The sequence below is a fragment of the Arachis hypogaea genome, chromosome 6 (genome assembly GCF_003086295.3).
Source record: "Arachis hypogaea cultivar Tifrunner chromosome 6, arahy.Tifrunner.gnm2.J5K5, whole genome shotgun sequence".
NCBI classification, from domain to species: domain Eukaryota; kingdom Viridiplantae; phylum Streptophyta; class Magnoliopsida; order Fabales; family Fabaceae; genus Arachis; species Arachis hypogaea.
Window position 1 is genome coordinate 1,284,535 of NC_092041.1, and position 72,089 is coordinate 1,356,623.

The window sequence follows — 72,089 nt, forward strand, 5'->3', positions numbered from 1 at the left end:
CAATCAAAGCCACAAAGGACCCATTAACAAGTAAGAATCTTCTAGAAATAGTTAAAAAATTTGAATTTGATGTAATTTGAATTTAGTTTGCATTCAAATTTGAGTTCTAGAATAGTATAAAAACCCATAGATGATACATTGTAAGGGGGCACCTCTTTACCCATGTTCTTTCGGCACATTCTTCATCTTCTTCTTCTTCACCATTCTTCCTTTATATATACTTCATACCCATTTTTCTTTTCTTCCATTATGAGTAGTTAACTCCTCCATTAAGGAGAGGAGCTCTATTGAATAATAATAAATTGATGTTATCTTTCTATTTTTATTGATTCAAGCTTTGTTGTTCTAAGAGAGAGTTTATTTTTCATTACAAGGATTCAAATCTATTGAAAAATAATTTGAATCTCACTTGAATCCTATGAAAATTTAGAAAATGGATCATAGGAATGAGCTTGAAACTCTTCTCTCATCATTCTTTTGATTTTGGATTTAGAATTTGATAAGTGATATTGAATTAATCTAGATCTAAATCTCAAGAATGATGTGGTTTTGAATCAGAAATCAAACTTCATCTCTTCTCATGAGTAATCAGAAATATTTGGTAACCAAAGAAAATCAGCCAAAAACAACCATAATTTGCCTTATTTAGAATTTATTTATTGTTACGACAATTAATGAATGCTAAATAAGACAAATTTTGGCCTTTTTTTTTTGTCTTCCTAGCATTAACGATGAGCAATTGATTAAGAAATTGACAATTAATTAAGTCAAGAGAAATTGAATCACAAAGAAATTGGGGTTCAATTACTTATGATTTGTCATATATCTAACTTTGCATGATTGAGAAGGGAGTGGGTCTCATTGATTCATGAAGATTCAATATCTCCAATCCTTAATATTTTAATTCATATTACTCTTCTAATTCATTTATTACTTTCTTAAGATTCATGTCATTTACTAGCTTTCATTTAATTCTTGTCCTTTAATTTTTGTCATTTACTTATTGTCTTTAATTCTTGTCATTTAATTGTTCTCTTTAAATTCTTGTTATTTATTTATGCACATTTATTACTTTATTTACTTATGCACATTTATGTCTTCCAAGTATTTGTAAAAATGCTTCTCTTAGTTTTACTTCAAATCATTTAAAATCCAGTCATTTATTTCTAGTTATTTACTTTAATGCCAAGTTATTTAGTTTTATGCTTATGTTCTTTGATTAATGCTCACTTGAATATGAATCGTTTAACTAAAATAATCAATTAATCATGATTGCTTAATCCGTTAATTCTCGTGAGAACGATAACACATTCACTGTAGTATTACTTGATGCAAACTGGTGCACTTGCCAGTGGTTTAACGAAATTTCCATATCAACAACTCAAATTCAAGTGGTTGGACACCACTGACTGCTTCAGCAATAGGTGTTGCATCAGTAGGTGGCACATTTCCTCCTTCAGCATCTTGGTTGGTTCCATCAGAGGCAGCAACACATTTGATTGGCTGGTGGATCACTTTTCCCTTCGCCCTTTTTTGTTTTTTTCAGCAGCCTCAGCCGCCACCGCCGCAGCAGCAACTATAGCAACTGCATCAACCAATTTTTTCTTTTTGTAGCCCCTCTTGATGTGACATTTATCACCACAGTAACTGCAAGTAAATTTTTCAAGTTGCCTTTTTAACACAATTGCGATTGGCAGTCCTTTTTCTGTCTTCTCTAAGACAAGTATGATCACTGTTAAATGTATTTATCTACCAACAAGTATCCTTATGGTCTCTTGAGGTATACACCAGCCATGGACATTCCTTTACTCTACACACAGGCCTTACTCTTTTGCTATCATTTTTTTTCAATATGATCCTCTTTCCTTCTTGAATTGTGTATTTTCTAACAGCCTCTTTAAACTCTCATTTAGAGGTGAACTTCATACCAATCTCTAGCACTAACTCTCTAAACCTATCACCCTCTCTAAACAATGGATAACATCTGATAGCTCTTCATTAGAGTTTGTATACTTCAAAGATAAAAACCAAAACCCAAAAAACAGTTTAAAATTGCATAACCCTAACCCCATCAACATTATCTCATGTTCCATTCATAAATAACAAAGCATTCCCAATACCCCAACCCAACATAGAAGCAATCAAAGAAATCTTAGGAAAAATAGTAGCAAGAAAACATAATGATTCTCCGTTGACAAGAACACCATAGAGCACAATCATATATGCATTTCAAAAATAAACTAAAAAAATATTAACTCACTAAATCCTAGCATTAACGATTACCTTGGTTAAGAACGACAGGGGAGCAACCTCCTTTTGAAGCACTGTGATTTCCACTCGAACCTAGCCGTGCGTTAGTTCAACCGGAGTGATGAAGGATTTCAATAACCCTTCACTGGCGTCATTGATCAGAAATGAAGAAGAATAGCAGTAGAGAAGAAAAATACTTTATTTTGAGTCTCTATCGTTTTTTCTCCTTCATATACAAAGCGACGAAGTTTCTAACTTGTTTGGATGCCAAGAATAAACGATGTCGTTTACTCCTCATCCAGTGTGGCAGGGAGAGTGCCATCTCAGCACTCCGTTTGCCTAGTCATCGCCAGAAAGAGTCGAGGAACCACATTGGTGCTCGGATTTAAATCTAGAGGACCAGTATAGGTAATTTTAAATTTTAGAGACCAAAATGAGTAATCGCGTGAATCTCATAGACTAAAATAGAGATTTAATCCAAAATGTTGAGTTCTTTAACTTCTTATCCTTATACAACAGGCTACATAATACACAACAGAAGCTCACAATCCAAAATCCATGTCATAGAAATCGTTAATAAACATTCTTATATAATTTTCTCGTTGCTATGCTTCTTAATACTGTCTGAATGTCCGTATTAAATTGAACATGAGTAACAAGAAATAAAATAATAATATACAACAATAAGGACTCAAATATCATGTTGACATCAGCTACAGCAATATGTTACTTCCGGACAGATCATTCATAATTGATGCACAGAAACAGCTACAAATCGGGCCAGTGATGTCGGTAGATGTGACAATGCATCAAAGAACACGGATCCTTTTTTGGACTAAAAAGAGAAGCCGGAAAAAAAAAAGAAAAAAATGGAAAGAGAATTCTCTGAATCCTAAGATGATACAATGACAGAAGAATCCCTGACCCCACTTGAACTGGGGTGGATTCAGTTGTTGATAGGAAGAAAGAATGATTCAATGAAAACAAATTGAGAAAGGCTGTAGAATAGCGTGACATAATAATCACAATCCAGCTGAAACCAAACCATGCAACGTGATAATCCCAATCACAACATTGTCATCATTTATCACAGGCAAAAACTGGACTGGTGATGGAGGAGCTTCCATCTTCTTCATGGCCTCCACTGCCATAGCTTCTGGACCTATAATTCTTGGTTTCCTGAAATACAGAAAAGAGTGTTATCTCATTGTGATCGTATCAGAAGTTCCGATATGATCAGCGTGTACAAAGCATCACAATACAACAAATTTCTCTTAAAAAATGGTTCCAACAAAAGTGTTTCCACTCCTGACCAACAAACTCCTAACCCCACCAAGAGCTAAAGTACAGGAAAATAGAAATGAAAGATTTCATATGAAGTGCCATTCATTTCCTTATTTGGAGTGTGCAAAATCTCATGTCTGGATAATAATTATAACAGGTAAACCAATTTCTATATGATAAATTGGTATTACAAAATTGTATATCAGAATCAGATGTTCAACGGGTATACCACTCCTACCTGTTGCACATTTCTCCCACAGTCAGTTTGAAGATGCCCTGCCCACTAGCTTTGAGAGTACGGCGAAGATCTCCATCTGTAAATGTTCCAATCAGATGACGGCCATCATCTACAACAAATAGGCATCCACATCCTTTGCTAGTCAGCTCCACAAGTTGATCCATAATCAAATCCGATTCCTTGCAAATGGGAAGCTCATCCTCCTTCTTCATGAGATCTTTCACCTGCAAATGTTTATCATGCAATCACCCATTCGCATCATCCAACTATAAGCAACTACATAACCATCAAAAGGTTTGTTTATCTATGGAGTTTTCTCATCATAAATGTCAAAGAAAAAGAACAGTTACAAACTAGAATTCATGTCAAATAACATGCAGCTCTAATGTCCTTGTCCAATGGGGAACTACTCGTTTACAAAACCAACCTGACTAACAAACAGTACCCCAGATTCACTGCTAAGTACGGCGCCATCAGCCGATGATGGGAAACTTTTTGATCAATTAGTCTCATCAAGATTTCTGCCATAATTTCACCTCCCAGTAGCTTCACAAAGAATCCAAAAAACCGTAAAATTTTATCCCAGTTAGATATCAGGAACACCATCCTCACTGATTGAGTTCTCAATCTTATCTCCATCAACTTCACCATCCCGAGTAGGTACCTACATTTCAACACAAAATATCCAAAATATCCTACTACCACAGGGGAGGAAAATGCCATCGCCACAACACACACCAAATCACAAACACCTAATATGCACCTATAACTGACTAAAAGCTGGGCAGAGAAAACGACAAAGCACACACTTTAATTCATCTCAGAGCATGCTCATTTGGCATGAACCACTTCTATCCATCCACATTCTCCTCGATATCAATTAATTTCTCTTGACCCCGATCCAATTAAATATCAATGCTTAATATTTTTTTTCTACAATTAATTTTCAACGTAATTGTAACCTAACATGGAACACATTCATAAAAATTTCCTCAAAACAAATAACATGCGAATCAACGCACCTTGAAGATAAGGCTCTTGCCGATCTTTCCGGCGGGGTGGTTCCCGGCGTACTCCTCCTTGCTGAGGTTCCTTGCTCCCATCAACGCGATCGCGACGGTGTCGCCGAACACCATCTGAATCGCGGTAGAGGTGACCGGCGCGAGGTTGAAGGGGCAGAGCTCTCTTTCCAACGGCAGATGCACATTCATGTCGCACACGGCCTCAAGCGCGCATCCTTGAACGGACGTGACGGCAATGAGGCGGGCGCCTTTCGCCCTGGCGCAGGGGACGAGGCGGAGGAGCTCGTCGGTGGCGCCGGACTTGCTTAGGAGGACGAGGATGTCAGCGGCGGAGAGGATTCCGATGTCACCGTGGAGCGCGTCGACGGGGGATAGAAAGGCGGATCGGATACCGAGGGAGACGAGCGTCTGCGAGATCTTGTTGGCGACGAAGCCAGATTTTCCGACGCCGGTGAAGAAGATGGTGCCGGTGGCGCGTAGGAGGGCGCGTGTGAAGGATAGGGTTTGAGAGTGATCCATGCGGTCGAAGAAGAAGTTGAGGTGCCTCTGCTGCTCCTTGAAGAGATCCGTGAGGGTGATTTCGTCAATGCAATCGTCCCTAACGCCCTGTTTGGCTTCTGGAAATGCAGGCAGAGACCCCATTTTTTTCTTTTTTATTTATTTATTTAATTTCAATAGAGAAGAAGAAGAAGAAGAAGAAGAAGAAGAAGAAGAAGTCAATGGTGGTGCTTTTGGGTTTCATAAGAAAGGAACATTGCTGACTAGTTTTGTGTTCCGTTAATTTACGCGGTAACGAAGGATGTGTCAGTTGTCACCCGTGTTATTTTATTTTATTTTATTAATTAAATACTTTTTAACAAAATAAAAATAAAAGTTCATGCATAAATGGTAGTATTAAAGTTACTAAAGTGGCAATTGAGATCTGGATTAATTAGGCTACATATCCGAAGAAGATAGTGGATTCGAGGAGTGTCGGTGGCGGCCATTAAATTGCTGGATGGGTATTTTGGGAATTTTAAACGTACCGCAAAACAAAATCTATAGAACTCACGCCCTAATTGGACATAGTTTCTTCTTTGCCAAAATTAAAGAGCTACTCACAAATTGGTTTCCATATGGGCTATGACAAAAGGCCCATGTAAATGTTTTTGAAATGCATTATAGGGTCTACTATTTCATATCTTAATCTTTGGGCTACCTTGTTTCTTCTATCCGTTCAGATATCAGGACCTGTCTGATGATAACATACACATAAAATCAAACACGAGGTGTCACTAGTCCAAAAATAAAAATCCAGGAGGTGTCAGAAAGTTAAAGAGAGAAAATCTGTGGACCTCAAAAAGAAAGTTGGGGAGAAAAACCAAAGGAAATTTGTTGCTTTTCGTCCAAGAATCGAAGAAGAATGGAAGTTATCAGACATGTTTAGCTATGAATTTTTGCCAACAAGGATTCTAATTATTTATATATATTCCGTTTATACATACAACAATTCGTTGACTAATAATAAATTGTTAAATAATATTTAAAAAATTATGACAAATTAATTTTAACTTATTGAAATAGAAAATACATGAAAAGTGGGAACAAAAAAAATTGCTTAATATAATTTTTTCTGCAATAACTCTGGTTATAATTGTTCTTGACTAGTATTATTGCTTAGAGAAATATTTTTCTTAAAAAGAAGTATAAGTAGACAATGAAAATATTAAACAATATAAATAATAGATATATTGGATGTTTATTTTATTAATATATGGATAATTATTTTAATATTAAAATTTAGAAAGTTAATTTAAAAGTGTAGTATGTTTTTATTTAATTGATAATTATTCATATTGTTCAAAATAATCATTGTTTCCTAGCATTTCCTTTTTCTTAATACCTAAGTTTTTTGGTCGTGTAACTATTATTCAATTCTGGAACTCGAACACGTCGTTTTATTTTAGATTAATTTAGTTATTTATTTAACATTTAATCAATAATCTAACCCTATTGCTGAATCATTGTACCATCTCGTTTGGATTGCATTGCGGTTGGAGTTTTCAATTGTTCAATTAATTTCAGAAAGAAAAAAAAATGAAAAAGGAAAATGGGTAAATAAAGTACAATATTGAAGAGTCAAGAAATGCATACGATCCTACGGAGTAAATAGTTAAATACAGTGAAAACCCCACGTGTACACATGTCACCAGTGTCAGCAACAATGACAACACACCTCAAGTCCTACCACAAAAAATTATGAACAAACAACTAAGAAAATAAGTTTGCATAACCATATTCCACTCATGCATGTCCTTGTAAATCCTAATTATTAAGATATAATTTTCTCTTAATATACTAAGATACATAGAGTATCTATTTTCTGAGTTATTCTTAACATTTTAAAAAATATTTAGAAACAATTTTAAGACGTTATTTCATTATTCGTAATCAAGTCTTAACATGTTTACACATTTCAAATTTTTCTTATACAATATAAATATTCTCTATCATTATATATATATATATATATATATTCCACAATATCTCCTAATGAATTATTATATGTACAAGATAGAATTCAAATATTTAATATTTATTTTAATAAATTAATAAATTAATTACTAGACTACCTCAACTTAATTATATATATATATATATAAAAATTAAATTCATGTGTTAAAATTATTTAAAAATTTATTATTGAATTTTTTTAACATAAAGGTTAGATTGAAAGCTTTTGGCACTATATATATATATATATATATATATATATATATATATATATATATATATCCTTTATGTTATAAAAATTCAATAAAGTTTTTAAATAATTTTAACACATGAATTTAATTTACACTAATGTAATATATGGTTTCACGCGATTTTGGCAACTGATAAGAGTGCAATCCCAATAAAAGAGCCTTTTGCAATCTTCTTGTAGCAAAGAAAAACCAAATATTCTAAGTAAAATTTAGCGGAAAATTAAATAATTAGATGAATACATGTATGCAACTAATTAATTTATGTGGTTAGTCACCAAAAAAAAAATTAATTTATGTGGTTCAACTTGATCCCATTCTTCTTCCGTAGAAAGAAACTGTAGTCTTTGTTAAGTTTTGGTCTGTTTATAGCAATAATAAAAATAATTATTTTTCACATATAAGTTATTTTTTGATATAAGTCTATACAAATAATTTATATATTATATGCGCACATTTTTTTTATGCAGTTACAGCACATTTTTATTAGAATTTTTTTCTTTCTTTTCCTCCATCATCATTTATTTTGTTGTTAAAAATAATGAATAATTCAAGTTTAGATTGTCAATTGGACCACAAAAAAATTGATTATTATTTTAAATCTAATCAAGTGGCAGAGATATAGTTCGATTTTAGTTAATTTTTTTATTAGTAGTTTATAATTCTGTAGGTGAATAATGTTTTATCCTTGATGGTTTGAATTGAATGTAATGTAAAAGTTCTACATTAAAAAAAATATTTTTTTGTATTTACAGCAAATTTAGGTATAACACGAAGATATTTGAATGTAACACGAATATATTTGAGTGTATTGTTTAAGAATTTCGGGTGTATGTATGCTTATTATAAGTTCTGCATAATTCAAAACTCTTCTTCTCCCTCCTCCTTCTTCTTCTTCTTTTTCATTATCATCATCTTCTTCTTTTTTCTTATTTATCTTTTCAAGTTTCTTCTTATTTTACTCTTTTAACAAGAATAAAAACAAAAAAAATCAAATAAAGAAGAAGAAAAAATACATAATGTTGCAAAATTACTTGGAAGAGGATGAACTTACATTCATTCAACTAAAAGAAAGAAAGAAATAAGGAAAAAAAGAAGAAAAAATGTAGCATTCGAAGACATATTTTTCTGTATTTGCAATAAATTTGGGTGTAATACGAAGATATTCGAGTGTATTGTTTAAGCAGTTTCATTGTATGTGTGCTGATAAGTTCTGCATAATTCAAAACTCTTCCTCTTCCTCCTTCTCATCTTCTGCTACTTCTTCTTTTTCTTTTCATCATCATCACCATTTTCTTCTTTTTTTCTTATTCATGTTTTCTTTTTAATTTTACCTTCTCAAGTTTCTTTTTGTTTTACTCTTTTAACAAGAATAAAAACAAAAAAATCAAACAAAGAAGAAGAAGGAACGCATAATGCTACAAAATTACTTGGAAGAGAATGAACTTACATTCATTCAACTAAAAGAAAGAAAGAAATAAGAAAAAAAGAAGAAAAAAATATACAGCATTAGAGAAAATTTGTATTTGTAGCAAATTTGAGTATAACACGAAGATATTTAGGTGTAACACAAAGATATTCGAGTGTATTATTTAAGAATTTTCGATGTATATGTACTGATAAGTTCTGCATAATTCAAAATTCTTCTTCTTCCTTCTCCTCATCTTCTGCTGCTTCTTCTTCTTCATCTTCTTATTTCATGTTCTCATAATTTTTCTTGGGAGGAAAAAATTAAAGAAAAAAAAATTACATAATGTTGCAAAATCAATAAAAAGAGGAGAAAAAAATGTAGCAACAACAACAATAATTAAAAAAATGATGATGGGGATGAAACACGTGAAGAAAAATGAGAAGAAACGCAGAGGAGGAGGAGGAGGAGGTGGAGGAGGAAGAGGAGGAACGCGGGATACAAAAAGAAATAACGTGATTTCACGTGCGTATTATGTAAGTGACTTGTATGCCAAAAAAACTTATATGTGTAGTAATACTCTAATAAAAAATAATTAAATATATATGTGAACTTTTTGAATTTTCAAAGAACTTTTTTCATACACTCTTAAAAGTATATATAATATAAAAATATAATTTAAAGTGACCTTATAATTAATATTCTTCTTGTAGTATGAAGTTGGTGAAAATAATTACATATAGTAAATCAAAGTTAAGAAATATATTCTAAAGAATTATATTCTCAAGAATATTATATTGGATAATATTATAGATAAGTATTATTTAGTTTTATAAATTATTAAAAAAATATTTTAATATTTTTGAAAATAAATTAACATATATTTGTTTTATTATGCGTATTTTTTATGTGAATAGGTTTTGAATTTTTAAAATAATCCTAATATCAATAAAAAACACATTATTTGATAAAAAAATTTATAATTGAAGAATATAATAGTAATTCTACATTTTAAATTTATACTCTTGATAGGGAAATATTAACTGTCTACGCCTATCTTTTTACTGAGAATAAAATTTTATATTTTAAAAAAATTATTCATAAAATAAGTTATTTTCTGAAAACTAGATCTAGTTTTCAAGATATTAAATAAATATAAACATAACATCGTCATATTTTTATGGATAATTTTCAAGAATAAATTAAACTGAAATTCTTTAAAACAAGTTGATAGATTTCTCGAGTTTGTGTTCATCATCATGGAAAAGAAAAAAAAAGAAAGAAATTCTCGCTTAAAAAACATAAAAATATGGTTTGGAAGGTTTTAAGTTTAGTACGCAGGCGAGTGAAGAAGGTTGTCGATAATAGTAGTACTAGTTTTCAGCCAAAAATAAAAGAGTATTTTAGAAAAGAATATGGCTATTTTTGTAATAAATTACTAAATTTATATATATGAGGATATGTCACATCGGTAAGGAAGTACGAAGTTACTGATTGCGTAGCATTGTAGTGCTAACGGAGATTCTGCTTTGGGCTCCGCGTTTCCATCATTCTTTTCTTCATTCTAATACTTTGATTTTTGGATATTCATCATTGTCTCCCTAACAAAATCTTTTAACTAATAATTATCTTCCCTTCACACAAATGCAAGAATGAACTAATGAAATGTACTTTGTACCCTCCATGCAATATAATGCAGAGGATGAAGTGTGTATTGGAAACCTCACTGAGCTTCACTTGGTTAGCTCTTGCAAATTCACATGCATAAGTTGGATGGAATCTCTCTTTGACTAGTGTACACATATATTCAGTAAGTAATAATAATTATTTTTCTGATATTTAAATTAAATCCTAATGTCTAATTAAGTAATTAATTGTCATCTAACAATTTTAATTTAAAAATAACAAAATAATTTCTGTTAGAGATATATATAATTATTTATATATTTTTTATTGATTTAAATTTTAAAAAAATTTATGACATAATATCATAATTTTTTATAATTTCAAATTTTATAGTTTAATCTTTATTGACCTCAAAAAAATATTATAAAAAAAATAAATAAATTGATGAAAAATTCATATAAATCATAAGAAATTTTTGTATAAAAAAACGTGTTAAAAATATAATTATTCATTGACATTCTCTTATTAATTCAAATTTTTTTTAAAAAAAAAAAAATTTCATGACAAAGATAACTTATCTAACTACAATTTTACCTATTATACTTAGTGTACATAAAAATCATCAATTAAATCAATACATATTAAAATATAAAAATATATAATAAAAATAAATTAAACAATAATATATATATTATATGAACTGACTTTTGATATGCCACTCGCATTACATCCTCGGATTATATCTTTAGATTCATTATTGGCTATTAAAGTTGCTCAAAATGTTTTTTCATGTGCGACTCATTGATACGTAGAGTAAGATCCGTAAACTGAAGTGTTATATATGCTTTGGAAAACATGTTACTAGGGTGATTGGATCTAATACAAATTTAATCAGTTCCAGAGATGCTATGAGCAACATGTATAAACAAACGGAAATGGATCCTCTGCAGTAGAAAATTCACTTAACAGAATAAAGAATAAAGTGTGATTTTTTATTTTTAATTTTATAAATAAGATTAAAATTAAATAAAAAAAAGAATAAAGAGTTAGATTAGACACTGAATATTATCTATTTTTTTTTTACCAAAAAAAATCCACTCCCATAAACAAACTAGTTTCCCGTGTGACTGTTGTGTTAACTACTCATTTCTTCATAATACTTTTGTATATTAATTAACTTGACTTGATTTTAGAAATTTCCCGTGATTGATATGAAGTTGGGGTGCAATAATTGGGATATGAAGGGATCCGTAGAAGAGTGTAGAAAACGTGGAATGCAGTGGGTTGTCCCCTTGGATTGGACGAAGGCTTCTCATTTGCTTCATATATATCAGAAAACAGCAGTCACTACTCACTACACACTACACACACAGTTATGGGGAACCTAAATTTTAATTTCTGCCCCCCTTTTGGCTTCTATTGCCCCCATTTCTCATTCATTTATCAACTCCCTCATAACTGCTTCAATTTCCTCGACCTTTTCAAAATATCTTCTAATCCCTCCTTTCTATATATAATATTTCAAAAATAGCCATGATATTAGAGACTAACAAATATTATTATTTTAGATTAGTATTTAATCAATAATAGTTTATATTTATATTTATAAAGATTTATACATATAAAATATGAATTTTTTTTATAAAATACAAAAGTTCTTTAATTTTTAAAACAAATTATATAAATTTTAGGATAATGTACTTAAATAAATTAAATGAGAGAAACCTTTATCTATATACAACATTTAAAAAATCTTTACATGAGTGTCTTGTTTTGTTTACTATGTAAACTGTGAAAACTAACCATGATTTCGAATTTCTTCATAAACTGTGGGGAGGCTTGAACGGATTTCAGTTGAAAAACTTTGAGCATAAATCGTGGCTGCTCACCACGGATTATGAAAGAAAATAAGTAGTCATAAGCATGGTTTATGAAGAAAAAGCTTTGAACATAAATCCCTCCTGACTACCACGATTTACACTGACAGTAGTATAAATACATAATCCGTAGATAGTCATAACGAATATTATTGTGCCAAACCAAAAATGTTGTAGCTTGGTGGTTGAGAGAGTTTGAGTGAGAGGTTTGGAGGTTTTGGTGACATTTGAGTGGTGGAGCCATGGAGGACGAAACTCGCATGTACCGGCTAAATGGCATTGCGCACGTGGGTGGATACATCGAATAAGAGGTTAGTTGTTGTTGTTGTTATTATTATTATTATTATTATTATTACTTATTACTTTTATTTTTATTATTATTCTGAGTTGCTATTATTATTATTATTATTATTATTATTATTATTATTATTAGTATTGGGAGCTGTTAGTATTATTATTATTATTGTTGTTATTATTAGTACAATTATTCCTGTTGGTATTCTTATTACTATCATTAGAGAAAATAGAAAACCAATGTGGGTATCTAATAATTTTTTTTAAATTATATTTGATGTTATTAGTATTGGTCGTATGTTGATGATTTCCCTACCCACATTTTGCAGCCGACTAGAGTTATTAGCGGTGTAAGGAGACAACAGAATATGCCTTTACACGACCGGATTATACCATATCTGGAGACCGCTAGGTTGTATCACCTCACTAGGCTGAACAGTCAGTGGTTCTGGGTTGATGAGCCTCTACTTAGCGCATTCGTCGAGAGGTGGCGTCTTGAAACCCACACCTTTCACATGCTGTTTGGGAAGTGCACCATCACTTTGCAAGACGTGGCATATCAGCTGGGTTTGCCCATCGATGGGGAGACCGTTAGTGGGTGCCTGACTGACTTTGAGAATCTGATGGAGAACGGAAGACCTGCATGGGTGTGGTTTCGAGAGTTGTTTGGGGAGTTACCGCTGCAGAATAAAGTCAAGCAAATGACGGTGTGCTACACATGGTTCCATGAGAGGTTCCGGGTTCTCCCAGCAGACGCGAGTGAAGAGACGGTGCGTGTATATGCGCGTGCCTATATTCTGATGTTATTATCATCTCAGCTGTTTGCGGACAAGAACGCAAACCGAGTTCACCTTCGCTGGTTGCTTTATTTGGCATTGTTGGACGATTTGGGTAGATATAGATAGGGCTCGTCTGCACTAGCCTGGTTGTATAGATGTCTTTGTCGTGGGACAAACAGAAACATTGTTAACTTGGCCAGGCCACTACAGCTTCTACAGTCTTGGATTTTCTGGAGGTTTTCCAGTTTGAGACCTAGTGGTTTTGGTGTGTTTAGGTTTCCGCTTGCATCCAGGTATGGTTTATTATTTTCGGTCCATAACTTGTTCAATTTCATGTGTTATTGTTTGTTATGACATGCTTTGAATGAAAAATTGTAGGTGGGCTACATATCTACCGAGAAACGATGCAGGGGATCAAAGAGTGATGTCTGCACGCCTTTCTTTGGATAGATTGCGTGTTTCCAATGTGAGTCGTTTAGTTATTGCTCTTACTAGTACTGGTTCATGTTTAATCTTATGGTCTTACCTATCTTTAACTTCTTCGATACAGTTTGTGTGGGAGCCTTATTCTTCTCCCGAGGTTGCTGCTGTTGTTCATCCGAATATACTAGTTGACGAGCACCGTATGCTATGGACAGTGGTCACCAGCCTGATATATTTTGCTGCGATTGACTGGCACCAGGTGGATAGGGTGGTATCGCAGTTCGGCGGTGTTCAGCATCTCCCTTAGTCGGCTCTGAACATAGATTGGCTCCATGCGAAGGATGGAAGGGGTGGAGACCGATGGTTTCCCAGATATTATCAGGAATGGCATCAGCATTGGGAGAACCAGATTGATTCAGTCATACCGGTCGATCGAGTAGCTAACCCCGGTCCATCAGCTGAGTACTTGCTAGAGTGGTGGTGCCGTGTGGCCCATAGATTCCTATCCCCAGATATTGCATTTCATGATCCGAGGCCGATTGTTTTGACCGAGGAGGCTGGTCGTCGCAGGCACCTCCCAGGGTGCAGGTTCACGACAGACCGGACAAGAGGCGAGTGGATCGACGTCGGTGTATAGGCACACGTACCATCGATCGAGAGTGGCAATGGCTCGACGACCTTTTGGATGAGGACCTTGGTGGTGCTGATGATGGAGTTGTTGTGGATTATCGTGTTCCTTGACGTAGAGCCACATGACAGTGTTGGCGGGATGGTCGTGGACGGGCTCGAGGTACAAGACCATCCGCTGCGGATGACGGTGCTCAGCACGCTATTGGTGAGGATGTTGGGGGTTTGGACACAGGGATGGATCAGCCCACCTAGATGTAGGGGGTAGCTCTCAGCTGTTCGGGAGTGTCGAGCCACAGGTATTCGCTAACTTTACTAACGCGGCCATTGGCATGGACATCGATGATCCTGTTAGCCAGTCAGAGTTCTTTAGGGATATAGCAGGCATGCGAAGGGACGACGATGCGACCCATTATAGGCCACAGATGCCTGAGGATCATTCCCAGTTTGCCGAGTACTAGCCACCGAGTCACGATGTTCAGCCGCAGTTGCCGGTTGTCCTTAATGAGCCTGCAGCTTCTCCATCTGACCCTTGGTTCGCGTTAGGAGGGACCCTAGCATCAGCATTCAGCGGCGTTCCGCCACAGACATCCGCACCAAAGGCAAATCAGCGATCGAGGAGGGTGAGGCGTCCTCCTTTGTGTGGCACCGAAGGTCACCTGCTTGGTTATTTTGACGATGATGACAGTGACACTATCGAGGATTCTGATTAGTTATGTGATCTTTTTACATATGGTGGGAACTATGTTTCATTATGTTCTTAGCATCATTTTTATGGTTTTACGTTTCAGACAGCTGTTGTATGTTATTTGATATGTGTATGATAATTATATATGTTTTAGGATCTACAGCTACGAAGTAGATTGTCACAACTGTTACGCGCATTCATAAATCATAAGCATACCAAAGTGTTTCAATTAAACATCTAAAATAATAGGAGTTAAACAGATGAACTTAATTCACTAAACAAATTCACGACATTAATTGACTCAAACAACCTTACATTACTCAAATAAAGACTTGCTAATACAACTTAGACAACAATAACGACACCATAAACATCATAACATCTAACCATCCCTGCCAGCAGTCTATCTTCGCTGGTCACAGTTCCTCCGCATATGATGAGATTGACGGCAGAGGCCACAACGCTTCGGCTGGTTTTTAACAGACTGATCCATGCTACCGCAGATCCTGGTTGCTTTCGGACGACATTCCCTTGCACGCCTCATGTTACGATCAGGAATGGGTCCAGCATATGGGGACCATATGCCTTCTGGGATAGACGGAACAAACCCATTCTTGTAAACGTTGAACACCTCACTCATACGATACACCTCGTGAACATATGACGCCCAATTCAGGTGCGAATGGGCGCAACATGCAATGGCATGACAACATGGGTAATGGAAAGCCTGAAAGTGCCCACAGTCGCATGAGTGATCCTTAAGGGAAACTCGATAGCTTCCTAGAGAGAAGTTTCTGGTTGGTGTCGTCTCAGCCACCATGTACTCTGATTGGTGCCTGTTGTATAACGTGACAGTGAAGCACCTTGAGTCTCTTATGTTCCGATCAGTAGCCTTCACCAACGCCTGACAAAATTCATGCCCAGATCCAAGTTGTGCCTCTGCTGTCTGTCCGCGGACCACGAATAGCTCAGCAAGCCTCCCGTAAGTAGACTTAACCAACGAAGTGACCGGGAGGTTGCGAGTTTCCTTTAATATGAAATTCACACATTCACTAATGTTGGTCGTCATGTGCCCGAACTGTCGACCGCTATCCTCGTGTTGGGTTCACTTGTCATACTCCATCCGGTTGGCCCAATCACACATGGCCGAATTCTCAGTCCGCATGATGTCAAACCAGTCACACATGGCCGGATTATCATTTTCCTTACCAATGAACCGTTGAACCTTAATGCATCGGTTGTTCCAGTCTGTTGCAAGTGCAAGCAAGAAAGCAAAGTCTGGGATACCATTGAATACCTACCAAGACAATACTGAAGTGTGCAAAAAAATAATTATCTTCTATATATTTTTATGGATAATTGAGTATCTCAATCATTTATGTATCACGCTTTTCATTTTGCAATTCTGTTTTGATCGGTTTTTTAATTGTAGTCGGGTATGCTTATGTATATAAAAATCATCCAAGTTATATATCTAGGATTTAATTTGTAAAGTGAGTATATATAATATTTTGTGCATTTAAATTAATGATAATACTTTTCTAATATTGTTAACAAAGATCTTTTGTAATATTTATTAGAGTATTGCTATAGATCTATTGTAATATTTTTTAAGTGTTACAAATTAAAAAATATTTATAGTAACATTTTTTTAAGTATTACAAAAAATATCCATGATAATATTTTTTTAAATGTTATAAAAAATATTTGTGATAATATTTTTTAAGTGTTACAAAAATTATCTATGGTAATATTTTTCTAAGTGTTACAAAAAATATTTATTATAACATTTCTTTAAGTGTTACATGAATAGTCTATTGTAATATTTTTCAAAATATTATTATGGAATATCTTTTGTAATATTTTTACTAAATGTTATTAAATTTTTAGAAGAATGTTAATAAACTCTTTAATAACATAGAGTATATTTAATATTTGTAAAAATATTATTAATATATATAAGTAATATTTTAAGAAATATTTTAATATGATTTGGTAATATTTTTTTAAATGTTAATAAAAATTAAATATATAGTAGTAGAAAGGAAAAAAAATGTAAATCACATGTGTTTTCTTTTAGGTAAATTTTGTTGGACCAATTAGTAATTTAACTTTGGTTAGTCTGTTTTACAAAAATAATTATAAGTGTAAGCGTGTAACAATGCCGTTATACAATAATATACATTCTATTGAAAATTTTAATTACAATATTTATTTTTCGCCTATCTTCACTTTTTTTTTTAAAAAAAATCCATTTAAAAAATTATTAGCTTAGCTAAAATTAAATCGTGCTAGTGAGAAAAAAAATTACATTTGCAAATTGGTAACAAATTATTTTACAATTTACATACTTAGAAATAATATAATGAAAGGGGATAACCCACTAATAATAATTAAGGTGAGAGATTAGTCGAGATTCACCACCAAGTCAGAATGTTTAAATGTAGAGTAATTACAAGCTAAGGTTGCTTATGGTCAAACTAATTCTTAAATAAATTCCAGTTACTAATTAGTTTTAACCTTATATACAGTAGTAGAGTATAACCAATTTAGAATAGTTGAATAATTAATTTATTTATTTATTTAAATAAATGTTAAAAATTTAAATTTCGAGTAGTACAAGACTGCATATCTTAAGTTATTTTTTAGAATAATTATTAAAAGATAACAACAGTTACATAATTTTTTTTTGTTCACGGTACTCCTCAACTCGACAGGCCAAAGATTAATTCATCGCGGATTGGAACTTTATTTAAAAGTCTATCATTGACTAATAAATTACTGCATACACAAGGTAGATTCGAACCTCGACAACAATTACATAATTAGGGGTTAAAAACACTGCTCACTTATTAATATAAAACCAAATAAATAAAAGTTAAAGTTGTTCAACTACTTCATTTATGAGTATAGGTATTATGATTGTCCTAATTAATTAAGAGGCTTTAGTATATTGTTCATCCTTATCATTTATACATCACTCAAATTCTGCAAGACACTCATCATAAATCTTACATGCATTACAACCTTAATCGTACGGAACATATGTACGGACGGATCATTACTATTAGAATAAAAATCACTACATTTTGGTACTCAAAATATTATGAAATTACTGATAATTTATACTTAAAAAGAAAATAATAAATAAATTGATGGCCTTCAAAAGATTATTAATATTTTAAAACTACCATATAAATACTCTATCCTAGATTTTGTCAAATATTAGGAAACCTCTTCATCTATTTAAGAGTTATAGACTTCTTTTATTATTCAATAGTCTTATTATTATCAATTGGAAATTTTAAATAAACCATTTTAACAGGCAGCCAAACTTTTGAATGGACTAAGGTAGGCTTATAGCTAGATACAGGTAGTGGATATCGACTAAGAAAAGTGAATTTATATAAAAGCGATTATTTTAAATTATGAATAATATTAGGAATTAAGATTATAATAGCTAATTTCAATTAATATTATAAGAGATTATCAAATAAATTTATTATAAAACTCATTAAAAATAATTTTTTGATGAATTTATATTTCAGATATTTATTCTAATTAATTTTAGATATTTTTAGTTTTAAGAATTTCGAATATTCTTTTTCTAAATATATTAAATATTGGTTGCAATAATGTTAAATGTGTAATATTGACTTCCATTTTTTTAATTTATTGAAAAAGAAATGCTCATTGCCGTTAATGTTATTTTTTTAAAAAAAAAGTTAACAACTTTATTTTATCATTTAGTATAGGGGTGTCTTCATTTGCGGTTTTGAATTAAGAATTTTGTATTTTGTTAAAAATATTTGTATAGATATCATTGTGATGATGAGATTAATTCTTCAATCACAAACATGGAAAGACCAAATGGAAACAAAAGTAGCAGAATTGGAGTTATATAAACTAACAGCGCAAAATTGTTATCGCTGTTTTGTGTCTCCCATTTTTCAAACAACACATTCTTTTTTTTTTTTCATTTATACTTTCAAGATTTTAATTTGTTTCAATATGTGTGACTCCGAAACAAGCTGTAGGATTATTTGAAAAAAGGTTAAATGTGTATATATAGTAAAAAAGAAGCTCATTTATCTTTCTTAATATGATTAGCAGACGCTCAATTATTTTCTAAAATAATAATAATAATAATAATAATAATTTAATTTTGATATACTAAAAATATAAAATAATTTTACATATACATTTAATTATATAATATTATATCAATAAAATAATTATTTTTTATATTAATCATATAAATAATTATTTAAAAAAAATAAATATAATTAAATAATTAAATAAAATATTTTATACTCTTCGTGTGTATATATTAATTAAAAGTAAACTCAAATGATATTATATTACTATATACTGAACCTATTACATGATATCAATCACATAATTAACTTAGGGATCGTCAATTAGTCAACAAATTAATCATGTCATAAAGCTAATGCTTTGATCATATAAACCTTATTAATTATACATATACATATATATAGATTTCGTAGCTAAAATCTAAACATAATAAAAAATTAATTATTAAATTAGTATATATTAATTTTTAATGTGTGCTTAATATAAATAATATAAATACATACCTACAATGATTGGAGGAAAGAATAGAGCCTCTATGCCTAGAAGTGGGAGTGTGATACATATTAATATATATGCATGTACCCCACTAAAATACTCACTTCAAATAAGGAGCTTTAATTTGCTAATCTCATTCGTCCACTACTGTGCATGAATCCAATGTCTTATTGGATTCTGGGTTGGCCAGATGGAGGTACAACAATAATAGGTGCCTCTTCATGAGTGTAGAGGGAAGGGAACTCATTGGGGGAAAAAACAATTCTCCTTTTTGAGACAAAATAAACACAATCCGAATGGGATGACCCAAACCGTGTTTGTTTAGGGACATGTTTGTCTGCCAATAGCTAATAATAGATTATGTTAAAATTAACATCATCATATTCAATTTCTTATTCACCATTTAAATGACCATCTCTCCATCTAGAAATGGTAAAAAATTTTGATGAGGTAGATATCTGCAAAAATTTACCTATCAAAAAATAAGTTTAGAGGATATTTTTTTCTGTGAGAAGCAGGTATGAGTACCCGTATAATAAATAGAATGGGGACAGAAAAAAAATTTCTGCCTATGGATATTCATTTATTATCTGTGATTATAAAATTATAAAAATAACCTTATATATATATATATATATATATATATATATATATATATATATATATATATATATATATATATATAATTTTGTTGAAACCCTACCCCCTCAAATCATAATTCCTGCACCTCTCTCTCCCTCAATTCACTCTCTCATATGAGCCTCTCTCTCACAGTCGTTTCACACTCTCACTCAATCTCTGCGTTCTCACTCTCAGTCCCTCACTTTCTTCTGTCGCTGTCGTTGTTCACTTTCCTCACCTTTCTCTGTCGCTATCGTCGCTCACTCTTCCTCTCACTGCTTTGCTCACTACTTGCTGCTAACTTCACCGCCGCCTCCACCTCTGCTTCGCAACGAAGCCTCAGATCTGCGACGTTGATGACAAGCTTCCTCCAGCCACGTCTCTACTCCACGATGTCGATGACGCCTCTTTCACCACGACTCTATGTCACCTCTGCTCAGCAAACACGATGACGATTGTGTTTCATCTCTGTGGCCGGCTACCTTGCAATAAGTTGGATGTTTTTGTTAATTGATTAAATTGGTTTTAATATATGTTTTGATTTTTAATTGATGAAATTGTTACGAAATTGGGACTCTGTAATTAGGGCTTAAATTCTGTTTATGTGAACTGGGTTTAAATTTAGGGTTTTGATTCTATTAATGTGAACTTAGATTTATGTTTAGGTTTTGGATTTTGTTGATTGATAAATTTAGATTAGAGTTAGATTCTATTGTTGTAAAATTGGAATTAGAGTTTGGATTCTTAGTTTTTTACTGTAAAATTTGATCATAATACTAAAATTTTTGTGAAATTGTTGTTGTTTACTGGATTTTTTTTCTTTTTAAAATTTTTTTCTTATTTATTTTCTCAATTCTTCTAAATCCCGCGAATATCTACGGATATCCTAATATCCGGCGGGGACGAGGTCCCCATTACCCGTCACAGAGATGAGATAGGAACAGGAAGAATTTCTGGAGACGGGAACAGGTCGCCCCTATGGAGACCTATTGTCATCTCTATCTCTATCCATTTGATATATCTTCTCTCTACAACCTACTTGTATTATTATCTTTCCAAATGGTATATTGAACTTTGTGTTTTGAAGTTTTAGAATTTTTATATATATGTCTTTTTTTGAAATAGATTAATTTATATTCTTCTAATATTTTTATGAATTTAAGATTTAATTAATTGATAGTATAAAATTTTTACATAATTATTCAATCACGTCTGTTCTTTTGGATAATTATATATTTATCGATCAATAAAAAAATAGTTATTTTTAGTGATATAATACTACGTAATTAAATACATATATAAAATTATTTTATACTAATAATGTATCAAAATTAAATTTTGTTTTTATATTTCTATCCGGCCAGCAATAATTTTCAAACGAGTAAATCACTAAAATTATTTTTCAAATTTAGTCACACAAACAAAAATACCCAAAAAATTAACAACAAAAATACATTCAAAAAATTAAAAATATGACAAAAAATGTCTTGATGTGAAATCAATTTGTCTCTTTATTTACTTCATGTTGAACTACCCTTATCATATTTTAAAATCTTATATAGGATATTTTTGTTATTTCTAAATTTTTATCCGCAACTAATTTGTTAGGAAACATTTTTACCAGTTTTCAAACATTACTAAGCCAAAAATCTCAAGCATGAATATTATATTATATCTGTAATTCAACATTTCATTCAAGAAATTTATTTTCCACAATGCAAGAAGTGATTATTAGCAGTTTAAACAGGTCTCTGATCTATCGAAATTATTTGAAAACATGCAAGTGAATTAATGACATCATATGGTACTTTACAAGAAGATTAAGGTAGCGTTTGTTTTGAAGTATTGAGATAGAGATTGGAAAATTGAAACTCAGTATTATGTTTGTTGGTTCAGAGACTGGTACTAAAATTTCTGTCTCTGACCTCAAATTTCAGTATTTCAGTATCTCAAAAAAGTAAAGATACAAGGGACCAAAATTTTTAGAATAACATTTTATACCTAAAATACTTTCATTTCAATTAATTAATTCCAATTTTATCCTTTGTACAAATTAAACTAGAATTTCATTCTTGTTTCAATTTCTGTCTCACACTTTGCACCAAATAGAATACTAAAATTTATTTCAATCTCTATCTCTTAGTTTCTGTCTCTCAGTCTCAATTTTTTCATCTCTATCTCTCTACCAAACGCTACTTAATAATTGTTTTGAAGCCTCCGCCACTATATAGGGTCATATACAGTAAAAATAATTAAGCTTGATAATAGAAGCTTTTGTGGCATTTGGTCATTAGAAATTAATTACATTGTCTGCCATTAATTTCTAGTTTTGCCTTTGTTTTGTTATTTCCCTTCAATTGAAATGACAGCACCACTGAGTATACATATAAATCAAGAGTGTGTGTATATAAAAAATTAAAATTGAACCCATTTAACTGCCAACAGTTAGTGGTGATGGGAGAGAGAAACCTGAAACAGAACTCATTATGATTGAGCTTTAGGATGCGCTATAATTCTATATTGTCCACACAAAAATACAATTGGAGGGGACATTAAGCAGTAAAAGTGGAAGTGAATAGAAAAAAAGAAGAATTAGAAACTACACATATATAACATCTAGTAAAATCAACAAAAATCATATTTACATATATATATATAATCAATTTATTTTAACAGTTCTACATGATAATTATACAAAAATAATACTAAGGAGCTAATTTTTTCAGTCAATATAAATAATTTTTTTAAATTATTATATTTATTTTAGATTTTAAATTTCAAATCATAAAGTCTTAATCCTAAATTTTAAATTATAAACCTAAATCCTAAATTCTTAAAAAAATAAAAAAAATTTAAAATTAAATAAAAAACTAGTTAATATTGACTAACTAAAAATTAATTTTCTGTGTTTTTGTTATACAAAGTAATATATATCTCCAAAATTATTAAACCGTTCAATTAAGAATGAAGACACCAAAAGCAAAAAACTTCAAGAATGTACATATAATAAAATGGATATCATATCCCAAAAGTGATAAGTATATATATGATCATCAAATTAAAGGCCCCTATTCATAGAATCTGCAAGTCTATAATGTTTGACATACATATGTAGATCATGATTATCACATAATAATAATAATAATAATAATAATAATAATGATGATGATGGCATGGGATATGGGTTTTGGTGACAAATTAAATGAAAAGTAAAAAAGAAAAAGAAAAAGAACAGTTGGAAATAAGAGACGGAAATTAAGGTGAAAATTAATTTATGTGAAGTTGACAATTGAGAACTATTAAATACAAATTTAGTCAAATAAATAAAATTATCTAACAACTCTCAATTATCAACTTCACATAAAGTGGACTGCAGATCCGAAATTAAATATATAAATAGATATGATGGTGTATGTGGATGTACATTGAGTTAGAGTGATGAGAAGGGGAAGCAACTTTTTCAGTAGTCTCCACTACTTATTATATAGTAGCATCAGTAAGTGTGTCTTACTACTACCAGTAGCAGTACCGCACTGTTGCTGCTTTAAAAGACGATGATGCATTATCATATATTTTTTTTTTATATCAAAATGAAGATCCCAGATCCTCTTTACACTTTTGCTTCTGAAACAAAACACACTTAACATAACAATGGACCATACCACATTGCAGCTAGCACCTTCCACCAAAATTATAAAAGGCAAAATAATAATAATACAAACCCTAATTATATATTATATCATTCACCACATTAAATTAAACCATTGTCTTCACAAATTTCAGATTCAGCTTTAAGCATCAAGGTTCATTCAGTTTCCCCTATATATATATAGACCGAGGGGAGAAAGATGAAGATCAAGAAAGAGAGAGAGAGAGTAGAATTGAGAATTTTATTTATTTATTTGGTTTATTGATGATGAGTTGTTCTTGCACCTCGAGGTGGTGGCATGTGATGATGAAGAGGTAGTACTACTCCGACTCCGACTCCGACTCCGACGCCGATATTGGATTGTTGTTGTTGTGGTTGTTGTTGTGGCGGTGGACGCTTGCGTTTCTTCTTCTCATAGCTGATACCTCTTGCTTTGGACTGCAGATCACGAACCTCGCGGAGGTAGAGCCTCACGGCGCGTGCTCCGAACGGATTCGCCTCAGGCTTCCCTCCGTTCTCTTCGAAAGCCGCACGGAGCCGGCCGATGAGGGCGTCCAGGCTCCCCCAGGCTTGCCTCAGAGGGCACGGACATGGCGCCGGCGGGTTCGGGTGCCCGTAGAATGGACAGATCGGCGTGTGCACCTTCGTCTTCCCAAATTGGTCCAGGTACCTTCCCACAAAAACATTAAAGAAAACAAGTAAATTAAAATATCTTAAAGAGATATAATCATTTATCTGCTTCTCTTTCTTTCTGTCAATCTAAGTTTTTGAAACAAGTAATATCACAGTAGATATGAAATTAACTCGCAATTTCTTGCGAGTTTGTAAGTTTAGGTCTGAAAATTATCATAAACTCTCGAGTTTATTTGATTAACATATTCTCTAGTGTATTGCAAATCATAGCTTAGAAGGAAATTAAAACATGAGAGAGAGATGCATGGTGAGTTAATTATTATTACGAGTTTTGTGTTGCATACCGGAGAAATTCAAGAACATGTGCACCGCTGCACCTAGAGAGGGACAAAGGAGGACGGTGATTCTTCAGGTACTGTCCGAAAGTGTTCCAGTCACGCCGCTTCTGGTTCTCGTACCGGCTGCTGCTCGTCGTTGAACCCGCCGGCGATGACGATGAGCTACCACTTGTTCCAGCCACGGTGTTGGTGTTGTTGTTGTTGGTGGTGGTGGTGGTGAAGGTGTTTCCAGCAGAGTGACACGTGTCCATAAATTCTTGAATTGAATCCATGGAAGATTAGAACCTGTCTCGATCTCAGGCTTTGGTTTTCAGATCCAAGAGTTTCAATTTCTTCTTTTGTTGAATTTGTTGGTGTTGCTGCTTCTTTGTTAGGGTTCCCTAGCCATGGTGATGAAGAGAGTGTGTGAGAGGAATACTTATAATTTGGACACCACAGGACACACTAGTCCTTTAAATTTCATTTCTCTCATACAATTTATTTATTTATTTATTATTATTTTAATCTTTTTTTTTTTCTTTCAGAAGTTACTGTTAATGAAAACAACAAACCTTCAAAGGACACAAATAAAAAAAAAAGTGAGAGGAGAATGAAACAAAATCTCTGATTATAGGGATTGATATTACATAGTACATATATACTTATAATATTATTATTATTATTTTAATTAAAAAAAAAAACAGAAGAAATAGATAGAAGAGAGAAGTGATGATGCATGTGGTGTATTATGTACCTGGAAATGATGAAGCAGAAGAGATAATATAATTGATGTTTGAGAATGTGATGAGATTGATGGGAGTGTGAAGGGACTGTTCCTCTTTTTGGTGTTTGCAGTTTGTAAGTTATTGAGCAATACTAGGAGGGAAAGAAAAAAAGAATTGATATATAGTAGCTTTTTTTTTTTTTTTTTTTTTAGATTTAGTATAAGAGCTTTGATTTCTGAGAAGAAATCTTAAGGGATTGGGTTTTTTTCCTTAAAAGGGTGGAGCAAACTCAAACTTTCATCATCACATGTTAATGTTCCATATAAAAATGATATTCTTCCTTTTTGTAGTTGTTGTTTTGATGAATAGGTAAAGAAAGAGAAGAAAATTTAGGGCTTTGGAGGGAAAGAAAAATAGAGAAAGAAAAGGGTGGACAGTAGGTTTGGATGGAGACAGGAAAAAAAGAAAGTGTTTGAAGGGGTAAAAATGAGGGAATATAAAACATAAACATGATTCTGTTTCTTGACGCTGTAGTCTTGAATGACAGTTCCTTTCCTGCACTGACTAGAATGCCCCTATCTATCTCATTTACCCTATTTAACTTTTTTGCCCTTTCTCTTTAAAAAGATAAAAACTTTAATTTCTGACACCAGTTTTGTCTCCTCCACACCCTTCATTAATATATATAAAAAAAGAAAACTAAATCTTCTAACAAACCTTATTACACCTTCATCAATATCATGTTATCTCTACATAAAGCTAAGGAACATAATGTAAAGTTTACTAAATTTTGTTATGTTCGTAATAACCTAAATGGAAATGCTAGGAGACAATAATTTTATTGAACAATATAAACAATTATCAATCAAATAAAAATATATTACATCTTTGATTTAATTTTTTAAATTTTAATATTAAAATAACAATTTGTACACTAATAAAATAAACATCAAATATATCTATTATTTATATTATTTAATATTTTTATTGTTTACCTATACTTTTCCTAACCTAAATTGCAAAGTTTGTTAAGCATCATATATGAACTTTTTGTTTGAAAATATTTATTAAGTAGATACTATTTTTTTGTGTGAAAAAAAATAATATTTGAATGAATTAGAAAAGTATAGTGAAAGTGAACAACAAGTATTCACGTGATTTGGAATTAGATTTCAATGACATGAGTGGAATATATAAAAGCATATAATTGATTATTTTACATATTTTATAGATATAATTAATCATAATTTTGACTTAATAATTTAAAGTTTTGAAAAAAATAATTTTAAAATATGATATCAGAATTTTTATGACAATTATTATTATGCAAAAAAAAAGCATAAAATAAACTAAAAAATTATTATGTATAATCACATTTAGAATAAAAAGAGTATGATTAAATTATATGAAAATTATTAACTCGAGGAATTAGAGTTATCAAGATTATTATTTTTTTAGTTTTAAATAAGAATAAATAGTATTTCATTTCTTAATATTTGACCTAAGTTCTAATTTCATCTTTTAACATATGAAATGCTTTATTTGTGTCCCAAAATTTTATTCCGTTCTATTTTTATTTTTTGGTTAAAATTATTTTTTTCAATATGATATTTCTCTATTATTATTTTTCTTGTTATTTTTACTATCAAATTTATCCAATCATAACTATTATAATTACGATTTTTATCTTTACTTGAAAAAAGATAATAACATATCAGAAAAAAAATAATTTTGACTAAAAAATAAAATATTTTAAACATTAAAATAAATTAAAACTTAATCTAAATTTTGAGGACTAAATTAGTAATTTATTCCTTAAACAATCTGAAATATCAGATATCTCAAAGTAGGACGGTCAAAAGCATAAAGTTTGTAAGATTTTGTAAGATTGGACATATATATAGACATTGATGAAACTATAACTATTATATAATAAATCTCAATGAATTTCTTAATTGAGTTCATTTATTTCAGTTTCGAAAACCAATCAAATAAGTGAAAGTTACTACACACTCATAAAAAGTATTTTAAGATTACACATACTCAAGCAACATGCAACATGGTGAAACTTCTAATAAACTTTGAAGTAAATAACGCTGTATAAGATATGTTTGGCTGTTCGTGGACAAATACTATTTTATGATATATAAATTTTAAATAGCTTCATAAAGTTTATTTTAAAAAAATTTGGATCTAAAGCATATATCTTCTTAGTTTTTTTAAAAGTGAAAACTCAGATGAAGTCAACTTCATGCGAAGTTGATATTTAAGAGTCGTTAGATAAAATTTTAGTCAAATCATCTAACGACTCTCAGGTATCAACTTCACGTGAAATCAACTGCACATGAATTTTCACCTTCTTTAAATCGAAGCTGTAAAAGAAAAATCAGTAGTTTTTAATTTTTCTACTAGAGGTTACTTTCAATTAAATCGAATATTTGAGTTATTTTTTAAAAAAATTGTAAATATAATAAAAAATAAAATTCATAAAAAGAATCCAAAAATAAACCAGCTGGCTTCAAAAGTCTTTTACCTCAAGGACAACTGAGAGGTTGGCTAATTTAAAGTCATGGTAATATAAGTAGTAGTCTCACAAGTTTCATTTAAGTTCACTAATTGGAGGTGGACTTTTTTGTTGGGATAGATTGTTTAATATTATGATGAAATTACTTATCACAAAAATATATAAATAATTATATTATCTAACATTTTTTTTTGGAGTTATATTAATTTTGTATAAATTTTTTGTTTTTCATTTATTATGCTAATTTTTTTAGTCAATAAAAATTAAATTTAAAATTTATTAATTATAAAAAATTTGATATATATTATAAAATTATTTATTTTAAAAATTTAAATTGATAAATAAAAATATATAAATAACTATATATCTAATAAATTTTATTGATACGTATTTTAAATATTTGTGATATGAAAAGATCAAATATTATTTAAAAGTTATTAGTTTATTTTGATGTATTTTTATTTTTGTTTATTTAGTTACTAGATTGGACTTTATATTTATAGGTTTTAGATTTTTTATTTTAACCTAATAAAAAGTTATAAATATTTCTTTAGCTATTATAGTTGTAGTATTGAGTGATTAGATGTGATAAAACACTTTTTGATTTCGTGATAAAATTATGGCGTAGACAAGAGAGATTGAGTGAGTCCCTCTCTTATTGCATAGAGAACCGGATAAAAAATTGAAGAGTCTTTTCAATTCAATTCTCAAATTATGATGTGAACAAATTATATATTGAAGAGTTTTTTTTGTTATATCAAAAAATTAAATAAAAAATTAATTTTCTTTATATTTAATTTTAATCTATATTTTATATTTTTATTTTCATTTTAAAATATTTATATTAACAAGTTAAGCTTTTTTCTATTAGTTTTTTTTTAAAGGCATACTTTCATGAGGTTGATTCTGTGGCTCTATAGTATGCAATCAACAAACTAATTTATTTAAATTAATCGGTATTCATTAATGTTTGAAGATGGACAAATTTCATTGAATAAAGTTCATCTTATTCTTGTATTTGTAGTTCCTCAAAGAAGGAAAATCAACCAAGAAATCTCATCAAGACCAATAATTTTGCATCACACATAAGAATATTACGCATACATTGATATGTATATTGATCAAAATTTAATGCTCTCATCAATACTATTTAAAGTTTAAAATTTATTTAATCCTCTTTTTTATTGTAATAACTCGCTAATTAGTCCTAGACTTTTCTTCCCCCTAATTGTTGAAAAGTCGTTGTCTTTCATATCACCTCTCTGATGGTTCAATTATTTTATTTAGTTTAACTTAAGAAATTAGCTAATCGTATCAAAACTATTTTTATTTTTTTAAATAAATAAAAACAATTATTTACATAAATATATAATTTATAATGTTTTTATTAATTTACACTCTATTATCTATTTTGTTTATCGTATAAATAAAATAACATTGTATATATTTCGTTTATATTGTAAAAAAATAAGATACAATAAAATAATATGATCATAGGATATTTACACACGTGGTGTATAACGTCCTTATCTTATTTACAGTATATAATATTATTTTGTTTATAGTGTAATGAGATATATAATAAAGTGTAGATCAATAAAAACATTACAAATTATATATTTTTATAAATAAACGAGTTTTTTATTTAAAAAATAGAAAAAAATAATTACTATATTATTCCTTCTAAATTATTTAAAGATAAGTAACATGTTTTCTAAACACTTCCATATAATATTTAAAAAAATGGCCGTGAATTTAGTGACTATGTTACTATGCATGATTCTCTATACAGTTTGAATGTGATTTACAGGGATTTATTTAATTTGGCCATGAGATTTGTCTCGCACTTTAACACGCCGACATTGATCTTAGGCTATTGAATTCTAAATTCAATCCTATAATATACTTTTTGCAAACGGAGATTTTGGTATTAAACTATTAATCATTAGATATGACTTAGCTTGGATTTTCTGAATTTCATGATGGATACTCTTTGTAAGAATTCAATAAATCTAACAAGAATTTCTTAAATCTAAACAATAAAATTATTGGGATGAACTTTGATTTCAACTTAAACTTTATGATACCGTTAATAATCATCTTAAATCTCATATTTGAAGAATTCTAAAATTTTTTTTAAGTTGTCTTTTTTAAAAAATTTTATAAAAAAATAAAAATAAGATTATGTTTGAATATTTCATATAATTTTTTTATTTATTAATTATGTTTGAGTAATAATATAAAAGTATTCTTTTATTTATTTATTACGTAAAAAAATTGTTTTAGAAAAAAATCTTTTAAAAAATATGTAAATTGTAGTTTTTTTAAAAAAATATTTTTTATTTTTTTATTAATTTAATAACACCTAACAAGCATGAAATCAATCATCACTCATATTTACTAAAAATTATTTACAAACACAATCTCTTTATATAAAAATACATATTTGGCATATAAAATAATCTTTTTATATTACTGAAAATAAATTAAATTATTCTGGTGATTAACTATTTAATTATAAAAATACATAAATCAATATATATAAGTATAAACAAATATAAAATGCCTAATTTTTAGTGTATATAGTAGTATTTTATTTTTTCTTTTCAAATAAAAACTCATTTACAGTTCAGTTATTAATATTAAATTAAATCCTTATCAGATCATCAACTCTATCATTTACAGTAACAATTATAAAATTACCGACATTTGACTATTTAACGCCCTAGCTATTTCCTAACGCTATTATAGATATTGGTATCATTATTCTTACCATAGCTATATATAATCTACCACCATATATAGAACCTGCTGATATCAAAATTGGGCACAATATATATATATATATATATAACATTACTGCACTGTGTTTATTATATTATAGTAAGATTGAACCCTAACGTGCTAATAGAGAGTTCATGTAGGTATCCCTTTCATCAATCTCTTCCATTGATTTTTTTTTCTTTTTTAATAAAAATGGACTGTTTGTTCTTTTTTACTTGAATGTTTTATTCAAGCCAATATCATTTTATTAGTGTCTCAGTGCACAGGTGTATCGATCATAACAATTAACAAACCAAACAAATAGCAGGGCTAATAACTTGTTAAATTTATATACAAGTTTATTGGTGCCAAAATATTTTAGAGACATTTTAATGGTTAAGCTGATAGAAACTAATATGCTAGAGTGCCAATATTTTTGGTGAATAAAATTTTAAAAATAATAATTGATTAATATTGATTTAAATATAAAGCATAAATAAAAAAATACATCTAATAATTATTACTTATTAGAAATACGGTAATGTTATGAAGACAAAAAAAAGTTAGAACTTACCTTATTTAACATTTATTAATTGTCATGACAATTGATAAATGTTAAATAAGACAAGTTAGATAATTAATAAATATTAAATAATTTTTGTTAATTTTTTTAGGTTTAATTATTCTATTGCTCCTATAGTTTTGTGAAATTTTTAATTAGGTTTCTATACTTTTTTTTTTAATTGAGTCCCTACACTAAATTTTTTTTTAATTAAATCCTTCTTAGTAGTAATTGGCTTAATTTTATAGGAACACAACTAAAAAAAAAAAAAAATTGGAATAGAGACCTAAATAAAAAGAAAAAAAGTATAAGAATCCAATTAAAAAAAATTAATGCAAAGACTCAATTAAAAAAAATATAAAAACCTAATTAAAAATTTTATAAAATTATAAAGACCAACAGAGTAATTAAATTTTTTTTTACTATCAAACATTTTCGTAATAATACTATATATGGTTGTCAAATTAACACTACACGTGACAAAATCTCGTACTATGTATGATCTTAGACTCTCCTCCTGCCTTTAATAACATTTATTTATGCGAGTTTAAAATATTCTTCATCATGATCATCTTAATAGTGCTATTGGTTCCTCTCCCTAATATATATAAGCTATATTATTCTTGTCCTTCAAATGCAAATAATAAAGCCTTAATTATACCCATATAAAATGAAAAGCAAATAAGAAAACCATTATTTCCAAATTATGAGTGGAGACACCTTGTGTTTTCATGATGATAATATGAGCTTGGAACACACATCCACCAATTAAGCTTTAGTGGATGGACCATTCTAGCAAGTTGATGAGAATTTGGGGTATCTTATTTCCAAATTATAAATTTTCCAATTAAATGTAACTTTCAAGCAACAAGCATACTTGACAATTCATGAAGTGCCTTTCACATCATAAAATAATAATCAATTCCATCAAACACTTCATATATGCTTCGTTTTTTAACTCGCACTTTGAAAAAATTACTACCTCCACCATAAGAATCTCTAGTCAAAATAATAATGTTAGATAGAGTGGTGCCATCACACACCCCATGCACAAAATCCTACAAAGGTTAATTAATATATACATAATATTAATTAATACAAAGTAATTAATAAATAAATGTTGATGAGGCAACCCCGTGTGAATAAAATTTTCTCAGCTAGGCTGGGGAGGAAAGTGACATATGGTTATTAATTTTTGAAGCTGGGTCATTGATATATGGTCCTTTTCATGAAGTAGCTGTACTTAGTTGTTAAAAATGTTTCAGCATCTTAAGAAACTGAACACCAGAATTGTATCTTTGCCAATATCACTGTTTCTTTAATTTTTTGTGTGTATATATGTATGTGTTAGGTTACGGAAATCAATGCTTACTGAATCCTATCTCTATAATAATAATAATAATAATAATAATAATAATAATAATATAATTGTTACTTAATATTATTCTTGCCATCATTTTATTTATTTATTAACTTGTTAGCATAATTAGTAGAAGTTGTTATTTTACTCCTTTATAAGAAGTTGTTACAATAAATAATGATTGACCGTGTTGAGGTTTACTATTAATCAATGTAAATTTGTAGAGTAGTACAGATATAAATAACAGTAATTAAATTTGTATTTTTTTTTATTTTTCATTCAATGCAAGTTTATTATTCAAATTTTTTTTTGGTTTTTCTGTGCATGAATGTTTCTCTCTATGTTCACATTCAATTTTATCATGATGCGATGAGCGTAGATGGAAAAATATTGAGAATATTGATTGAAGAATGAGCTACTTGCTTTTAAATTTATGATGATCGAACGTGAATTGAGAATGATGACTAGTCCAACTTCACAATTGAGGCACCTTTTTCTTTGATTCTTCGAATTTTTTTCATTTCATCATTTGTCTCGATCTCCTTTATCTCTCTTCCTCAGATATCATTTTCTTTCTCATACATTTCTTCTTCTTCTCTCTTGAACTCATACAATAGAGTTTGATGAGAGCTTCGTTATCTCATTTTTTATTCATAGAATTGAAATAACAAGTTTCGATCAACGATATCAAGAGAGAAAGGTTGCAAGTTTATCACTGAAAATTCACAGTTATGGAGGAAAAATCAAATCAAAGGAGTGGATCAGGAGGAGGCATTCCTGTCATGGATGCGCAGTAATTTACAGCATTCTTCAGTCAAATTGTATAGATCCAAAGGCCAAAGCCATATCAACAAGACAAATCCAAATCAAGATCTCTCCAACCCTTATTACATACTTCCATCTGAAAATTTAGACATATTTATCACTAATGTGACTCTTACTGATTTTAATTACAGTGCATGGAGCAAAATTATGATTAATACTCTCTACTCTAAAAATAAATTTGAATTTGTAGATGGCTCTATTATTAAACCTGAAAAGGCTTATCCAAATTTTAAGGCATGGCAAAGATGCAACACATACGTAGTTGCCTGGATAAATTTGTCACTTAGTCCAGACATCTATCAAAGTGTTCTCTAGAATAATATCAGTTATGAACTCTGGAATGATCTTAAGCATCATTACTATCAAAGTGATAGATTTAGAGTAGCTGAATTGAATGAAGAAATATATATACTAAAACAAAGAGATATGTTTGTTACTACCTACTTTGCTAAATTTAAAAATCTTTGAAAAGATATTGATGATTTTAGGACGATACCTTGACGTGACTGTGTGAAATGTGAGTGTGAACTAGAAATTATTAGGCTTCAAAAAAAAGAGGATAGAGTCACGAAATTCTTTAGAGGACTTGGAGAGCAATACTCTACTGTTAAATCTCAAATAATGTTGATAGATGATCTTCCTAGTGTGAACAAGATTCTGTTCATGATCACTCAGCAAGAGAGACAGCTTTTTAACTTTAACACTGCTTTAGATGCCAAAATTCTTGCTGCTGCTGTTGCTACTTCATCATCTGGCAATATTGGAAATTCTTCTGCAGGGAAAGAAAAAGAAAAATTTTAGAAGAATCAATCAAACAAGGGACAAAATTGCAGCAAACGGCAATGTACTCATTGTTGTAAAACAAAACACATAGTGGATAATTGTTACAAAAAGCATGGATATCCAACTAATTTCAAACCTAGTTAAGAGAAAAGAAATTATGTCATGAATTGCTTAACTACAGATAATATCGAGGATGATAGTGATAATTTCAGTGATCACCAATCGGCAAGAAGTGAAACCAATATTGTTAAATTCACACCTGAGTAAAGGGAAGCAATTCTAGCCTTGCTCAGCAAACAAGATGTGACTCATTCTCATAACATAAACCAGATTTCACTTAAAGCCAATCTTTCTTCTCATAAAGGTAGAATGGCACATATTTTAAATTTTTATTCTAATATTAAGGCTCTGAATATTTTAACTCAAAAACACAAATCATGGGTTGCAGACACTGGTGCTACAGACTAATCTTACACCTTGTAGCAAATTTTAAAAACTATTTCAAAATTGATCCAATTATTGTCAAATTATCCAATGGTGTCTTAACCACTAGCTGTATTATGGGCATTATTACTTTTTTTGACAATCTTTATCTCACAAATGCATTATTTATTCCCACATTCAATTTTAAACTCATATCAGTGTCAAAATTGATAGCATCTTTACATTGTAAAATGAGTTTTACTAACATGCATTGGTGCAGCTAGTAATGTTGATGGTTTATACATTTTGCATAAGAGTTAATAGTCAAAATCGTCCCTGAAAGATACTCCGATCTCCATTTTTGTCTTCGAAAGATAAAATTAATCAAAAGCGTCCCCGAAAGTTACTCACGTTGATTGAGTTCGTCCTTCCGTCATTTGAGTTGCTGAGGTGGCTAACGTTTGCTGAATTGGAACGTTAAGTACCAGCGTGTCACAGACCAAAATGACGTAGTATCAATCCTCCACCCCCAAATCAATGGAATGACATCGTTTATGGTCTAGAGTGGGATATTCGAACGTTCTTCCCATATCTCCTCTCATAACAACCCTCTTCAACTTTCGCTCCAAAATCCCTCGTCTTCTCTCTACTCTGGGACTATCTCTCTTGAGACACTTGCGTTTGATCAGAACCTTGTTGTGTACTTGACAATTTCTGTGTGTATCGACACTTGTGGAGGAGTTGGCGCTACTACATTCGAAAGTTGGAGGAGCTCGCGGAGAACTTACGCTGTTGGAGGAAGGAACAGTAACTGCCATAGGGTAAGATTTAATTTTTTTTGACAGTTTTTGTTGATTTTGCAATGTTGGTGTGCGTTAGTTTATGTTGACGTAGTTGTAAGAACCATTTAGTGAGACTAGGATTTGGATTGGGAAGAACATGCTTTGTATGCGGTTGCTGTTAGGGATTTCCTGGTTATTATGCCGTGGATTATTCTGGTGTTTGGTCTTAATCGAGGGTATGCGATGATTATGATTATGTTGTTTAATGTGTGTTTACATGCAGTTGTTAGGCTGAAGTTATTTCATATTTTGTTGTTGACTACATCTATTTGATTTTTGCTTTTACATGCAGTTGTTAGGCTGAAGTTGTTTCATATTTCAATCTCAAAGTTCTAACAACACCTCTAAAACGCAACAACATAACACATCATATGTGGCTTTATTTGAAGATTGATGTGAACAATAGTGATGCACAAAAGACAGTAGCCACAACCATTGCAACTGAGACGTACATCTTCATTGCTCTAACTTAACCCTCCAAACTACCCAATCTCTATGACACATTCAGTCTCCATTCATTATAGTCACCACTAACCTCTGCATCAGTTTTTACCCCTGCTGCATACCCATCATCATCAACCCACCTAAAGAAGTTGCAGTGACTTTCCTTCTGAATATTTTTTTTTAAAAAATAAATCAATTTCAACTGCACAGCAAAATACACATAGGAAAATGGAAAACAAACTTAATTTATCCTAACCTAACTCGTCGGGTATCTTGCACAAGTGTGGAACAACCTATCTGGACTCTCTCTTGTACCAGACTTCTTGATTGTCGTCTTCAACCCGCAAAAATGTGTCTGGTCTTTGATCTTCCTCCTCTGTCGCATGGAAGAGTTCGAACCATGGCTACTGATAGATTGAGACAGCAGGTCACTGCTGCGGCTTCCACTCATCATAACAGCGACTCAACAAATATACGGGGTCATCTACTACGAGAATTATGCGCATTTATGCTTCAGATTGGGGTTAGGTTAAGGTTGTAAAATTAGGACTAATTTGAGTTAAATAAGCAAACATATCTTATCAGCATTAACGGTAGCCATGCTGGAGTGTGACACGCTAGCACCTAACGTTCCAGCTCAGCAAATGTTAGTCACCTCAGCAACCGAGATGACGGAAGGACGAACTCGATCAACGTGAGTAACTTTCGAGGACGCTTTAAATTAATTTTATCTTTCGATGACGAAAATGGAGATCGGGGTATCTTTCAAGAACGATTTTGATTATTAACTCTTTTGCATAAGGATCTTCAAGTTCTCCCTCACATTACGCCAGTTTCTAACAGTAGCACCTCTTAACATCTATGGCATGCTAGACTAGGCCGCCCATCACATAATAGATTAGTTTCCTTGCAAAAGTATTTTAAATTTATTGATTGTACTATTCTTGCCATCTTGACAAACAAAAATGTTTACTTTTTTTAGTTAGTTATAGTGTTGTAGAAAAAGTGCTTGAACTCTTACACATAGATCTTTGGGGACTTATGTCTATTCCCACTTTTACAGGTAAACATTATTTTCTGAGTTAATTGTGCCGCAATCATTATATAATTTTGGTTCATTTATGAGTGAATTAAGGTGTATTTAGACCTGTTGTCCTACACGATTCAAAATTCTTTCTCCTCTTTCTCTTCTTTCTCCTCATTTTCTACTGCTTCTTCTTCTTCTTCTTTTTCATCTTTTTTTCTTCATTTTTTCCGTATTTTTTCATTTTCTTATAGTTCTTCTTTTTTCACTCTCTTAAAAGGAAGAAAACAAAAAAAAAGAAAAGAAAATATCAAACAAAAAATATATTAATAACATTATCTGATCCAAAATTAATTTTGGATGTATTTTTGTTCATGATTCAGTATTGTTTTGTGCTTATTTTCGAACTGAATTTATGTGTTGTAATTACTATGTAATTTCGGTTCATTTCTGAGTTAATTGTATTGCATTCATTATATAATTTCAGTTCATTTTCTGAGTGAATAAGGTGCATTTGGATTCGTTGTCCTACACAATTCAAAACTCTTTCTCCTCTTTCTCTTTATCTTCTACTGCTTCTTCTTTTCATCTTTTTATTTTATTTTTTTAAAATTATTTTTATTTACTCTCTTGAGAGAAACGAAATAAAAAAGAAGAAGAAAATATCAAACAAAAAGAGAAGAAGAAACATATTAATGACGTTGTCTGATCCAAAATTAATTTTGGATGTGTTTTTTTTTCATGATTCAGTCTTATTTGTGTGATTGTTTTTTAACTGAGTTTATGTGTCGCAATCATTATGGTAAATTTCGGTTTATTTCTGAGTTAATTGTGTCGCAATTGTTATATAATTTCGATTCATTTCTAAGTGAATTAAGATGGAAATGGATCCTCTCCAATTTTTTCAACACTTGACAAAATACAGTGCAATCTCTTACCTTTGATTTTAATAGTGGGACTAGAAATAAATAAGAGAGAGAGTGTGGTGAATGGTTAGATTAAACACTGCACATCATCCAGTTTTTTATTCACTGGAGAGGATCCACTCCCAATTAAGATGCATTTGGATTCGTTGTCCGTAACAATTCAAAACTCTTTTTCCTCACCTTCTACTGTAATAACAGCAATAACAAAAAAATGACGATGAGATGAAAACATGCGAAGAAGAAGGAGAAGGAGGAGGAGGAACGCGAAGAAGAATAAGACGACAACGATAATAACGTAGCGCGTAAACATAAATGACTTAATTACAGGAAGGGAGCCACTCACATAAAGATGTTTGAAACATCTTACTTTTTAAAGATGTTTTTTAATAATTAATATTCAACTTATATAATCGATCAAACTGTGTTATTTTTGTCAAAATTAGGTGAAATAAATCAATTTAACCAAAAACTTGATAAACCAAATCTTGAACCGATTTAAATTAATATTTTTTATAAAAATGACTATAATAACCCTATTATAGAAAATAACTTAAAATATTTCTACTATATATTTTAAAACTCTAAATTCTAACATTTCTCTTCTCTTTATGCCATCATAGAATTAGAATTTAAGATTTTCAAAATTAATATATATAATAAGAATATTTTAGTCATTTTTTATAATAAGAGTATTATAGTCATTTTCTATAAAAAAGAATATTAATTTAGATCGATTCAAGATTTGATTTATCGATTTTTCAGTCAAATTGGTTTGTTTGGTCTAATTTTAACAAAAATAACACAGTTTGATCGATTATATAAGTTAAAAATTTTAATTATTAAAAAACGTCTTTAAAAATAGACGTTTTAAGCGTTTTTATGTGAGTGGCTCCCTTAAAAAAATAATGTATATGCACATGTAGTTATACTCTTTTTAATGAGAATAATTTTTATTAGTGTTAGATTTATTTGATTAAACTTAAATGAAAATATTATTTAAATGTATAGCAAATCTGAACTAAATATGTATTGGCGATGTAACTTTGAAAATACGATTCTAATTAAGATGTAATAATTTTATAGTAATATCAGGATCGGAAACTAAATTTTTTTCGGTCAATATCAATTATTTTTTGAATTATTTTATTTTTTTTAAGTTATAATTTTTAAATTTTAATTTTTTTAATTCTTAAATTATTAACTCTATACTTACGTCAATGTCGTCTTGGATTTTTGTCCAGCGTTCTCTGCGAGTCTGCTCAATGCCATCTTTTCTTCACGGAGAATTAATGAATCATTATCGAACGAAAATGGCATGAATTAACATTTTATGTCTTTTTTTTTTTTTTCTGTTTACACTTTAACGACTAGCTAATTCCTTGCCGATCTCAATGTATAGTTTAAAATAATAGAAAGTATTCAAAACCATTTTTAGAAATAATATAAAATTAGGAAAATATAAATAACTACAACGAATTATTTCTTTTGTATTATTAAAATATAATTAATATCAATTAGAATTAATTAACATTATTTAAAATATTAAATAATATTAATTAATTCTAATTATTGATTCTAATTATGTTCTACCATATCTTGCCTAGATTACATAACTCCATTAAATATATAATCTTGTATAGGCTAAATATATAGGAGAATATATAAAATATATATATATATATATATATATATATATATATATATGAGATCTCCTTATTCTATTAATAAAGATTTATCTATTAATAGAAGATTAATTTAGTAATAATTCTTATATATATATATATATATATATATATAGACACGCACATACTAGAAATTAGGAGGATTAGTTTACAACAAAATATTTTTATTTATGTATTTAAGGCTTGAATTCAAAATCATTTACTATTCAACATCAAAAAGAATTTAATAGTTAAAGTCAAAGATTATATATGCATAAAATATATGATGATTAGAAAAAATAAAAATAAATTAGGCTTGGTATTCAAATTAACTTATACTTGATATCTAAGTTTGTTTGATGTGCAAAATTATTTAGAGTTTAAATTTGTTTGACGTTAAAGATCACATAAGATTCAAGACCTTTTAAGACTATTTGAAGTCAAAGATTATATTAATTAGCTTAGTATTTTTTTTTGTAAATAAGATTAGTTTTAATAAGTTAAAAGAATTTTTATTTATTCACACACTCATTCATTTTAAAATTTTTAGTCATATTAATACAAGAAAATATGAGCCATAAGTTTATGTAAGTATTAAAAACTATTTTTATTTTAATTCTATTTTTTTATTATTTAAATTATGTTATTTTTATTCAAGTCACGGTTAATTTTTACACATTCTAATACAAATATTATCATTTTTTATTTTTTATTTTTTGTATTTGTTCTTTTTTATTTCTTACTTTTTATATTTTTATTGGACATAATTTTTAAATTCTAAGAGCAACCCACAAAAAAAATCATATTTATTTCTTGAATTAAGATCATTGATACATGTTTAGTCGACACATCGATCCAGACCAAACTCATAGATATAATTAATACAAAAAGGTAAATGAATAAACTTAGGGTTCAAGTTGAAGAGCTCAATAGATTATTTCCGATGAGAATCTAAGATAAAAGAGGTAGAAAAGAGAGGCTCTTAATTGTGACAAAAGGTTTAATGGACTTCAGTGGACCCAATCTCAGTTCAGTGAATAATAATAGTACTAAGAATTCAGGAACTTAACTTAAAATAGGACTTTACTAAAGGAAAGAGAAGAAAACTAAGATGCGAAGTTCACACTTGATATAGACATCAAAATTGGATAATGGATACAAACATATCGGTCATGGTCATGTAACGTAATTCAATTTTTTATTACATTAAAACAGTGAAAATGACAATTAAATTAATTTAATATACAGAGAGAGTTAGCAACAATTTTTTGTTTATATATAAAACAATGAACATGCATGGATCTGATCTCTAAGGTGACAAGTAACTCAAACAACCTCCGAAACACTTGATCAATTCGTTTCTATTTAATTTTTCATATAATCGATTCTTGTGTATACTTAGTTTTGAATTAATAGGGAAGGACTTAAGTTATTGTAGAAGATATATAAAGGAAACTGCAGATTAAATCTTATTAGCTTCCATGTTAAGATATACTAAAAGAAAAAAAAAACTGAAGAAAATAAGAGTGATAGATAGATAGATAGATAGAGAGATATAAAGATGATGGATTCGATTTGATTCGTTTTTGGTAATCAAAAGTTGTCTATTTATTATGCATGTCAACTAAAGCTATCAGTCGCAAAAGGAGATATGATGTTTTTCTTTTGGGCAGAAAGTTGAGATTATTTGTATTCCATTATTCATTGGTTATTAAGTTAAAATTAAATTTTAGTATGCCATATTTACTTATAAAATTTATTATATATTTTTTTTAATTTTGTTTACATGACCGATAATCTACCCATTCATGAATTTTGGTATGACCATACCCCCTCAAACTCAAGTCGTGTGGAAGAATATGATACCCTCTCATCCAGTTGCAACAAACATCAACCATGAAACATCAGTAATGCTATTACCACTAGAATAGGAATTCCATTTTATTGTTTGTTTTTTTTTTCCAAAATGATTCTTGCTAAAATATGGCTATAATTCATATGCATTTTCAGTGTGAAAAAAGATTACGTAGATAACTAACATATATTGTTACATTAGCAAAAAAGTTTGATTCAATTCACATTATCTGATAAGTCATACAAATACAAATACAAACATTTGACTAGATGGCACATTAAAAGAGTAATTTGACGAATCTCTTTGATAAAAGGTAGAATAGGAATAAAGAGTAAAGATTTTTACTAAATCTATTAAAAAAAAAACATTTTCATTGAACATAACACAAGGTCAATGATCTAAAGCTTAGCATCCGTATGAAGTAGATATAATATAACTATACAAGTCAAAGCAAAAGCAAAGATTAATTAATACAAGGTTTGAATAAAAGTAATGAAGTTGAGTGCTCAAATTGCAGAACAAGGTACCATAATTTATTATAGACCACGAGAATCTATACATACATACATATATATGGACAACTACAAATATGTACAACAGTGACTTAGGACCACATAAGTTAATGACTCCAACAACAAAACACTGTTTTAGAGCTTAGAAATGCCTATATAAATATATCCTCCTAAAAATGGTACTCTTCACTACAAAGAAACAAAATCACTAAAGCCAACAGAAGAACAAAAAAGTTTGAAAAATGGAAAATAAATACCCTACATAATATTGAAGTGCCATTTTGAACTTTACAAAAAGAAAAAGAACTTGATCTTGTGACACAAATGATGCATCAGGGAAAAAATGATAATGATAATAACAAAACTAATGAAATGAAAGGAGTGCTAAAAGTGCTAAATGGCAGCAACATAAGATGATGGAGGAACATGATTTTCACACAAGCTACTAAGGTAAGAAAGCAAAAGGGCAATGCAATAACCAAAAATTTCTGTCATCATGATCTTCCCTTCCCGGCAGCCACTTCACGCTGATTACGGAAATGACTGAGTAGCTGTTGCGCCTGCATGCATTCGGACAACACATTAGCTTTTCTTCCGCAGTTTAGAACAAGTTAATGGCTAGAGAATTGATATACATGTCATGACTTCACTAATCCGTTAAAGTTTTGTGCATAACTGAAAATTCTGTTTGAAAATTAATATTTCCTTTAGTATATCATGCATTATGGTTTCTACTGGAATGATATTTAGATCAAAGGGAAAGTGTGATTAAAAAGATATCAGCACTTAGTTTCAACCAACAGTGAAAAAGACTAAACCCTAAACTCTAAATCCTAAATACATAGATGGCAATAGCAAATTATGGAACCAAACCTTTTCTTTTGCTCTTGTCGTGCCAGACTGAGACAATGCAACAAGGGGTGGTACAGCTCCTTCTTGCAGAACGAGGGTACAAAACTTCGAACTATGAAGGCATAGTTGGAAGAGAATAGAAGCAGCATTTTCCTTCCCCCTTTGAGAACCTGATTCCAAAATTTCAACTAGCAAGGGAATTCCCCCTTGCCTTGTTATTTCTATTCGACCCTCTGCAATTGTTGAGAGATTTGCTAAAAGAGCAACAGCCTTGTCAACCATTCTGTCAGCTGGGTCCAATAACTGAGTCAGATACTTCACAGCTCCAGCTTGAACTATCCGAGCTTTATTGTCGTGAAATATTGATAAGTTATATAAAGCAGTGGCAGCATCCTTCTTTCCCCTTAGTGTTCCTGAGGCTAGAAGATCCACCAAAGCTTTAACTGCACTGGAACGGCCAATTTTTTCCTTATTGTTTTCTATTACGGAGAGGCTGAATAGTGCTGCTGCAGAATTCTCCTTGGCACCATCATTTCCTGTCTTCAAAACGTGGATCAGTGGTTCTATGGCTCCTGCTTCCATAATCAAAGACTTGTTGTCCTTGTAAATTGACAAATTCAGAAGAGCTGTCACAGCATGTTCTTGTGTTATCTTCACATTCGAATACAGCAGTGAAAGTAATGGTGTAACTGCACCACACTTCCCAACAATGACACGGTTTTCCATGTTATTCTTGGTAAGGAGCCTCAATTCTTCTGCAGCAGCAGTTTGCACCTCATTTGACTTACTCTGAAGGTCTTCAATCAACTTGTTGACATGAGATATGGTAGTTAGTTCATCATGCTGTAAGTTGGAAGCAGGAACCGAATCAACTTCCGTGTGGCTATTAATAATATTATTATTCTTTCTATGATTATTTCCGTTCTCCATCACTACAATTTTGGATTCAGGGATTTGAGATTGCTTTCCTGAAAACCGAGTAGAAATCCCTGATTCTTTATTTGCAGGATGCTCATTTATGATTTCTCTGCACAACACATTTTGATGCTTATTAGGTATGGCTGACACCCCTTTTGAAACTGGGTATACATAATCACTGCTAGAAATAGAACTTGACACTGATTCACTTCTGCTGTGACTACATGAAGCCTCAGGGGATGAGTGCTCAAACTTTTCTGTCTCTCCACTCCTGCATCCATTTGATTCTCCACTTAGTCTGAAAGAACCGTCACCATTTTGCTTCTCAAATGCACTTCCAGTTTGAGGGGACGATTTTGAAGTGGAATAGCTACTATGTGAAGACCCAAAACTACACACAGGATCAAAATCTTCAGGAAATGAATGATCTGACGGGGTTGAAACATGGTAAGAACTTTTAGGCTTAGAGTTATTGGGAAGTTTGACAGCATTTTCCTCACACCAGTTTGCTATCATAGCTTTCACGGTATAATTCGGAATAAGATTTGTGTGGGAAAGTCTCTGATGAGTCTTGGGACAAACAGTCAGGCCATGATCAAGCCAAATTTGAATGGATTGCCTCTCGTATGTTTGACCAGAAGCCACAATAACAGGTTCTGACATAAGTTCCAATGATAAAGGACATCTAAAGTATTGTGGGATAGAGACACCGTGTTTGACTTCACGGCACTCAAATTTCAACACATACTCGCGTAAGTTGCAGACAAGATTCACAATTTGTTTAATTTCATCCAGTTCCTCTTTCATTTTATTGACTTCAGTGTTCAACTTTTCCTTTTCCGCAGCAATACTTTCTTTTAAAAGCTCCTGGTTTGATGTAAGGTGAAGTAACTCAATGATTCCTTTTAGACGATCATTTGAAGTTTGAACATTATTCCTTTGGTTTCTAAGTGCTTCTTCTATATAGACCACTGCTGTCTCCTTCTTAAGATGCTGAAGGTCCTGCATATATTGCTGAAAAGTTTGAAACAATTAGTCTCATAGTTTTACTGATCAAATATACCAAAAAAAATTTAATAAATAGAAGAAACGAGGATTTTTTGTTATTTTTTTACCGTCCTTTTCCGTTGGAACTGAAATGGTGTGAGGACAATAGTAATCAGGAAACAATTAACTTCCAACTTTGGCATACCTGAAGATTGGACAAAACTGAAGCATTTGAAGGTGACTTTAGGGATCTAACAATCACACGACAAATATAAAGTGAAGCACTCTGTAACTTGATCAGCAATTCACCACTTCGAAGAACCTGAAAATAGAACAACCCCAAGAAAAGAGTTAACATCTTCCAGAGAAAAGAGTTAATAAACGCAATAACGTTATAATGATATCAAATTGAACATAAGAATATATGTAACTACTCACGCTGCGAATCTTGCTCATCTTTGGGCCCCATTTTTCAATGAGCTCTCTAGCTTCATTAACCAACATATCCAATTCCTCGCATTCTCTATACATATTTTCCTCCAAAGGGAGATTGTGATCCACAACATCATCGAGCACAGGTTTCAAACGCTTCAACACACTAACCATATTATCAAAGTTCTTCTTAAGGGGGGTAGGCTTTACTGTATGGCAAGAAACTAGATGAATGAATCGTGAAATGCTGTTGATGAGACATTTCGCTGAAGTTGTATTCGTTTGACCTGCTTTGGTAACATCATAACAAACACGTATTACCAAAAAAAAAAAGGAAGGAAAATTTCTAATACTAAAATAGCTCCATTTTTATATTTTCTTCTTTGCCAATTAAAGTCATCCAACAACATTAAGTGGTTAAAGTAGACTCCATTATTGAGATATTTCCAATAGTGTCACCAAAAGTTTGTGTCCATGCAAAACCTTAGATCAGCAACTAAACACTACAGTACTTAAGCATATCTGAATCTCATACCAAAGCAGATAAAATAAACAAAATGTGCACAAAACCAACTGAAACGAAATCAAATCGCAGAATGGGAGCTGGATTTCGCAAGAACATAAAATGCTTCTAGTACAAAATTAAAAGAGGCCAAATGCAGTTAGCTGAAACATGCCTACCCCAATGAAAATGGAGCATGCAGAACAACAAGTTTCAGAAGTTCCAGTAAAATCACCATGGAAGCAAACATCTAAGCTCAATTCATCCTAATTCATACAATTCTTCACCTTTCAGAACCATCCATTAATTAAATGCTCAAAATTCAATTAGCCCTCTCTTCTTCTTGACAAGTCCCCAATGGTTCCACCAATTACATGAAAAATGAACATATCATTCCATAACCAACTCAAGAAATCACTTGCAGATAGCTTCAGGAACAACGCAGCAAAAAGTTATCAAGTTAACTAAGGAAATTCCTCAAATTCATATCACCATCATCATTATTCCACACAAAACTCATAATCCCCCTAACGAATCATAAAGTCGAAAAGAGCACCTAAGAAATCATGTAAAAAACGCATTAATTGGAGTTTTGCGTTTGCGTACCTATATGCATGGTTGTGAAGCTGGAATGGCAGAAACGCAAGAACAGATCGTGATCAATTTGAAGCCATGAGAAATCGAAGTTTCCAGAATGAAAGAGGTTCGTTGTTTATTCTGAATTTTGATGGCTGTGTGTGCATCCTTGAACAGAGCCTGAGGCAGAGAGGGTCCAATAGCCAAAGAGAAAATCTTTTATCAAATTAACAAAAATAAAAAATAATAGGGGTTAATGCAGTGGGTCCAATATAATCTTATACGCTTGGACCTATTTGTTACCATCTATCTCAAACTCCAAACATTCAATTAACTTCAAATTAATAATACGTGTGATCATTTTTTTTATTGAAATCCTAACTTTGTTTTAGGGGAAATTCAGGTTCAATCGATTTCAAATAAAATTGATAGTTGAGAGTTTACTGTTCTTGAGTTTTTACCTTTAATTAATTATCTTAATTTTTTATTTTTTAAGGATATTACTTTCTTCTATTACATTAATTATTTATATAAAATATATATTAAAAAATAAATAAGTAACATATATATTTATATACATATATAATAATTAATTTTTTATATACATAATATTTTTATTTATTAGCTGTTAGTTTTTAAATTTTCAGAGAGAGATGAATCTTTAATTAATAAATTTTACATTTAATATTATTAAAATAATTTATTATTATAATAAATTAAGGTTTTTTTATTATCATCACAGACACTCACGGTGATGGAATATTTTTTATTTTATTTTATCTTAGCGAATACATATTCTTATGAGCAGACAGAGGTATGGATGGAAATTGGAATGAACGAAAAGCAATTTTTTGTTGGGACATTCTTCCGCCTTATAATATTGTTGTCTCATTTTGTTTATTATTATTATTATTATTATTATTATTATTATTATTATTATTATTATTATTATTATTATTATTATTATTTATTGGGTTCTAAAATTTTCATGGCTGGAATGTTATTAAGAAATTCCTTTCATATCTAAGAATGTGTCCTGTAATGGTGTTTTGCAGTATTGTTAAAATATGGTGTATTTAATCATATAAAAAAATTATAAATTTATATGCCTAAATTTTTAAAATTTTATAATGTATAAATATGATTTTTAGATTTGTGTATCTTAATTTTTAAACATTTTTAATGCACAAATTTATCTCCAAATTTATGTATCTTACTCGGATCAAACTCACAGAATTTATCTTTCTTCTATTCCCTTAATAAATTTGATCATCAGATTTGTTTACTAACAATTTAAAAAAATTATGGGAGTGAAACAAGACGCACGTAAATATGGGAGTGAAAGAATGAACATTGACCTCTTGTGTTCAAACTTACAAAGGTAGCTTGCTGCATTGGAAGTAGATTGTAGCTTAAATTAATGTAAATTTTACCTAGCTATGCAATTTTAAAGGTTGATATATGGAATTTTAAGAAAAAAAGTTTGTACATAGAATGTTCTATAGAGTCCACCAATTTTGTTGTAACTTAATCTAATAATGAGATACGATACATTGTTGAAGAGAAACTAGTAAAGTAGTTAGACCTAACTAATTCTGATATTGAGAATTTGGCAGACTTGTTTCAATTATTTAACGTCGTAAAATGTGTCATACTTAAAGAAACACTATTGATAATTAATTTGGGTTGGTCAAGTGGTCAACTCACTCGTCTGCTTAAGCAAGTGTCGGGAGTTTGAATCCTGTCTTGTGCATGCAACAACCCATTGGTCAGCGACAGACCCTTAAATGGAGCTCTGATCCGCGACGGATTAATCCTTGACTTGTCGGACTAGGAGATACCGTGAAAAACCATAAAAAAAAAAATACTATGGATTAAGACATTACTAATAAGAGAACTTACTATAAGAAAAAGCAAAGTAGTTTATTTATTATTCTCTAAATTTTGCTAGCTAGAGCCATGTAACAAGACAAAAAACCAATTTAAAACTTATACCAAAATGTTTGGAATAAGGTATAAGAGTGATATAAAACCGAACGTTCATGATAGAAGCCATGAATTCAATCCAAAGTGTTTCTTTAATATCGTCGGTAGTAAATTATCGAATTGATAAAAGAATAAGAAAAAATTACTCTCTTTTTTGAGATGTTTAAATGATAATTCTCTTCTCCTTATTCATAAAATACATATTTCTTTTCTCTTTTATAAGACTGAAATGACATTCATTTTAGTCTATTTATCTAAAATACTATTTAATAATTACTATATTATATATAAATTAGAAAAAATATTTTTTAATTCAAATAATAATAATATAAAATATATATTTATTATTAATATTTTATATTAGGTTATAAAATATTAAAAATAAATAAATTTATTACAATATTAATAAATATATATTATATTATTATTTGAATTAATCAAATAATTATCCATAATTTATATATATAATTATTAAAATTTAATTTTCATATACTATATCATTATAAAAGAATTTTAATAGAAAATCAATTTTTCATTGCTACATTAAAAAAAATTCAAACCACTAATTAAAAATTTATTTGGACGTATGACTCTAATTAGATAATTGTATAAATTTTTTTACATTATCAATACATCAAAATTAAATTCTAATTATAATCATTATTAAAAAATATTTTGGTCAAACGGGATAAAGTGTAGATTATTTTAATTTTGAAAGAAAGAGCAATAAATATTCTATAAATAAAAAAAAATAGAAAATATCAATTTTAAACATCTTGTAAGAAATAAAAGTATCATTTATTCATAAAATAATTAAATACTACTTATATCTTTTTTTTACTATCAATTATTGTATGTTAGAGAAACTAAACCCATACTAAATTGAATAAATTCATTTTAACTATTTTACCCATCCTTTTTATTTGAGTTTGATGTGGGAAAGAAAGAGGAAAAGAATATTTGGTACTTGACAAAGGGTACTATTAAGTATTAAGGGTTAGTTTGGATAAGTGCATAACTAATTTTGAAACTTTTAACTTATAAAAAATTATAACATTAATATTTAGTATAATTTTTAAAATTATTTTGTAATTTTTTAAAAAATCATTTAAAATGTTTATAAAAAAATTAAAAAAATGACCTCTTTTATAATAAACAATTTTTTATCACTTCTCATTTAAAATAAATATTTTGTAACTAAAAAATTAAATATAAAATAATTTATTTATAAGTTATTTTTAATATAAATTTTTATATTTTAAATTTTTTAATTTAATTAAATTGTTTATTATTTAAACTATCTTAAGTAGATTTTTTTTTTAAATTTCAGAAGGCCATACAATTAATTAGTTCCAAACCCATATATGGTTCCCTCTCCAAACCCCCAACAAAATGACACGTGAGTGGTCATATATAGGGGTAGCAATATGTATTTTATGTGGGTACTTAATCCGATTTCACTCAATCAGATAGGGTTCTCAATCCGATTTGTAGCAGATAAGGTAAAATGCGAGTAGAATTTTTGTATGGGTAGAGTAAGATGCGGGTTAAGCTTTAATTTTACTAACTAACTCGTATTCTATATATATATATATATATATATATATATATATATATATATATATATATATATATATATATATATATATATATTATATTTATATAAAAATATATTTTAAGTGGATGTTGAAATAAAATTTTCTCACTAAATTTAAAAGATCCTTAGCCACCAAAAAATCATTAATTGATAATTTTATATATTTTTTTTACATAAAAATTAATTTTATTTTGAATTATCATTAAATTATATAATAATAATGTATCTTTTTTGTAACCCGCGAGTAGAGTCGGATACCCGCAGACTAAGAGCTGATAGGATTAGGGTTGAGATATTTTCAACCCGCAGGTAGAGTAAGATTGAATTTATATAAAAATCTCAACTCGTGAATAAAGTTAGGGTTGGATCAAAATCCTACCCTACCTTACCCATTACCACCCCTAATCATATATAGATATAGAAAGGGGTTAGGTTATCCATTGAAGCTGAAGACCAAAAAGCAAAGGGGCCATATATAGTACAGTGAGTAAACATGACCCTAGCTTGTACCATTAACACAGTGGAAATGCTTGGTTTGTAGCAATCTTTGTTTCTTGTATTGAATTGAATTGTAACCCTCACCATCTTGTCCTTATTTACATCCAATTAGGCACCAATAGAGTTCTTATATGACCACATTCAAACATTGAACAGTAGTATATGTGCCATCTGTGCCAGGCATGTGAGCCTACCACACTTTTCAATAAACCTTCAATAATTTATTTGTTTATTGGGGTTCTGGATTAGGTGGCTGGTGTCATTGTAATGCCAGTAATTTTCAATGTTGCCTAAGCAATGTGCCATCTTAATTGTGCTCTCTAGTTTAATTACATGATAGAGTCATGTTAACCACTTTCTTAATTATATTTCCCGTCCATTTCAATTGGTATGTTTTGGATTAGGCATAGCAAAATGACCACCTCATTTATTTATTGGTAATGTTAAGAAGAAAAAAAATCTAAATTTATCTTATTAATATTTATTTATTATAAAGTGTATTAAATAAAATTGAAAGTAATAAATTTTGACGGTTTTTAATTAATAATTGTTTATTATTAAATATTTTTGTTTATTTATTTATTTATTTTTGTTTTTTTCATATATTTGATCCATCAACACGAATAGTTTAGGGTTAAGTACGATTTTTATTTTTAAAGTATAGGCCGAAAATTTTCAACCTTTTTTGCATATAAAATCGTCCTTGGTTTAACTTGGTTTTAAAATTATTCTTATTTTAGGGACCAAAATTAGGGCAAAACACATAAGTAAACCATAGCTAGGTTAATATTACATGAATCAGCCAAATCAAAAATTGGTTCATCAATCAACCAAAGGAGATTTCTATATAATTCGAACCAATTTGGTTCGAACTCAATCTCCATGTAATTCGAACCAATTAGGTTCGAATTACACCTTGTAAAGGTTTGCCAAAAAATTCGAACCAATTAGGTTTGAACTTCTACATATAATTCGAACCAATTAGGTTCGAATTACACATTTGCCAAGTAATTCGAACCAATTTGGTTCGATTTACACCTACTATGGTGGTTCGAATTAGTGAGGACCAGAGCTATATTTATATGGTTTGAACGTGAGTTGGTATCATTAGAAAGGAGGTAAGATGGCTAGTGAGGAGAGTTTCGTAGTGTTGGTTCACCACAGAGGATCCATTAAGAGGAAAACTCGTTCCGGTGTGAAGTTCACTGATAAGGATCCTCTCTGTGTTATCGTAAGGCCTACGACGAGGTATGAGGACCTTGTTAGCTTTGTACTGCTGAAACTTGGTCTAGAAGGTGTGAAACGGGTTAAGAAGTTTTTTTATCGAATTCCAATCACGGTGCTCCAGAAAACCATAAAGTACGATTGTTTCACAATCGGGAGTGATGATGACTTGCAGGTCATGTTTCATTGTCGCCGGCAGTTTCCAGAGGTGAGGACACCAGAACTGTTGGCAAAGTTGGTTGACGCCGTGTCCAGCTCGGGGGTTCGAACCGGAATACCACCACTTTAGCCACGGTAGCCGGTTCTAGTTCAAGACCAGCCGTGGCATCTTCCTCTGTCCCTGCGTACGAGCCGCCCCTCCAACCTGTCGCCTCCCCTTCATTCACTGTTGATCTCAACGGGAGTGTAGGCGACGAGGTCGGAGAAGGGGAATATCCGTGGACCTCTTTACAGTGTCTTGTACCGGCTGGGGTTGGAGATGGATTCTTGGATGATCCAGAGGAGGATGATGTCGAGCCGGATATGATTGCTGATGACAGTGGCGATGATGTTGGAGCAAGTGAGCCTGCTGGGGCGGGCGGTGGTTCTAGCTCTGGCACGCAGCAGTACCCTCCACATTTTTCCTCTTTGGACTTGGCTGCCATGAGGCAGGAGGGGGTACCTGGGCAGCCGGCTGGATTTGGCGCTAGAGATGCTGAAGGGTCTGCAAGTCTGACAGAGTTTTAGGTTGGTCAGCAATTTCCGGATAAAGAAGAGGCCCTCTTAAGTGTCAAGACTTACAGCATCCGTCGAAGGGTATAGTACAAGGTCATGGAGTCTGACTATCGCCAGTATGTGGGCAAGTGTTCTGAGTTCGGCAATGGGTGCACATGGTTGATTCGGCTTAGTCTCCGACAGCGAAAGGGAGTTTGGGAGGTCAAACGTTACAACGGACCGCATACTTGTCTCGCCACCTCGATTTCCAGCGACCACAGGAAATTGGATTACCATGTGATATCGGCATTCATTATGCCAATGGTTAGGGCTGACGCATCCGTCAGCATCAAGGTGCTCCTAAATGCCACCGCAACACACTTCGGGTTTAGGTCGACTTACAGGAGGGTCTGGTTGGCGAAGCAGAAGGCTGTTGTCCTCATCTATGGTGACTGGGACGAGTCGTACAATGAGCTCCCAAGGTGGGTGTTAGGAGTCCAGTTGACGATGGCTGGTACTGTTTCAGTCCTAAAGACGAGCCCTGTTCGTGTCAGTGGATAGTTAGACGAGTCTCGAGCTTATTTTCACAGACTATTCTGGACGTTTCCACCGTGTATCGAGGCATTCCGTCATTGCAAGCCCCTAATTAGTATTGACGGCACCCATCTGTATGGCAAGTATGGGGGAACGTTGCAACTCCGACTGGTTCTTTCTCATTAGGTAGCTACAGAGTTTCGCTTGCATCTCAGACATGTGACTGTGGATACTTCCAGACTCTTCATTTCCCGTGTTCCCACGCACTGGCATGCTGTGCCTACTCACAGCTTACATAGGAGCCTTACGTCCACCACGTGTATCGTCTTAGTTCGGTCTTCAGTGTGTATCGGATGGGTTTCACACCTCCCATTCCGGAGGGTTTCTGGCCACCATATGACAGGCCGACTGTCATCCCTGACCCCAATAAGAGGCGTGCGAGAGAGGGTCGGCTGAGGTCCACTAGGATACGGACCAATATGGACGAGGCAGATCCGAACCGGCCAAAGAGGTGTGGGCTTTGTCGGCAGCCAGGCCACACACGTCGGAGTTGCCCACAGCTCGGAGGAGCAGAGCACACACGGGGGCATGATTAGGTGTTTTGGTGGATTTGGTACTTTTGTTGTTTCAATTTCGCGTTTAGATTCCACTATTATCGGTTTTCTTACTTGTAGTTGCTGACTGATAGAATTTGTTAACGTCAGTGTGATGTACTTTGAATGGGAATTTAGTTAATGAATATGTTATTTCTCCGCAGTTTTAAACGAAATGTATGTCTAATGCACACCGGAATAAATAACTCTGCGAGTTTTATTAAACCATGATACAGAAACTATGTTCGTAACTTAAATTGCTGTGCGGAACGAATTCTTAGTAATTCGAACCATCTTAGTTCGAATTACTTGCTGACTAATTCTTCACACTAATTCGAACCTAATTGGTTCGAATTATTTGGCAAATCTTTACAAGGTGTAATTCGAACCTAATTGGTTTGAATTACATGGAGATTAAGTTCGAACCAAATTGGTTCGAATTATATAGAAATCTCCTTTGGTTGATTGATGAACCAATTTTTTATTTGGCTGATTCATGTAATATTGACCTAGCTATGGTTTACTTATGTGTTTTAACTTGGTTTAACTTGGTTTTAAAATTATTCTTATTTTAGGGACCAAAATTATATAAAAATGACGACGAAAGTGGAGACAGATGTAATCGTGGACAACTTTTCTTCTTCTTCTCTTTTTCTTTCTTCTTCTTTTCTTCTCCTTTCGAAGAAACATAAACATTCTCTTTTTTTATAATTTTTTTATGAGTAATTTGGTAAAAAAATTTAATATTTAAATAAAAAATGATTTTATATAAAAAAGAAATTGAAAACAAAAGAATTTTTTGACTAATACTTTAAAGACCAAAATTGTACTTAACACAATAATTAATTAAATTAGGACTACTCAAGGTTAATTTATTTCCGATTGAAAAAAAAAAGAGCGCATGGTTAATTGCTATACATTATTCTATTCTGAACTCTGAACAAAGAAGCACTTTAATTTTTTTTTAATCTAAATTCTTACATATTTAATGGGTTAGTGTCGAGTTGGTCTTTAAAATTTTAATTTTGGTCAAAATTAGTTTTGAATTTTTTTTATTAAATTAAATTGACTGTTAAATTTATCAACATCTATTAAATTCATTTCTACCCAGAATAATCAAGAAACTGACATTGTAAACTCAAGATTAATTTAATTGGATTTATCTATTATGTGTCTTAAGAGTATAAATTAAAATTATAAATTGAAAAAATTTTATTAAAAATATAAAAATTTAAATTTTTAGTGCATTTGTTTTATATCTATTAAATAAAAAAATTTTAAATTTTTTTAATAATAATAAATTTATCATGTATCCTAAAAATATATTTTAATCGAATCTAATTAGATTTAATAAATATTTGAGAACTAATTTTTTTAATTAAATAATGTAATAATTTATTAATTAATAATAAATTTTTAAATAAAATTTATATTTACGATAAATTAATTATTGATTTGTCGAGTCGAAAAATACTGTAGATAAACAAAAATAAAACTTAGAGGACTAATATAAGGGATTTAGTACAAAATCTCAAATCAACCGGTGTAGCTAAAAAAATGAGTAAGAAGATCTTGTTCATAATGTGCTTTAGATTAGTATATTAGATAAATTAGATGAGACTGGATTGCGTATTAATTGCTCGTCTAATTTGCCGTATACGTCATGGTTTTGAATTGTTGTACAGTACTATATATCACTATATAAAAGCATTTAGTAAATCTTCACCTCCTTTCCATGTGACTAATAAATTTCATTTTGGATAAAACAGCATACATTTGAAGACTACAGAAAATCTGAATCAACAACCCAACTTCACAACTTTATTTGATTGCTAAAATTTCGAACTGGGTCCACCCCCTTGGTCCTCTCTTTTTTTCTCCCCTTTAGAGGCACTTGCTGAATCTCAAAGTGGCGTTGACGACAATGTTTACCTAGGAAAGCAAGTCAATCTTTTATTTATTTATTTATTATTATTATTATTATTATTTGTTTTTTTTTGGTTAAGATTTATTTATTATTTTTGGTCTCACATTTGATGTTTCTTTTGGGGGGTCCAAAAGAAAATAAAAGCGAAAGGGGCCAGGGGATGACGAAATTCCCTACTATTTTTGGCAAAGAGGAAATTCCATATTAGAACTATGGATCCATTGGCCAGAAAAAAATAATGGCCCAAATTAATTAGTTTGGGTTATCATCAATTCATCATTTTTAAAAGTTAACATGGGCTCTGACTCTGACCGTATGCGAATTGGATATAGTCGAAAATTTGATCCGATCTGTATAACTTTTATTGAATCGGATCGAATATGATATCTGCGATTTTTAATGTCGGATTTGATCCGTATATTTGTCGATGGGTTGGATATCAGGTATGTCCGCATAGTTAAACTTTTTCTTTTTAATCATATTTTTAAATAAAAAATCTATTATCTATTGTATAATTCTAATTTTATAACTAAAATATACCACATGTCACTTTTTTATTACAATTGAAATTAAATATTTTTCTCTAAAATTAAGAAGAATTTTTCTCTCCTACATACTAATTTTACAACCAAAATGTGTCATATGTTACTCCATCGTTGCAATTGAAATCAAATCTTTTCCTCCAAAATTAAAGAGTTCTTCCCTCATTCTTCTTTCTTTCTCCATCTCTCTCACTCCTTCAACCACTCTATCTATTTTATATATCATTATCAATATCAATGACTAATTACTAATTTAACAATAAAAATGTGCAACATGACATTTTTAATTGCATTAAAATTAAAATTGAAATTGAAATATACCTATATTATATATCATATATTACTATCTAATTTAATAATCAAATGTGTCACATGACACTCTCTTATTAAAATTGAAAGAAAATATTTTTCTCCAATATTAATAAACTCTCTTCCTAAATTCTCTCATCTACCTCTCTCCATTTTTCTATTTCTCTCTATCATGTTCACTCTATATATAATTTATATTTTATATTAGTAATTTGACAAATCAAAATATGTCATCCGATATTTTTTATTACAATTAAAATAATTTTTTTTTAAATTAACAAACTCTCACTCTCATTTTTCATCTTTATCTTTCTCTCTCTTTTCTCTCTTTCTCTATTTTTTCTACCTTTTTATTCTACAAAAAATAAAATTAACAAAATAATATAATTCAAATAAAAAATTAGACTTTTTTGTATAAAAATAATAACAAAAGATTTTGTTATTTGATTTTTTATCTACAGAGACCTTGGTTTTCTTAGCCAGAAATTTTTGTAAATTTATAACTTTTTTTTGTAAAAATAGTTTGATTTTATAAATCTTTTGTGCCATGTATAATCTATACTGTCAGAACAAAATGGACTGTAATTTTAAAAAATTTATATTTCCATAATGTTATTACGAGTAAAAATACTAGTTCAATAAAAATGTTTCTTTCACATTTTTAAACCTATTTATTCCTAAAATATTTTAAATCAAACTTACATGGTTAGTCCATCTTTTTCAGATTCAGCGATCTCTGTTCTTGATTTGTTAGGGATTTATATTGTTTTGCATCGTTATATGTGATTGAATGTCAGAATTGAATTTGCCATGGGAAGATGGAGTGCTTAATTTTGGAGCGCTTTACATTCTTTTTTTAGGGTTTAAGTGAGTTCTGATTTTTCTGTGGTTGATGGCAGAGTTTGCAAGAAAGGGCTGAATCAGTTGATGTAGGAGGAGGAAGTTCGCCCGGTGTTCCTCACAATTTAGGGTCTTATCTTCAGCAACAGGGATTAGACCCTCCTTCAAGCTACCCTGTTCCCGAAGCTGGACTAGTTTCTATGGATGACTTGACTTTTTCTTCCGGTCTCCAACACATGTCAGCTGAAGAGAAGAAAGAGCTTCTTGTAGTTGCACGAAACAGTCTTGAATTGCTATCTAGCATAATAAATTCTGAGGCAGAGCCCAAAACCTTGAAGGTCTAATTCCTATCTAGTATAATAAATTGGTGTTTTGTTCACTACATCATGGTGATTTTGTATGTTCTATATGTTTGTGAAGATCGAAATTCCGATTCAGTTACTTGCTTTTAAATGCAAGGACATGGATCAAATGGAGATAGGTTGTAGATAGAAAATGATTTGTTCCCCCCCATGTAATCCAGTTTGTGGGATAACATTTTGTTGATAGAATTTACAATTTATCGTTCCTTCGCAGGAAGATTTAACTCTCAGTTTGCTGGACAAGTGCAAGCACTCACTTTCTATCATGAAGGAAATTGCGGAAAGCACCACAGATGATGAAGAGACACTTTTTGAGGCTTTGTATCTTAATGATGAGCTGCAGCAGATAGTTTCCAAGTACGAGGAGTTGGAGGCTGCTCAACGGCCTGTGGCACAAGAGACTCCAAATGCTGACACTGCAAAGCATGATGCGGAAGCTGTTCAAAATCCTATTGAACTTCCTAAAAAATTTGAAGAGGATGAGTCCGAAGAGTTCGAAGCTGCTCAGGAACTTGAAAGAAAGCTTCCCAAAAAGTCCAACGGTGTTGAAGCCAATGCAACCAATGGGGATGGTCATCATGTTGAAACCACAATACTAGATAAGGCAGATGAGAAGGGCAACGCCGAATCTAGCCTCAAGAGCAATAGAGAGTGAGTAAAGTAAAAGGTGGCATGTTTCTTCTAACATCATGTTTTATCTATGTTCATAAGTCATAACCTATGTAATCACCAAGGCTATTAACTTGGTGGTTTCTTGACTTCCTATATGTATCTAGTAGGAATTTCACCAAGAGATTATGATATTTAATCCTTGTAAGATCATGCTAGTTTCTCATGATGTTGATATCCTTCGTCTCTTTCTCTTAGATGTTAAGTTACATATGCCCTCATGTTGCAAGCAGGCAAATGAAATTCAATAATAGTAGTAATACATGAACTATTTATACATTTTTCTTATAAAGAGAAGAATGAGATATAGGTCATCGGAAAAGAAGAGAATAGCCTGGGAGAGGAAGGAGAGGAAAGGGATAAGTTAAAAAACCCACTGTCCACTAATTTTTCTGCTCTTGTCATATTTGTCATACATGACTCTGATTTGAACATTCAAGTTTAAGAGGCCTTAAATGGTTCTACCACATAAAAACTTCCAAGTTCTATGAAAGATTTAACCGGAAATCTTAATGAAAAAACGCAAATGAACAGTATCAGGGAATCCATGAATTGCGCAGAAGGCCAGAAGCTACGGATTGGTTTAACCATTTTCATTTACAATTAAAAGTTTAAAACTGAAAATACATAGAACCATGTAGTCGTGATGTATAATAGAAAACGTTTTCAATGAAAGTTAGAGTGTGATTGATTTGTCCATTTTTATTTTTATTTTTCACTTTTGGAAAAATGAAAAAGAAGTTTAAAAGTATGTTTTATTGTCTATTATTGAAAATATTTTCTCTCAAAATGTTTTAAAGAAGACTAATGAAAATGAAAACAATGTTTTTACGTTTTCAACATTTTCAGATTTTTCAGGTTAAATTATTTGGAAATATTTTCAATTGAAAACAAAATACTTTATTGCTTTGTCACCAAAAAAAAAATACTTTATTGCTTTGTCCCAAAAGGTAATGGGTTTTTTTATATTTAAATTAAATAAATTTAATATTTATCAAAATATATGATTTATAGAGTGTTTACTAATTTAAATACGTGTTTACATTTGGGGTACCGAGCACAAAAAATTAATTCGATGACTCAGTACCTGAGATATACAACAGTATTTGAAAATAAATAAATCGATTTGTATTGGATATATACAAATTGCACATTTGTTCAAGAAACAGTAAGTATTAGTCAAATTTATTATTTTTGGCCATTATTTTTTATAGTTTAATAATTCATCAACATATTTTTTTGAGATAAAGAAGTTTAACATAATAAAATGAAATAAAAAGTATAAAACAACCAATTCAAAAGAACAAGCATAAAAAAAACTTAAAAAGCCAAAATTAAAGCAATTGATTTTATAATCATCTTTAAAATTGTTATCAACAACTATTGTACTTAACTCCAAACCATTCTTTGTATCTTATAAATAACCTATTAATAATAACTGGAACACCTGATTCTTGACCTCCGAATATTCGATTATTTTTCTCCATTCATGTATTTCAGATGATAGCAAAAAAACCAATCAACTACCTCTTACGCTCTTCTTTCTTTATATTCACTTCTATTCCGCTTTCAAAATATTGTTTGATCCATAATCTATTATAGGTATAAAACCACACCTGGTAAGTAAACTCCCAGTTAATAAACAATAATTAAATTTTATTCGCCCTGTGGCATTTCTCGGTTGTGATATAGAAGCAAAACGAAAGGAAGAAGGTAGCTAGGAAGAAAAACAGTGGAATAGCATTGTGTGGTCCCTGGCTGTTTCCTCCATTATATTGCAATTAAAGATCAATGATTACTGCCTGCATGCAGAGACTACAACCTTGCCTCCATGCCCCAATAATCGTGCTTCATGAGGTGTAACACAGGAAGGCTACCATAGCCATGCATGCTGAAGAGTGTCCCAAATGCTCTCCGACGTGTCCCTTCCTTCACCCTCCTCCTGCCGCTATAAATCACCTCGCTTCTCATTCTCCTCTTCACAACCACAACAATAACAATCATAGCAGCCATGGCTAAGCTTCTTGCGCTTTCTGTTTGCTTTTGCTTTCTAGTTCTGGGAGCTAGCAGCGTCACCTTCAGGCAGCAGGGGGAGGAGAATGAGTGCCAGTTCCAGCGCCTCAATGCCCAGAGACCCGACAACCGCATTGAGTCTGAAGGCGGTTACATTGAGACTTGGAACCCCAACAACCAGGAGTTCCAGTGCGCCGGCGTCGCCCTCTCTCGCTTCGTCCTCCGCCGCAACGCCCTTCGAAGGCCTTTCTACTCCAATGCTCCCCAGGAGATCTTCATCTACCAAGGTCCTTACTCTGTCATTTAAATTTAAACTATTTTCTTAAAAGTAATAACAAAAAAAAGTTATAGGTTCACTTTAAAATTACACGTAAACAATGACTATCTTTAACAACATGAATAACCACCAACTAAATAAAAATATATTATACTCTAATTTAATATTACTAATTTAAATTTACTATTTTAATCATATTAATTCACATTGTCCACACATTGTTAAAAAAATGTTATTGATTATCTATACTTTTCCAATAACTTTTTAGTCTAATCTATATTAAACTCTAGAGTTTAAACTTGATATCTTAGATTATAAAAGGTTTAGAGAATCAAGCAAGGCCTAGTCAATTAGAGCTAATTAATTAAAAAAATAGATTTATTATAAAATAATAATAATAATAATAATAATAATAATAATAATAATAATAATTTTTTATTATCTAATTTTTTGAATTTTAAAATTAAAAATAAAAAAAAATTGATTAAGTTGGCTTATATTCTAGTTGGTTTCTATACTTTTTTATGTAGAATTTAAAAAATATACATTTTATTTGTAACAAATAAATGATTTGTTGGATTAGGATAATATATAAAGAAAATATTTAGAAGATAATAAAAATCAGCTAAAATAGCTCAATTTTTTTATTCTGCACTTGTTAATTATTGTTAAAGTAAATAAGTAATTCTAGATGTATATATAACAGATGTTACATTATGAATAAAATAATTTGAGGTTATTTTTTTCTAGTATTATTCAATGCATATCTGTAAATTTTGTGTTGGTGTATTATGAAAAACAGGGAGTGGTTATTTTGGGTTGATATTCCCTGGTTGTCCTGGCACATTTGAAGAGCCAATTCAGGGATCTGAACAATTCCAAAGCCAAAGGCCACTGGACACTCACCAAAAGGTTCACAGCTTCAGAGAGGGTGATCTCATCGCTGTTCCCCACGGCGTTGCTTTCTGGATCTACAACGACCAAGACAGTGATGTTGTTGCCATTTCTGTTTTACACACCAACAGCCTCCACAACCAACTTGACCAATTCCCCAGGGTATGTATTCAGATAAACAAATGGTATCACATTTTTTTAGTGCTTGTTTGCACGTTATTATTTTGATGAAAAAAAAAAATTATTTTTTAGCGTATTTGGTAAATTTCTAATAGTAAAAGTAAAAGTACTAGAAAAATTAGAAAAACATCTTTTTTGAGAAGTTATAATTTACATCTTTTTAAAAAAAATATTTTTTTAAAAAAAAAAGATATTTTTCATGTAATAAATAAATAAAAAATACTTTTATATTGTTATATCCAAACATAATTATAAATAAAAAAATCTTTTTGCACGAGATACCAAATATAAAATTACTTTTACTTTTTTCATAAAATCTTTTAAAAAAAGATAACTAAAAACAATCTTTTCTTATAAACTCACAAAACAAGCCCTTAATATGTTTTACATCAATGGTATTTAAAAAGACAAAGATGCATTAACCATTTTACGAAGTATGTGTCCAGATAACCCAAAATTCCGATAATTTGCTCTTGGTCTTCCGGTCAAAAAACAACGTCGATGAAGACGTGTAGGTGCACTATTACGCGGTAGTGATTCTAACTTTCCATGAATTTCCCATTTTTGACTTAACCACGTAACTTTGCTTATTTCTTTTAAACTTATGACCACAAGTATACAGCGTTCAAGTTTGCTTTAATCACGTTCTGCAAATGTTGTGAATCCTGTTATCACTCTTTTTCTGTGATAAATCATACAATGATAATATTTATAAATAGATATACTAATTCACAACAACTAACAATAAATAACAGAGGTTCAATTTAGCTGGAAAGCAAGAGCAAGAATTCCTAAGATACCAGCAAGAACAAGAAAACGAAGGCGGCAACGTCTTTAGCGGCTTCTCAACAGAATTCCTCTTACATGGCTTCCAAGTGAACGAGGACATAGTGAAGAACCTAAGAGGAGAAAACGAAAGCGAGGAGCAAGGAGCCATTGTGACAGTAAAGAGAGGCCTTAGCATCTTAGTTCCAGCAGAGAGGAGGCAGAGCTACCAACAACCTGGAAACTTCAACAACGGCATTGAAGAAACCATTTGCACTGCAAGTGTTAAGATGAACATTGGCAAATCCACATCTGCTGATATCTACAACCCTCAAGCTGGTAGCGTCAGAACTGTAAACGAACTCGACCTCCCAATCCTCAATCGACTCGGACTCAGCGCCGAGTATGGATCCATTCATCGGGTACGTACTATGTACTGCTCTCTTTCTTCTAACTTCTGCATTTTAGACAGAGACAAAAATGTTATTTATACGTTAAAATTAATTATTATATATTTTATATTTTAATATATATTTTATATTAATGACTAATTTTAATAATTAATTTTTGATATATATCTATTATGATTGAAATATATAAGAAGAGATCTATTTTCATTTTTGAAGATTAGAGTATAGAAAAACTACAAATATTTATTCAATATATAGTTTACAAAAAACAAAGTTAATTTGATCCTCAAAATAATTATGTTAGTTGTATACTAAAATCAACAATTAAAATAAATTATTATGTTAGAATACACATTCAAATACAAAATAAAAAAAATAAATTATATATAATTTATAGGATTATGTTAAGTGCATACTAAAATCAGCCACCAGTAGTATAAAATATATATTGAAATATAAATACACATTAAAAATAAATTAAATTACACATATATCTATATACAAATAATACATTGGTGAATAATTTTTATAGCTGATTTTAATATTTATATATAAATATACAATTAATTTTAGTGTACAACAAATATTTTTGTAATTTAATTAAATAATATTATTTAAATTTTAAAGGCTGGTCAAAAACTGAATTTTGTTATACAATTAGTATTTTCCATCCCTTAAATTGAGTTATGAATTATATAATCGTGAGTGAGATGAATCCTTTTGTAACAGAGTCATCATTTAACAACTACCAATTGATTCAATTTATTGTTATATTTTGCACATGTATTTTTTTTAGACCATTTTGATTATTAACCATACAAATATTTGTTTATCATATGCATTTTTAATTATATAAACATTCATAAGATTAAAATGGTGTAAAATTGGAATGTGTGGTGAACGCAGGATGCAATGTTTGTTCCTCACTACAACATGAACGCAAACAGCATAATATATGCATTGCAGGGAGGAGCTCATGTCCAAGTGGTGGACTGCAATGGCAATAGAGTGTTCGACGAGGAGCTTCAAGAGGGTCAATCGCTGGTGGTGCCACAGAACTTCGCCGTGGCTGCAAAGTCACAGAGCGAGCACTTCTTGTACGTCGCATTCAAGACAAACTCAAGGGCCAGCATATCCAACCTTGCCGGCAAAAATTCCTACATGTGGAACTTGCCGGAAGATGTGGTTGCAAATTCATATGGCCTACAATATGAGCAAGCAAGGCAACTCAAGAACAATAACCCCTTCACGTTCTTGGTTCCACCTCAAGACTCTCAGATGATCAGGACTGTGGCTTAGGGTTGCACTTCATGCATGCATCACATGCATGTATGTATGTATGTATGTATGTGTGTGTTATATGTCCACCCACTTTTTGCCACAACTGAATAAATAACGTAGTTTTGTAATAATGAATAAGATATGAGAGAATATATATATATATATATATATATACACACAAAGGGGCTTGGATGGCCTTTTTGTTGGTGAAAACTCATATGTAGTCGACTTCACGTGAAGTTGATAGCTGGGAGCCGTTAACAAAAAATGTAGTCAAATCAGTCATCAACTTCACATGAAGTCAACTACACATGAGTTTCCATCCTTTTTGTTTAACATGTGAAATTGAGATGTAACATAAAATGAGTAGTGCACCTTTTTTAATCCTGAGTTAACCTTGTGCAGCAAGTGCTTGAATAATAGAGAAGTTTTGGTGCAGTAATTTAAGATTCTCTTTCCAAATTTCAGTGTTGAATTTCTTTTACAGATAATTGTGTATATATATGTGGAAAATCATATTCTGGGAAATTTGTGAATAGGAATTGGAGAAATAGATTGAAAAGAAGAGAAGAGAAGAGTTGAGAGTTTTTCTTATTAAATAACAGAGTGGTGAAATCTTACTAGTGAATAGTGTGGTTGAACTTTACATACTACCCTCTTAATTTATCTCAATCACCTGCTTAAATAACAAACTGCAACTAACTATCGCTCACTTCATGACATCTAACAACTTTCTCTAACCAACTCTCGGCTAACTTAATTGACTTTTGGTTTAAGTTAGCTATACTAAGTTGACGACTTATTAATCAACTAAATTACAAAGCCTGTTAATATTACACAGCTAGAATCCAAGTTTAGCCGCAACATATATACTAGAAGAATAAACACATAATCATTGGTCTCTAAAAGATTTTAAATTGAACACTTTAATAATAAATTTTTATCGATTTAGAAATCCTGTAAAATTTATTTTATGAAACGGATTTGTCTTTTTATTATTTTAAAAAGAATTAATTTATGTTATAAGAATATTTTTTAGGAGTTAATTTTTATCAAACGAGTAATATTAAGAAATGAACACTATAGTAATCAATTTCATCTAATATTATAATAGATTATCAAATATATCCAGGAATTTGATGGAAGACGAATGGGCGATGGGATTCAGGAGACTATTTGCACTGCAATTGTTAAGAAGAACCTTCGAGGATTGACAACCGAATTCAGCTACAACCCTCAAGCTGGTATCCTTAGAAATGTGAACGATCTCAGACGAGGAGCTTCAAGAGGGTCACGTGCTGGTGCGAGAATTTCGAATACGTGGCATTCAAGACATACACTTCTTGCCACAATTGAATAATTTAGTTTCCTAATAATTAATAGGGAATAATAATACAAAACGGCTTTCCTTTTAAAATAAAAAGGAAAAAGGTTTGGTGCCGTTTTGTTTACAATTTAGATGGAATGTGCAACGAGCAACAATACACATTTCTTTCTACCTGGGTTTTTAACCAACAACATTGCACAACGTGAATAATAGGATTAAAAGAATAAATTTAATCTTAAATTTAATTAATAGTATTAAATTAGAGTATAGCATTTTTTAGTTAAAATGGATTAATTTCAAAGCTTATTATTTATGTTGTTCAAATAAATTATTGGTTACCTAACATTATCCTTTTATGCACCGTTTCATTATTTCAAATTAGTTGTAGGGTTATGAAAAATTGAATTTATTTTGTCTATTTTGCCAAAAAAAAAATCAAAAGTTTTAAAAATAAGAATATTTAAAATTTAATTAAAAGAATCTTTCAAAATTTTCATAAAAATTTATTTTAGGCAATGCGAGAGAATTGGTCTCTACACCAAAAACTTGGCATCTAAAATGTAAAAATTGGATTTATGTAGTTAAGTCATCAATGATCATAAGCAAGGGTATATGTACCATATATGCATGCATTTTAAAACTGAATTGTCACGATTTTATAGTGCTTGACTAGAAATCCTAGCAAATGGACTTTCGGAGTTAAATCAAACAAAATGTGGCATATTGTGTTGTTGATATTCTTTTCAAGTTTGTTTTATCAAAAAAAGGAAAAAAGAAAGACGAATCTGGCTGCGTTAAATCATCCGTTCTTTTATTCATGTTTTTCCCGCAAAAGGTTTTCTCCAGATCGATGCACATACATTACATTCCGATCTTATAGCTTAAACAAAAAGGCATGAATGCCCTTTTGTATTCTTATTGACACTACAAAATTAAAACTACATTATTCTCGGTCGTTATTAATATGTATTATTCAGTAGTTGTGGCAAAAAGTATGTATGTAGTGGATAACACACATACATGTCACGCTTGTTTTCAAGCCACAGCCCTGAGAGACTGTTGAGACGGTGGAACGAAGAACTTGAAGGGGTTGTTGTTCTTAAGCTGCCTTGCCTGCTCCCTTGGGAGGCCATATGAATTTGCAACCACCTCCTCCGGCAAGTTATCTATGATGGAGTTTTCACCGGCGAGGTTGGCTATGCTGGGCCTTGAGTCTGTCTTGAATGCCACGTATTCAAAGTTGTCGCTCTGGGACTTTCCAGCGACGGCGAAGTTCTGTGGCACCACAAGCACGTGACCCTCTTGAAGCTCCTCGTCGTACACTCTGTTGCCGTTGCTGTCCACGACTTGCACGTGAGCCCGTCCCCTCAATGCATATATGATGCTGTGTGCGTTGGTGTTGTAGTGAGGGACAAACAATGCATTCTGCAATCACATTTCAATATGTAAATAAATGTCTAGTATATATTGGTAAAAAAAGAGATCGATAGAAAAAGAGAAAGTACAAACCCTGTAGAGATTTCCATATTCAGCACTAAGTCCAAGCCACCTAAGGATTAGAAGGTTGAGATCGTTGGCAGTTTTGAGTGAACCAGCTTGAGGATTGTAGATGTCAGGGGATCTGTTTCTACCAATGTTCTTTTTAACACTTGCTGTGCAGATCGTCTCTTCAATACCATTCCCCCTGCCTCTGCTTCCCCTGCCACGCCTTCTATCCTCTTCATCGTATTCATATTCATCTTCATCGTATTCCTCTTCTTCGTCGGCACCTCTCTTTCTATCTGGGCTCAAGATTCTGAGGCCTCCCTTCACTGTCACAATGGCTCCCTCTTCCTCACTCTCGTTCTCGCCTCTTAGATTTTGCACTATCTGTCTGTCGTCAACCTGGAAGGCTTGTGCCAGGAACTCCGGCGTGAAGCCGCTGAAGATGTTTCCACCTTCATTTTCTTCTTCTTGTCCTGCTCGTTCTCTGCGGCTGTGCTGTCCTCGAGGGCTAAATTCACGCTCTTCTTGTCTAGGCTGACTTTGCGGGCTGTATGGGCTATATGGTAAGCTTCTTCGTCTGCTTTGTTGCTGGTATCTTAAGAACTCTTGCTCGTGGTTTCCAGCCAAATTGAATCTCTGTTATGTATTATTAAATGTTGCATGCTTTAGTGATGACAAGTTCTAAGAAATGACTCAATATTCATGATATATATGCAGATGCCAAAAATAAGGAATATATATACCCTGGGGAACTGATCAAGCTGGTTGTCGTTGTTGTTGGTGTCAGTAAGAGAAACAGCAACAACATCAGTGTCATGGTCGTTGTACATCCAGAGAGCAACACCGGTGGGAACTGCAATGAGATCACCCTCATCGAAACGGCGCACTTTCTGGTGACTATCCTGTTGTTGCTGTTGGCTTTGGTCTTCTCCTTCAAAACGTCTTGGTGCTCTTTGCGACTGATGCCGGCGACCTTGTTGTGCAGGCTCTTCATATGTGCTAGGACAACCAGGGAATATCAACCCAAAGTATCCCCTTCCTGTATGTCATCATTCAAAATGAAATTTAACCAGGAAAAATATAGGTAGAAAATAAAAATATTTCACAATGTGAATAATAGATATATTTGATGTTCATTTCACTACGTGTATAAATGATTATTTTAATATTAAAATTTAAATAGTTAATTTGAAAATAATGTGTGTTTTTATTTGATTAATAGTTGTTCAAGATGGTCATTGCTTACCTAGCACTTCCCATTTAACAAAGATCATGGGAAAAAAAGAGGAGTATTAAAAAGTCAATAAATTTTATAATTTATAATTATTAATTAACTATTATTAATATTTTTAATGGTATAAAATTTCATAAAATGATATGAAATTACTCATTCTTTTTTTTTAGTTAAATACTGATCAAATTTTAATAAAAGAGTGGGTCTCTAATAAACTTTTTTTTTTAAATTTATCTACCAAAATCCTTTCATATATTAAATTCAGATACATTAATTTTTTATATATATTTTATATTTTACATGTATAAACTAAATCTACCATATTAACTATTATATTTATATAAAAATAAATGTATTATTTAACACATTTTCAATATATATTTTATGTTTTACATGTCTAAAAATACATGACTTAACATAGTTGCTTTTTTCATGTCAAACGAAAATTCTTATAATATCTTAGTAACTTGAATGAGTGTACAAAATTATTTTTTCGGTCAAATAAAGAATAATTGACAATAATAATATGAGAAAGGAGTAATAACCTTGCTGGATGAAGATCTCCTGGGGAGCATTGGAGTAGAAAGGCCTCCGAAGGGCGTTGCGGCGGAGGACTAAGCGCGAGAGGGCGACGCCGGCGCATTCGAACTCCTGGTTGTTTGGGTTCCAAGTCTCAATGTAACCGCCCTCCGATTCAAGGCGGTTGTCAGGCCTCTGCGCATTGAGGCGCTGGAACTGGCACGCATTCTCCTCCGGCTGCTGCCTGAAGGAGATGCTGCTAGCTCCCAGAACTAGAAAGCAAAAGCAAACAGAAAGCGCCAGAAGCTTCGCCATGGCTGCTATTATTGTTATTGCTGCGGTTGTGATGAAGAGAAGAATGAGAAGCAAGTAATTTATAGGGACGAGAGGAGGTGAAGGAAGGGACACGTAGTAGAGTATTTGTGACACTCTTCAGCATGCATGGCTATGGCACCCTTTCTGCGTTACACCTCACAAAGCATCTCTATAAGATCATCATAAGCATGCATCTCAGGATTTCTGCACAAAGGGGACCACGCATGCACGGCTTCAGTTATTTTCTTTTCTTGCTGATGCCTAATTTTCCGCTTAGATGCATTGTTTAATGCAATGGAATACTCTGTTTTTCTGCAGCACCTGATGGGGCGCGTTACTAATAGTTTGAGTAGAAAGAATCGAATGCAAATTGAATTTAGGAACACCACACAACGATATGGGTTTAGGCTTGCCCATTGCCACAATTGAATCATTAGAGTACTAGAATAATTGAGTAATTTTTTTTTTTTTTTGGTGACTAAATAATTGAGTAATTTAAATAAGAATAATGTTAGATAATTATTTTTTTAATTAATATTAATTAATTTTTTAAAATTTTTTTATTTATTTTAGATTTTATAAATTTTTAATCTCATATCTTAAGTTATAAATATTAAATCTTAAAATTAATTAATGCTAGTTAATCAAAAAGCTAATTATTTATACTTTTTCTCAGTAGAACCACATAATTATTGTGCCTATCTATTTAGCTACCAATTCCACTATTATTAATTAGGTCTAGTGTTAAATAATGCTTCTGATTTTTCATTTATCTATTTTCTCTTATTTTCTCTTATTTTATCATGTTTACTTGAATAAATAAACTATACACAAAACATGAGATATTTGGTATAAAAAAATAAAAAATATTAAGTATACATTAAAATTAGTTATTAAAATTAATTATTATATATATTATTTAATTTATTTTTAATATATATTTATGTTAATAATTTATTTTCATGCACACCTAATATGATTAAAAAAAATTATCCTAAATTTAGTTAAAAGTGTTTATTATTGTAAATTTACAAATCTTGTTAGTTGATACAACTATTGAAAGATTAAATTTTGACTAAAACAGTAAACTTGAAATTTTGTTTGAATTAATGAAGTTTATTATTCTACTTTTAGTATTATTCATATCAAAAATATTATTTGTATATAAAAATCAATCACTAAAATCAAACATCATATATTTTTATATAAATATATATGTAGTTTAATTTATTTTTAATATATATTTTGTATTTATATATATATTACACTAATAACAAATTTTATTATTTAATTTTAGTATACACCTAATAAATTACATTAATATTATTTTAAATTACAGTCATCATATATTATTAGGTGTAATTAAAAAAATATTAGTGTAATTTATTAGGTGTATACTAAAATTAACTAATAAAATTAGTTATTATACTATAAGATATTACTGAAATAGCGATCGATTTAGCAATCGATTTTTTTAAAAAAATCGGTAGCTAGACCCTTAACGACCAATTCTGATGGTTGCTAAAACCTTGGTCGCTAACCGTTAGCAATCGATATTAGCGACTAATTTTCAACCAATGCTACCAAACTAATACCAAACGATATTGGTCGCTAACTCAATTGCTAATAAAATCGGTCGCTAAACGGAAACCACTTTTTTTGTCGCTAAATTGATTGTTAAGAAAATCGGTCGCTAAATAGCGACCCACTTTTCGGTCGCCAAAGCAGTCGCTGATAAAAATCGGTTGTAGAATCAGTCGCTGATGTCTAATCTGAAAATCTAAAATCAGTCGCTAAATCGATCACTGTTACTAATTTCTTAATTATAGATTTTTACTAATTTAACATATACCACTATTAAAACTTGATTTTCATAAATAATTATATTTTAATAAAATATAAAAAGAATCATAAATCAATTTTTTAAATAAATACAAAAGATATTCACAATATCTATATCGAAATATAAAAATTAAAAGAAACAAAATTCGTAAATACATTAAATTTATGATCCAAAATCCAAATGTACATTGATAGCTTTATGGTCAATGGTCCCAATAAGCACATTATAAATTAGCAAATCAAAGAGGAGGATAAATGTTTGAAGAGTATTTTACAAGAAAACAAGAGTGTTATCTTCTTGAGGATAATTATTAGTAGGTTTAGTTATTCTACTGGTTCTTATAGTTTTGCAAAATTGTTAATTAGATCCTTGTATTTTTTTTCTTTTAATTGAATTTTTGTACCAATTTTTTTTTTCAATTAGGTTCATTTTGGTATTAATTGACTTAATTGTATAGGAATTCAACTAAAAAAAATTGGTATAAGGATCTAAATAAAAAAAAGTGTAAAGACCCAATTAAAAAAAATTTGGTACAAAGACTCAACTAAAAAAAATATAAAAATCTAATTAAAAATTTTACGAAATTATAGGACAAACAAAATAATTAAACCTTATTAATATTACATGCATCACGAAAGCATTGTGCACATTGAGCCAGAAAAGTAAATTTTCTTCATGTTTCAACTTTCCAGGATTTACTTCTTCTAATCGACTAATAAGTAACCTGAAACAACATTAAAAATCAAAATTCATGAAAAGTTAAGTTAATGAACTATGTACTATCCTTATTATTCATTGGAGGCCTGTATCCACGTGCCTTTTCTAGCGTGAATCTAATAAATTATAAAATAAAACATGTGAATAGATTAAAAGAAAGTGTCAAATTGAGAAAAATAATTCAATACATTTTGTTGAAGCAAATTTTCTGAGTTCTGCTCTTGCTCTTCAAGTTTTCTTTCGAGCTCTTCAACCTGAACATGAAGTCGTGAACAAAGATATTAATTGTTCATTAGCACAAAAATTTACTATTTTACTGTATAAATGCTGATTGATCATTTATTAACAAATGACGACCTCAAATTATTTTAGACTCTTGTAACTAATTTTCCAGCTTCTTTTCTACATCCCAAACCTACATCTCGAAAAAAATTAATGAATACTAAATAAGATAAATTATGTCTGTTTTTGACTTATTTTCTTTGGTTA

General features: G+C 30.9%; 7 protein-coding genes and 1 long non-coding RNA gene across 9 annotated transcripts; 3 read left to right on the forward strand and 5 right to left on the reverse strand.

Moving 5' to 3' along the window:
• Positions 1-2,811: 2,811 nt before the first annotated feature.
• Positions 2,812-5,707, reverse strand: LOC112695197 (probable arabinose 5-phosphate isomerase). The gene is made up of 3 exons (XM_025747451.3): positions 4,795-5,707; positions 3,773-3,996; positions 2,812-3,429 (listed from the first exon to the last, which is right to left on the reverse strand). The coding sequence occupies exons 1-3, from the start codon at positions 5,434-5,436 to the stop codon at positions 3,273-3,275; spliced, it is 1,023 nt and encodes a 340-aa protein (XP_025603236.1). The 5' UTR covers positions 5,437-5,707; the 3' UTR covers positions 2,812-3,272.
• A 9,953-nt stretch (positions 5,708-15,660) lies between these two features.
• On the reverse strand, positions 15,661-16,326 carry LOC114924175 (uncharacterized). The gene has a single exon (XM_029287765.1). The coding sequence runs from the start codon at positions 16,324-16,326 to the stop codon at positions 15,661-15,663; it is 666 nt and encodes a 221-aa protein (XP_029143598.1).
• Positions 16,327-24,011: 7,685 nt separating this feature from the next.
• LOC112695198 (protein LIGHT-DEPENDENT SHORT HYPOCOTYLS 4) lies at positions 24,012-25,363 on the reverse strand. The gene is made up of 2 exons (XM_025747452.3): positions 25,098-25,363; positions 24,012-24,790 (listed from the first exon to the last, which is right to left on the reverse strand). The coding sequence occupies exons 1-2, from the start codon at positions 25,361-25,363 to the stop codon at positions 24,379-24,381; spliced, it is 678 nt and encodes a 225-aa protein (XP_025603237.1). The 3' UTR covers positions 24,012-24,378.
• LOC140173396 (uncharacterized) lies at positions 24,135-25,595 on the forward strand. Its single transcript, XR_011862058.1, has 2 exons — positions 24,135-24,434; positions 24,565-25,595. It is a non-coding gene; the product is annotated as an uncharacterized lncRNA (long non-coding RNA).
• A 16,703-nt stretch (positions 25,596-42,298) lies between these two features.
• On the reverse strand, positions 42,299-46,904 carry LOC112695199 (U-box domain-containing protein 3). 2 transcript variants are annotated; one of them, XM_025747454.3, is made up of 5 exons: positions 46,597-46,904; positions 45,495-45,775; positions 45,262-45,378; positions 43,173-45,083; positions 42,299-42,859 (listed from the first exon to the last, which is right to left on the reverse strand). In XM_025747454.3, the coding sequence occupies exons 1-5, from the start codon at positions 46,604-46,606 to the stop codon at positions 42,794-42,796; spliced, it is 2,385 nt and encodes a 794-aa protein (XP_025603239.1). In that variant the 5' UTR covers positions 46,607-46,904; the 3' UTR covers positions 42,299-42,793. The 2 variants fall into 2 exon arrangements, with proteins under 2 accessions (XP_025603239.1, XP_025603238.1); XM_025747453.3 differs by having other exon boundaries at positions 45,495-45,778; positions 46,597-46,835.
• Positions 46,905-57,167: 10,263 nt separating this feature from the next.
• Positions 57,168-58,515, forward strand: LOC112695205 (TOM1-like protein 2). Its single transcript, XM_025747461.2, has 3 exons — positions 57,168-57,174; positions 57,369-57,647; positions 57,886-58,515. The coding sequence occupies exons 1-3, from the start codon at positions 57,172-57,174 to the stop codon at positions 58,324-58,326; spliced, it is 723 nt and encodes a 240-aa protein (XP_025603246.1). The 5' UTR covers positions 57,168-57,171; the 3' UTR covers positions 58,327-58,515.
• A 1,793-nt stretch (positions 58,516-60,308) lies between these two features.
• Positions 60,309-64,602, forward strand: LOC112695204 (arachin Ahy-3-like). Its single transcript, XM_025747460.3, has 4 exons — positions 60,309-60,640; positions 61,433-61,686; positions 62,460-62,891; positions 63,786-64,602. Exons 1-4 carry the CDS (start codon positions 60,352-60,354, stop codon positions 64,176-64,178), a joined length of 1,368 nt encoding a protein of 455 aa, XP_025603245.1. The 5' UTR covers positions 60,309-60,351; the 3' UTR covers positions 64,179-64,602.
• A 1,675-nt stretch (positions 64,603-66,277) lies between these two features.
• LOC112695201 (arachin Ahy-3-like) lies at positions 66,278-69,078 on the reverse strand. Its single transcript, XM_025747457.2, has 4 exons — positions 68,752-69,078; positions 67,716-68,011; positions 66,997-67,608; positions 66,278-66,912 (listed from the first exon to the last, which is right to left on the reverse strand). Exons 1-4 carry the CDS (start codon positions 69,038-69,040, stop codon positions 66,523-66,525), a joined length of 1,587 nt encoding a protein of 528 aa, XP_025603242.1. The 5' UTR covers positions 69,041-69,078; the 3' UTR covers positions 66,278-66,522.
• Between the last annotated feature and the right edge of the window lie 3,011 nt (positions 69,079-72,089).

What these genes read in the sequence shown, in the direction of transcription:
- LOC112695199 (XM_025747453.3), bottom strand. An exon ending in CAGTTTTGTCCAATCTTCAG is followed by an intron (nt 45,084 to 45,261) that starts GTATGCCAAAGT and finishes CAAACTTTTCAG; the next exon opens with CAATATATGCAGGACCTTCA. An exon ending in CGACAAGAGCAAAAGAAAAG is followed by an intron (nt 42,860 to 43,172) that starts GTTTGGTTCCAT and finishes GAATGCATGCAG; the next exon opens with GCGCAACAGCTACTCAGTCA.
- LOC112695205 (XM_025747461.2), top strand. An exon ending in CAGAGCCCAAAACCTTGAAG is followed by an intron (nt 57,648 to 57,885) that starts GTCTAATTCCTA and finishes GTTCCTTCGCAG; the next exon opens with GAAGATTTAACTCTCAGTTT.
- LOC112695204 (XM_025747460.3), top strand. Translation starts at nt 60,352, where the DNA reads ATGGCTAAGCTTCTTGCGCTTTCTGTTTGCTTTTGCTTTCTAGTTCTG. An exon ending in GGAGATCTTCATCTACCAAG is followed by an intron (nt 60,641 to 61,432) that starts GTCCTTACTCTG and finishes TATGAAAAACAG; the next exon opens with GGAGTGGTTATTTTGGGTTG. An exon ending in AACTTGACCAATTCCCCAGG is followed by an intron (nt 61,687 to 62,459) that starts GTATGTATTCAG and finishes AATAAATAACAG; the next exon opens with AGGTTCAATTTAGCTGGAAA.
- LOC112695201 (XM_025747457.2), bottom strand. Translation starts at nt 69,040, where the DNA reads ATGGCGAAGCTTCTGGCGCTTTCTGTTTGCTTTTGCTTTCTAGTTCTG. An exon ending in GGAGATCTTCATCCAGCAAG is followed by an intron (nt 68,012 to 68,751) that starts GTTATTACTCCT and finishes GATGACATACAG; the next exon opens with GAAGGGGATACTTTGGGTTG. An exon ending in AGCTTGATCAGTTCCCCAGG is followed by an intron (nt 67,609 to 67,715) that starts GTATATATATTC and finishes AATACATAACAG; the next exon opens with AGATTCAATTTGGCTGGAAA.
- LOC114924175 (XM_029287765.1), bottom strand. Translation starts at nt 16,326, where the DNA reads ATGACGACCAACATTAGTGAATGTGTGAATTTCATATTAAAGGAAACT.
- LOC112695197 (XM_025747451.3), bottom strand. Translation starts at nt 5,436, where the DNA reads ATGGGGTCTCTGCCTGCATTTCCAGAAGCCAAACAGGGCGTTAGGGAC. An exon ending in GCAAGAGCCTTATCTTCAAG is followed by an intron (nt 3,997 to 4,794) that starts GTGCGTTGATTC and finishes AAACATTTGCAG; the next exon opens with GTGAAAGATCTCATGAAGAA. An exon ending in GTGGGAGAAATGTGCAACAG is followed by an intron (nt 3,430 to 3,772) that starts GTAGGAGTGGTA and finishes TCTGTATTTCAG; the next exon opens with GAAACCAAGAATTATAGGTC.
- LOC112695198 (XM_025747452.3), bottom strand. Translation starts at nt 25,363, where the DNA reads ATGGATTCAATTCAAGAATTTATGGACACGTGTCACTCTGCTGGAAAC. An exon ending in CATGTTCTTGAATTTCTCCG is followed by an intron (nt 24,791 to 25,097) that starts GTATGCAACACA and finishes TTTTGTGGGAAG; the next exon opens with GTACCTGGACCAATTTGGGA.